The following is a 72,089-nucleotide window of genomic DNA, read 5'->3' as shown; positions in this document are numbered from 1 at the left end:
ATACCTCTATTTTTGACTAGATATACAATAACAGATAGCTCAATAAATAAGAGTCAAGATTCGAGGTAGTAGGAGTTTGCAGGTTTAATACAGCATAAAGGACAGGAACAGGACAACCTGCACGGGAATAGGATGGCAGCGCTGCACGGGGCAGGGACAAAGGAATGGAATGGCTAACTTTTAATAACAGTGCACAAGTATATATACTTAAACAAAATACATGGTATTCAATACAATAGGCGTAACAGTAGGCAGGGCCTATAGCAGTCGCGAGAGATAAGGCAGAAAGTAGGTGTAACAAGAGGCGTGAACAGGGCGTATACATAGACATGTGATGTAAACGTAACGGAATATGTCACAAATGGGCGGAAACATGGAGGGGGCTACCTAAGGAGCCGGGACCTCTAACCTAGTGGTGCGCGCAAGCTGGCAATGACGTGTTACTAGGGAGAAGCTGGGGGCTATGACTTCTGAGCTAGAAGGAGAGACGAAAGTCTGGAGAGTCAGAGCGACATGTACCTAAACACTATCTAGTATCTGATGTTTAGAGAACATGTTGATAGAATCCAAAAGTTATCAGGGCAAAGGCTAGCAGACACTAAGACTGGTACATGCATTATTCTACATGTAGTGTGTGTTGAGGAATATTAAATGACCATAAATACAGTATTTCTCTTACATGGAGACGTAAAGGCTAGACGATGACTGAAACTATTGATGCGATTCAGTAGCTTAGGAATGCAGAGAAGGAGAGCTGGACTGATAACTAAAATCATAACATACTCTTGGCAGACTGGCAGGCAGAGCCAGGCCGAGCCGGGCACTGTGAGGCAGGAAGTAAGTGAAGGGTCAGGGATACAGGTGGGGGCTGTATCGCTCCTCGGAGAGGGTTCAGGAGACAGGAGCTGAATCTGAGTCCGGGCCCTTTTGAGGCCTAGAAACGGGGACTTTACAATGAAATAACATGCACACTGAGAAACGTGGCAACGTAACTTTACATAGGCCTAATACTCGTAGCTTTCACGAGAACTGGAAACTGGCATACTAGAGATGGACACAACTGTAATTGCGTCTTTAATCGATCATGGGGAATACATATGCATATTAATCATGCACATATAACATAAGATGGGGAACACGTAGGGACACAGAACATGGCAAAATTTACTTTTCCACATTTCAACCAAGGTGACTTTTTTTTTTTACTATATGCATTGACCTGTTGTTATTGATTCAAATTTATCCATCTCCTCAGGCTGGGCGTCCATTTTGCTGCGCTGTACTTTGCGCTATTACCAACGCCTCATTTATTGATATATCGATGGCACAGCGCTCTGTCAAACTTCCTAAGCGCAACTTTATTAAAAATTCCAAGTTATTCACAACGTTGGCTAGCCTTGACACGTCTCTGAGCCCATCCACTGACTCTGTGGCAGCTGACATGGCGGCGTCTTCTCCTCAGGTGCCACCCAAGCCTGACTCACTCCCCAAAAGGCTGAAAAAGAATCCCCCTTCTCCATCAAACTCCTCCTCGGATTCCTCCTCACCTATATCAATTGAATTGCTCCTTGAAGAAATACGAGCCCTAAGACCCTTCATGGAGGACACCACTGCAAAGTTGCAAACGCTCACTGATAATTGGTCGACCATGGACACCAGGGTTTCTACTGTGGAAAAGGAGGTTTCATCGCTTCAGGAAGCGGCGACCAAAGTCGTTCACATGGACTCTCAGATTTCCTCCCTACAGAAACAGGTCGAATCTCTTGAAAATAGGAATAGGCGCAATAATTTACGTCTTTACGGCCTGAAGGAGGGAAGCGAGGGGGAGGATCCTATTACTTTTTTTCAATCCTTTATTCCCAAGCTACTGCACTTGCCGGATGACACATCTCTCAACATTCAACGTGCTCACAGGCTTGGACGACTCCCATCTTCTCCTACGCCTTCGACTAAACCGAGGGGTGTAATAATGTATTTCCTTGAATACACGGACTTGATGAAGGTCCTCTTAGCTGCCAAGGTATTTCCTCGCATCACCTGGTCAGGCTCCACCTTATATTTTGCTCAAGATTACGCCAAGGCCACTGCGGACCGCCGAAAAGCTTTCTTGGACATGAGACCTGCTCTTCGTTCCATTGGAGCTCGATATGGCCTTTTTCACCCATGTCTTTTCAAAGTCACCTACAACAACAAGACTATTTCTTATGAGGACCCTGTGCGACTCCGGAGTTTTCTGAATTCTTGTGGCTCTACAGGCATGGAGTTCTCCAATTCCACGTCATCGTTTCCACCTTGACTATGTCGCAGCTCAAATTTATTTCACCTGGTTATTGTGAACACTGTTCACCCATGTTTGCTTAGTTTCATGTTCGAAGACTTTCATTGAGTCTTTATGTTTATCTTCGTTGTTATTTGTTCATTGAGTTATTTTTTGTCTGTAAGTCACCGGTCGGTCTTTTTAGCTCTTCTTTTTATCTTATCTTATTGTTCTCCTTTCTCCACAGATTTCTCATAGCGTTCCGTCCTGTCGTCTCCGATTGGATCGTTTGTTGCCCTACCTGTTCGCCCTTCGTTGGTTGGTCTTGCCTACCTCCCGTCTTCTCCTTTCGTTCTGTTCCCATTTCGTCCCGTCGTCAATCCTCCCTTCCTTCCAAAATTCTATGTAAGTATTTCCCCCTTATTGTACCGTACCATGTTATCATTGAATGGATTCGTTTTCTGTGTTGCATTTCTTTCGCTCTTGTTCCCTCTGTTACTGATGTTACTGTCCCACCTACTTTTCACTCCCCTCCTTCCCATGACTCTCTTCTCTGGCATTGCTCTTTTTTCTATCACAAATATTCCAGCTTTTCCCCTTTATTTTCCTACGACTACCCTATTTTCACCTTTTTGCTCTATGGTTCCTTTTTTTTTGTTTTTGGTGTGTTGTTTTCCTGTTTTCTGGCTGTTTCTTCTGGATCTTATTTCCCCTTACCTTTTCTTGCCTCTGGCCCGCATTACTCTTCTCTTATCATACTTCCCCTCTTCTTTTGGAGGCATCCCCTCGCAACCCTATCCTTAGGTTTTTTCTTCCTTGTTTTTCTTTGGCTTTTACTTCTTTGATTTTTTGCTCCTTTGCATTTTTCCTTTATTCTCTATCACTGCTTTTCTGTTTTTTCTTTCCTCCACTTTTTGAGGCTTTCTTATCTTCCCCATTTCTACTTTTTCTTCTTCCTTATCTTTGATGTCAGTTCGCATTGTTTCTTGGAACGTTAAAGGCTTACATTCTCCCATTAAGAGGCAAAAGATACTTTCCCACTTAGCTAAATTGAATGTGGATATCGCCTTTTTGCAAGAAACTCATTTATCTGATGCTGAGGCTCTCAAGCTTCAAAGAGGTTGGGTGGGTAAAGTTTTTTCAGCTCCTGGTGATGGTAAAAGAAATGGTGTTGCTTTGTTAATGCGTAAGTCCTTCTCTCATTCTGTATTGCACTCCGACTTCGACCCTGAAGGCAGATGGCTATTTGTTAAACTTTCCTCAAGGGGTGTCCCTTTTTCCCTGCTCAATGTTTATGCCCCCACAGGCGGAAACCCTACTTTTTGGTCTGCATTTGCCTCTCGTATTACTGCTTGTATTGATGATAACTTCATATTAGCGGGCGATTGTAACATGCCATTGGACCCCTTTTTGGATAGACACTCCAACACTTTTTTTGTTCCTAACAAATCCCATAAACTTTTCACACATGCCATCTCTCAGCATAAGCTAGTTGATGCTTGGCGCATATGTAATCCGACCAGTAATGAATTTACATTCTACTCCCCGGTTCACCACTCCCAATCCCGCATTGATTATATTTTTCTCTCTCATCATATTTCTCAATCCCTTTCCCAAGCTGAGATTGGCCCCATAGTATTCTCTGATCACGCCCCAGTCCTCATCCACGTTGACATTTTACCCACTTCAACTGGACCCAAGAGATGGCGCTTCAACAACACCCTTCTCCTGGATCCCAAATTTACTGCCTCCTTTATTGAGTTTACTACTGAATTTTTTGCTTTTAATGACACTCCCTCTCTAGCCGTGCACACTATTTGGGACGCTTACAAAGCTGCGGCCAGAGATTTCATTATACGACATGTTGCCACAAAACGTAAACTTGCTCGTAAACATACCGCTGCTCTTTTGTCTCAGATCAAAGCCCTGGAACATTCCTTTTACACTTCTCACACTCAGGATAGCCTAACAGCCCTTGTAAATGCAAAAATGAGTTATAACAAACAGTCCACTGATGATGCATCGCTGTACTTGTTGAAATCCAGTTCAAAATTTTATGGTGGGAAGAATAAGGCGGGGAAAGTTCTTGCTAATTATTTGAAGGTTAAACAAAACAAACTTAATATTGAATCTGTTTTTGATGCTAACTCAATCCTACAACATAAAGATGCTGCTATTTTGGAGGAATTCTCTCGTTTCTACTCTGCGCTTTACTCTTCTGATACCCAACCCTCTCCACACTCTCTTTCCACCTTCTTTGCAAGCATTCAGCCTCCTCCTAACTTTCCTCTTGACCTAACCTCACTCGAAACTCCCCTCACTATTCGAGAATTACACACTGCGCTCCACTCCCTTAAGAAAGACAAAGCCCCCGGCCCTGATGGTTTTACTGTCGAATTTTACCAACACTTTGCTACTCTCCTGTTACCCAAAGTACTCCAACTTCTCGATTCCTTCAGATCCAGCGGTGCCTCCTCGGGCACTTTTTCAGATGCCTATATTTGCATTATACCAAAGGAAGGAAAGGATACCCAACACTGCAAGAATTATAGACCAATATCACTCGTCAACATTGATTATAAGTTATATGCCAAATCCCTGGCCATTAGGTTAGACACCTTTCTCCCAGATCTCCTTGGACCTGAACAATCAGGATTTGTTAAGGGTCGCTTCATTTCAGACAACACCAGGCTCCTCTTTAATGTTCTTTCTAAATCTTCCCGCTTTAATGATTCCCTGGCCGCAATCGCCCTGGATGCCGAGAAGGCATTTGACAGGGTGGAGTGGTCTTTTCTTTTCTCTGCCTTAAAATGGTTTGGCTTTGGCCCTAATTTTATCTCCCTCATCTCCTTTCTTTATACGAACCCTAGGGCAGCGGTCTGTGCTAATGGCCTGATCTCCTCCTTTTTTTGTCTTGGGCGGGGCGTTAGACAAGGTTGTCCTCTTTCCCCTTTTCTTTTTAACCTTGCCCTAGAACCCTTTCTATCTAAGTTACGTCAAAACCCGAACATTCATGGTTTCCCTCTTTCTCAATCCCAAATTAAGTTAGCCGCCTACGCTGACGACATTCTCCTCTTTATTTCGAACCCATCTATATCCATCCCAGCTTTCCTTAGTGAAGTTACTACTTACTCCCATCTTTCTGGATATAAACTAAATCATGATAAGTGTGAAATTTTGCCCCTTACTAAATTCACCTTTAAACCTGACTTCGCAACCTCCAATTTCAAATGGAGTCCGACCCATATCAAATATCTCGGTCTGCACATCACCCCTTCTGTCCCCGATACTATCTCATTATGCCTCACTAAATGTACTCAGAAGATAACTGACCTTACTTCCAGATGGCATCCCTTATACCTTTACTGGTGGGGCCGCCTTGACACCATTAAGATGATGCTTTCCCCAATTGTCCTCTATACCATTTCTAATATTCTTCTTGCTATTCCGGCAAAATTCTTTGCTAAGCTCAATACTACATTATCCTCCTTCTTATGGTCGGGAAAGAAACCACGCATGTCTCTTTCTCGACTGCGCCTCCCCAAATCGGAGGGCGGGGTTAATTTCCCTAATTTTCCCGCTTATCATAAAGCTTTCCTCCTGAAGCAAGCCGCTATCTGGCTTAAGGACCCTCCCGAATCCCTTCCCCTTTGGGCTGAACTTGAACGACTCTCTCTCTCTCCCTTTTCCTTTGCCGAATATCTCTCCTTTTCTCGCAAACCCCAATTCTTATCCACCCCCATTCACAAATACACTGCGAAATTACTTTTAGCCTCTACTCCGCTACCTCCCTCCTCTCTTTCTAAACTCCTTGCCACTACTATTTGGTATAACAATAGTATTCTTATTAATCAGAAGCCCTTTTACTGGAAAACTTGGAGGCAGCGGGGTTTAATTTGGGTTTCCCAACTTTTTACTGGATCTCTTTTCATACCTTTCCCTGACCTTCGCCGAACTTTTTCTCTCCCTTTCTCCTTTCTTCGCAAGTATATCTTACTTAAGACCGCAGTTTTGTCTGCATACGACTCCCTCTCTCGCTCATCGTTACCTGCGATTTCTGATACTCTTGCTTCTTCTCTGCATCTCCAATTACGCTCCAATCCTTCCGCATCTTCCATCTATCATTCTCTTCATAACCCTCCCTTACCTCGCCCTAAAACCACAGTAGAAGAGCAGTGGGAATCTGATCTCGACGTATCTTGGCCCACCTCCCTCTGGGATAAAATATGGATTAAGCTCCGCAAATCCTCTAGAGCTGCATCTCTCACACAAACACTCTTCTTCATATTTAACAGACTCCTTTACACGCCATCTCTTCTCCACAAACGATTCCCTTTGGTTCCGGACCTCTGTTGGTCCTGTTCTGCCCCCAATGCCACGCTTTTTCATATGCTTTTTCTATGTCCTCTTACACACGCATTTTGGTCCAAGGTTTGGGACCAGATCAATTCTATTTTTCAGACCTCTCTCCCCTTCTCTCTCACTGACATCTTCCTTGGCTCTCTTTCTTCCTCCTGGTCTGAAGTTGAAGCAAATGTTCATATTATTGACTTGTTATTAGCTGTTGCGTTTCAACAGATTACTGTTAACTGGAAAAATTCGAAGGATATTGCTTTCAAAGCTTGGTGGTTTAACGTATGTTATAATCATAGATTGGACACTGCATTTGTTTATCCCCTCTCCCTGGCCCCAAAACGACATGCGTTATGGCTCCCCATCACCCTTTACCTGGATATTTGCGCCAAACGTTCCTCCCATCTACCCCCATTTCAGCAGGAGGTTTCGAAACCCCCCTGAATTGCCTTTAGTTCCTTATTTCTCATTACCATTTGCATTTCTGCTCTAGTTGCATTGTTTTCCCATATTATCAAGCCTCCCCCAGTGTATATTTTACATTTTCCAGCCTCATCTACTTTTTGTTTCTTTTTTCTTTTTCCCCCTGCATTCATTGTTTTATGATATTTATTGTGATGCCCTAGTTTATTAATCTTTTTGATGACGATGTATTTCTCTCTGCTTTTTGTAATGACAATTTTGTTTATCTTAATAAAATTTTCTTGAACTTAAAAGAATAATAATCTATTTCTGTTTCCTGCACAATGGCCTAAAAGTAGCCCGCAATGGATCCCCAGTGAAATCACACCATGAGCATTTAAAACAGAATGTGATTTCTGTAAATGATAATAATGTAAATAAGGAATAAAATATGCATTAATCAGGTGCTCTTTTTTCTGGTACCCAAAGCAATAGTATAATTGATCGTCCAGCTATTTCTCTACCAACATAACTCAACACATCCAACCTGAAGCCACAGAAACAGATCAGACACTCCAAGAATATAGTCCTCTTACCATCGGCATGGCTGCTGCGAAGACAAAATGTAAGTAGAAGGGACAGCATAGAAAGAAGGAAATGATATGAAACTAATCCTCATGGGGGTAGGAGAAGGCTTTTTTTCTCCACAATACTTCTGGTACAGATATCTCCTTTTCTAGTCATCTTTAAATCTGTCTTAGCAATTTAGTAAAATGTGTTATTGTTATTGTGTTTCAATCATGGGCGCCAATTAGCCTTTTCTCCTGTCCATGTCCGTCTTTAGAAATGAAATACGAAAATTAAGTTTGACTTTAACATCTTTTTTTCCCAATAAAATGCACAGTCAAAGGTGTCAACTACAGAGTTCCACACTCTGAAATATCTTCCATTTACTCTATTCCTGCCATTTTATGGAATTGACAAGAACTTTGGTAATGCAGACATCATTAATGTGGTGTATTTTACAGTCACCGCAAAATGGTAAAAAAAATCCACTTACGAAGAATCAGACAAACAGACTATCTTTGAGTCTGTTATGACCACATAAATGCAAAATTTAAAATACTTCATTTGTTTTCCGTGAAAGAGACAATCTAGTAAAAATGTCTCTGCACTGTAATGAATGCATATTGAAAAATGCCTGACGAACATACAAAACCTTTGCATCATTACGTACCAAACAGGAATATTTGGGCAACTGCATAGCTTTGCATAGCTTCATGTCACTCATAAAAATTACAAAAGACTAGCGGGCTAATTATAAGGCAGGTGGAATGAAATACACACGTGTATGCAATACTGTAAAATCATCTCAGTACCGTACAACTTGTTACTTTGGCCTAAAACTTGCAGCTAGATCCATAGTAACCAAGAGCCCAAAGATGTGGATCCTCGAGGGCGGAACGCAAATATATACATATTAGGCAATTCCTAAAACTGAACTGTTCATACTGGCCTATTTCTAGACCACAAAATAAGTGCATACAAATGAGAAATATCGAATAAGAATCTTGCTTGTGGTCAGCCGCCCCCCTCTGCAACATAAAGATTCTTGACAGGTGTAGAAAAAAAATTCGGGTTTATATTTTGTGCATCAGTAAAATGATTAACTTGTCTCTTTACACAATATTTCACATATATAGACTGAATTAACATAATTGCAATTGAAAATAATTTTCTATAATGTGTAGCAGTGTGTTTATTAATGTGTTTTCATTACCCCATATTTCAATGTAAAATGCCTTTTTAGACAAAATGGATTGACATCTCTGTCACTCACTCTTGTAAACACTTACCCACATCATCTCCCCACAGCTCCACAGGTCGCCATCAAACAGAGGTCATATTACTTTATTTTCATTGCTGTATTGTTTTGCTAAGGATGAACTTTCTATGATGCGAATGTAAGATTGCAACTAGTATTTATCTAATTCATTCGTTCACTATATATATTCACTGACAGACGGATTTATTTTTACATGTTTATTATTTGGTTGAACATCTCCGGATGACATTATCATAGAGTGGGTTGAATAATGTTTTCAAAGAATTGAGATGGTGCTTATGTGTTAAGGTAATGAGGCATTCTTCTTGCTTTCTGATTTTCTAAAGAAATTATACTTTTGCTCATACTATGAAGAGTTTCAGAATAACTAAGGGGCATATTATTAAGCCTGGGCGATAAAATTATCGCCGCTTTATCGGCCGAAAACGGCCGATAAAGCGCCGATAACGGGCTTGATAATATGCTCTATGGAATTCCAATCGAAGCCCATGTTAGATGTGAAGACATCTAACATGGGCTTCGATTGGAATTCCATAGAGCATATTATCAAGCCCGTTATCGCCGCTTTATCGGCTGTTTTCAGCCGATAAAGCGGCGATAATTTTATCGCCCAGGCTTGATAATATGCCCCTTATTTCCTGTGCAAAAATTGTGCATAAGAACCCCTTGATTTTGGACGCTGAACCAGAGGCTATCTTGAACTTTCATATGCTGCTAGGGATACTGTCCCATTTTCTAATGATTTTGAAGCCCATTAAATCTTAGTAAGTAATACTTTATTGTACAGTTAATTAAAACCATTACAAAAACCATCGGCAATAAAAAAAAGAAAGGATTATAAAAATGTATAGCAGCATAGGTGATGGTGTTATTCGGTTTAAACTATGTTACAAAATGCAGTTAAAAAAAATGTTAAAAAAAGAAGGGAGTGACCATCCGCCGTTAAGTGCTCATGTCTTTCTTCGGGGAGGGTTTCTTTTCTCTGTCCTGGCCCTCATTCCTATACGGTATCTATTCCTTTTTTTTTTGGAAGGCGGGCTGGCCTTTGCCCTGAGTGTTCATAACTTTTGGTGATAGTATGTCAGTGTTTTGATCCGATGTAAGTCTCTGAGCAGACTTGGTGTTTTAGCACTCGCAGTATTGAGGGTGTACTGCCCATGTCCGTTTGTTCTTTCATTATATTGATTCTGCTTTCTATGGCTCCGAGGTATTTTACCAATCGACAAGCCATTTGAAATTTGTCGCCTCTAAAGCAGGCCAGAGTTGCTTGTCTGCAGGTCCTGATTCCTTTTTTTATGAATAGGGGTCTCAGTAGATTCCTGCGATCATGCTGCAGCCCTTTACAGGGGGTAATGAGATGTACGATGTTTTCCTCATGAGTAACACACAGGCGGCAATTATCTGGTTTTGGGGGCCGCAGCCAAGGGGCCATGTGGTCCGCTGAGGGTAATACTCCTAATCGTAATTTTAGAAATGATTCTTTTGCTTTTTTGGTGAAGCTGGACAAAAGGTATGCCTGTGGCGTGAGTTTATTGTAAGTTTGTACTGTCAGCCAGCCATGTGCTCGCTCCGTTAGTGAGGCTTTGTCTTGTAGGAGGGATTCTTTCCTAACGGTATTGTTTACAGCTTTTTATAAACCTGCCAGGCTCCCTTGCAGATCCCATAGTTGACTCGCCCCCAGTTGATTTATTGCTTCCTCCAGGAAGAGTATTGCTGGGCAGTTGTCTTTGCTTTGTAGGTCTTTCCAGAGGAGCGCGTTAAGGGTGTTTGTTTCCCCTATGCTTATTTTGTACCAGGTCTTAAGGTATGCTCCCTTGCGAGCAAGCTCTTCCTTAACCTTCCCAAAGTCGAGTCGGATCTGCGCCAGAGAAGTGTATCTCGGGAGGCCAAACATCATCCGCATTGCTTTTGTAATTACTTCTTCTATGGTTCCGGTGTCTCTGCCTCTCCGTGCTTCGCTACCGTATGTGATGGATGGTATCAGTTTAGCTTGGATCCGTTTTAGGAGTGGAGTAAAGCTTGGCCCGATGATCTTGTTTTTCAAGTTCCTGAGGGATACAGCTGTCATTAAGCCTCTCTTTTTTATCTCCTCACATTGGAGGAGATAAAAATCGATAGCCACTCCCAAGTAACAATATTTATTTGTAACTTCCAATTTGTTTTTATCCAAGTTCCAGATGAATGTTGATTTCTTCTTGCGGTAGTTGAGGCGCATAACTTTTGTTTTACTGTAATTAATACTGAGTTTGTTTGTTTTGGAGTATTGGGCGGTGATGTCGAGGAGCCGCTGTAGGCCGATCGGAGTCCGACTGATTAGCACCAAGTCGTCGGCATAAAATAGGTTGGACAACTGACTGCCCCCTAGCTTTGGCGAGTGTGAATTATTTTCGTTGAGTGTTGTGGATAGTTCGGCCATAAAGAGATTGAATAAGGTTGGCGCTAGCACACATCTTTGTTTTACTCCTGTGCTAGTAGGAATTTTCTTAGTTAAATAGTCTCCGGTACCTAGTTTGACCAGGACCCATGTATCGCTGTGCAGTAGGATTAGTTGGCTTAGTAGTGTTGCTGGAATTTTCATTCTCTTCAGTTCTTGCCACAGCAGATTTCTGTTTACACGGTCAAAGGCGGAGCTGTAGTCAATAAAACACAGGTACAAGGGTTGTTTTCCTTCTAGAGCTGCGTCAATCAGGAGTGACAAGGCAAGGATGTTTGTGGTTGTCCCGATGTTTTTCCGAAAGCCTGTTTGATTAACTTGGATTACTGATGATTCTTCCGCCCACGATGTTAATTCCTGAAGCAAGAGGCCCACGTAGTATTTTGATTCGTTGTCTAATAGGGCAATTAACCGATAGCTTCTTGGATCTTTTCTGTCGCCTTTTTTGTATATCGGTGAGAATATTGCCCCCCTCCATGATCGTGGAATTGTTGCAGTCTGCCGTATTTTTTCAAACATTGGTTTTAGAGTAGTTGCCCAGTATTCTGGTGCCTGCTTGAATATTATTGGGGGTATGCCATTAGGGCCCGGTGCTCCCTCCGTTCTCCCTTTGGAGATCCTATTAGTTATTTGTAGAGTCGTGATTGAAAGTGCTTCGTTGGTTGTCGAGGGTTCTTTGTGTGGAGGCAGGTATTCTTTGCTCCTGGTATTGGCTTTGCCAGTTTCTTTCCATGTTTCGTTTGTGTCGCTGAAGTGTGTACTAATGTGGGTTGTCCAGGCATCTTCCGTCACATGGGATTCAATCACCTGGCTTTGTTCATTGATCAGGCCATTGATCTTTTGCCAGAACTGTGCGCTGTTGTTTGTGTTGGCATCATATAGGAGTTTTCCCCAAAATGTCTCATCTGCGTCCTTTTTTAGTTGCCATATTAGTTTCCTTCGGTCGCCTTTTAGCTGTCTCAGCGCCTGGTAGGCGGAGGGGTCTGTTTTTACTCTTCGCAGAGTGTGGTTGATCTGCGTCTTCAGTCTTTTTAGACTGGCGTTGTTTCGGAAATTATGATGGCTCTTGTTTATTGCGTTGCTGGTCTTTGTTACTCCCTTTATGTGCACTTTTCTTTCAGCTATGTCTTTCATTTTTTTTGTGAAAGCCTCCCAACATATTATCAAGTTTAATGATTCGGACTGTGCTTCAACGAGAGAGTGTTTCGCTTGCTCTAAAAGATTTTGTGGGTTGGTAACTTTGCATTTTACCTGTCTTTCAGTTGTTGTAAAGTCCGTACCCAGGTTGTTGGCACCTGGCGGGTTTGGTATTGTCAGTGTGTTTATCGTTGTTTCCTGGGGCAGATGGTCACAGTAATCCATTGGGCAGATGAGAAAATCTCTTACTCTGTGATACAGGCTACGGGAGAAGAATGTAAAATCAATTGTAGAGCTTGCCAGTGTACTGTGGAATGTTGCAGACTGCGGTCGGTCACCTGAAAATCTGCTATTAAGTGCCCTGAGGCCCAGCTCTTCTAGTTTGGCCAGCAGGCTCCTAGATGTTTTTGTACTTCTGCCTCCCGAGGTAAGATCTTGGTGGTTGTGCTCCCAGGCAAACGGGTCCTCATCGTCTTTGGTTTCAGGGTCCGAGGTGCTAAGCATGTTTAGATTGAAGTCCCCTGTGATAATTAGGCTATTCGTGTTCTCAGTTTTTACTAGTTTGATGAGTTCTTCCTTCAGTTGCGGTGCTCCCTTCTTTTTCTTCCTGGGGTGCAAGTAGAGGTTTACTAAGATTATATCCTCTTTTGTATCTTGCGCGCGGAATGACAGTCGTATTGTTTGCATTGCATTTGGGGCGGTTATGTTGTAATCTAGTGGCGCTGCCTTTGTTATCATCGAAAGCGCACTGTATATGGCACGACCACCTTTCTTGTGGCCGAACAGTGAGTTCTGAGTAGGCGGTTGAAAGTTCAGATTGTATCCTGACAGCACTGGTGGACAATCAGACCAGGTTTCTTGCAGAGAAATGATAGCAAATTTTTCCAAGTAGGAGTTTAAGTCCGTGTCTGAGAGCTTATCGCTTAGGCCGTTGATATTCCATGAGCATAAGCTTAAGGTACTGGTGGTATTCGTTGATTTTGTGTTGTTTTGTCATTGATTTGTCTCTTTCATGTTTATGGTCCTTGCAAGCCAGCTCCAGTTAAGTGGGGGCCGGCTGTCGTTGGCCATTGTTCTGATATCGGACAGGTCTAAATGCGCTTGATTTTCTGGCATTTTGTTTCGGGCTCCTCTTAGGACAGTTTTTTGGTTAGATGCCTCTTTTGTTTTCTTTTGTTGACTGTCGTGTAGTAAGCGTTCTGCATAACTTGATTGGGAAGAAAGTTCTAATTTTATTCCCCAAGAGTCAAACTTAACTTTTTCTTTTAGTATTCTCTTAGTGAGTTCTCCTGTGACCCAAACTGTTTTTGATGATTCTACTCCGGGATGCCTCAAGGATTCGATAAATTCTACTGATTCCAAGTCAGCTGATGATATAGTCTTGAGGCTGTCTATGGTTTTCAGTAGCCGTAATATATTCCCCCTGTTTAGGATATCTATTGGGCCTCTCGATTGATACTCAGGGTGGAATATTACTGTGGTGGTGCCGCCTTGTCCACTATCGTATGGCTGGATGTTTTCAATGGTGTTGTTTGAGGTTTCGCCTTGGGTGGAAGGTTCCTTGGGTTCTGCTGCATTGCATTGATCGTTCTTTTTATTGAATTCCTGAAGTTCTTGTTTAGGAGTGTTTTCCCTCATTATGGCGGTCCGCTCGGGAATTGCTTGAGGTTGTTTTTCCTCCCTTTTCTTCGTGGGATTTTTGGAGTGGTTTTGAGTGCTCTGTTGGATACTTTCCTGAATTTCTCTATCAGGTGACTCTGTGACTGTTTGTAGATTGTGCCTCTTTTCGGTCTTGTCTTTGCCAGTCTTCTTGGCTGCTTGTGGCGGGCTCGAGGTATCTTTCATGCTTTCGATTGAGGTGCTGTTGATGGAGCTTCTCTGCAGTGCCAAGTCCGTTCCAGGTTTTGTCCCAGATCCTTTCTTTTCCATGGTAATATGCTCGCGAACTGGTACGTCGCCCTCTTCAGTCTGCCTGACTTGTGGTGAGTTTGCTGCTGGTTGGTTGCTGCACCGACCCTTGCACCATGCAATGACCCCTGTCAGTTTCCTTTGGTTTCTTCCCTTCCTTTTCTGTTTTCTTCCCATTTTTCCTTGTTGAGGAGGGGTTCGTGCTCCGTCTTTTAGGTTGGTTTTATTGGGGGGCGCTGTGCTCTCTATGGCGGAAATTTGAGTTTCTTCAAGTAGTTGTTTGTTAGTGGCCGGTATGTTCTTATTGTTTAATCGTTCCCTGGGCGGGAATGGGTCCATGGGTATATTTGGGCTTTCCTCCTTCATGGTGTGTGTTTCTTCTTGCGCGGATGGTGTCATTTCTTGGCTTCCCTCTGTGTGATTGCGTGGATGGTTGTTTTTGACTGCCATCCTTATGTCAGAAAGGAGATTGTCCAGTGCTGTTGGTAGCGTTACCAGTTTGTACACTATGGTAATGCAAGAGCAGTTTGATGCTACTAATTGAGTCTCAGCTTGCGCTCTTTTTATCATGCCGTTCAGCTCGGCTAATTTGGCGTCAATGTTGGAAACAAATATTGCCAGGGAGTTGAGGACAGAGAGCTGCAAGTCCATCTTGTCAGATTGGTATTGAATGGCATTTACTGATGATTGCATTGTCTGCAGGAGGGTCGCCCAAATGTCTACCTTGGGTTTCGTTCTTTCTTTTCCTGGGTTCTCGCAGATGCCCTCTCCTGGCAGATCTCGCTCCGATTCTACTGGGTAGGATGCGACTAGCACTTAAGTAAGTAAGTAAGTAAGTAATTTCTTTATTGTTTGATTATTTAAAATCTTACAATATTTCCAATACACAATCATTTTCAGTTTATATAATACAATACAGTAAAAATAAAATAGGCAATTTTTGTCCTTAAAATTGAGATGCTTAGATCTTAAAAACATGATTAAAATTTAAAAATTAATTATTATTTTTTTTCCTCATTTATTTTTCTAGTTCAGTAGTTATTATCTTTAAAAATTTTACAAAGGCAACGTTCATGACTATATCATTAGGATGAAGACAAATTTTTCAGTGCATGCCTGCATGTTCTTATACCCCGGAGATTGAAGTGAGGTTTGAGTAATGCACATCTTTCCCTACGAAGTCCAGGACAGATACATAGGAGGTGGACAATATTTTCTTCTCCACCTTTGCAAAGTCTGCACAATAGACCGGAGATAGTTTTTTTCCATGGCAGAGCATGACTAAGGCCTGGCAGAATTCGAAATCTTGCATTCATAAACCATTGTTTACTTCTTTCGGACCATGGTATCTCCAGGTATTCTTGTACTTTCTTTTTTTCATATCCATTTATTACTGTCCACGAGGGTTTTCTTTTTGCCAGCACATTTTTGTCATGTAAAAGTGATAGGTAATTAGTTGTTCGATTCACTATTTTTTAAAATGATCCATTGTTTATCGTATTGCTCCATATAGGCATCAGCGAGAACTCTTCTAATGCCTCGTGAAGATATCTCCAAGCAAGTGATTTTTTGTAGTTTTTTACTTTTTGCCAGAGTATTTGTGAAATTTGATTTTCATGGTCATTCTTAAACCTATACCACATTTTAATAAACTGGGCTTTTCTTGCTAACTGTTGATTGTTCAAACCAAATTCCAGGCTCGTTTGTGCTGGCGAAGCGTTGTTTGGGAGGTGGAAGAGAGATCTATATACTCTAGAAAGTACCTTATTAATTAGTTCCGCATCCGGACCCATTAGTGCCTCACTTCCATATGTAATAGTTGGGAGCAATTTAGCTCCTATAATTTTCAACAGTGGCCCAAAAGTTAAATTCCCAAGGGATTTCTGTGCTATCTTAAATGCTGCTGTTAGTTGGTTGGCTTTCCTTTGGATGTCTTGTTTCTGAAGGAGATAAGTTCCCTTCTGGTCAAACAGTACTCCCAGATACTTATACACCTCTATTTGTTCCAGTTGATTGTTTCCCATGAACCATTTGTTTTTTTGGTCTCACATATTTGTTCCTGGACACCACCATGATTTTTGTTTTCGTTTCATTAATAACCATTCCATTTTCATTTGCATACAAAAGTGTTCTGTTGATTAAGCGCTGGAGACCTATTTTAGTGTGACTTAGTAAGATCGCATCGTCAGCATACATCAAGTTGGATATCAGCTTATCCCCCAGCTTAGGAGGATGTGCATTGAGGTCATCCAGTTTGACTGATAAGTCTCCTAAGAATAGATTAAAAAGGAGGGGGCAAGTACACATCCCTGTTTCAACCCTTCAAGCGCAGGAATTTCCTTTGTTAGTGATTGACCATCCCCCATCCTTACTCTTACCCAGGTTTTGTTGTGGAGCAATTGTATTAGATTTAATAGCACATCTGGGATGCCTTTGTCCAGAAGTTTTTTCCACAATAAGTTTCTTTGCACATAATCAAAAGCAGACTTAAAATCAACAAAACATAAATATAATGGCAGTTTTATCCTCAGTGATTTTTCAATTGTTAATGCTAATGCCATGATGTTTGTCGTTGTTCCAAGCCCTTTAATGAAGCCAGTCTGATTCATTGGCAAAATATTATTTTCTGTTACCCAATCATTTAGTTTGTTTAAGAGTACTCCAGCAAACAATTTGGCATCTGTGTCTTGTAAGGTAATAAGTCTATAGTTCTCAGCAAGAGACCAGTTACCTTTCTTATATATAGGAGAGATTAGAGATCCTCGCCAGGAATCAGGGATTTTTCCCGTCTCTATCACTTCTTTGAACACTTTTACCAAGTACGTCGACCAAAAGTCAGGATTTTCTTTGTATAGGGTAAATGGTATCCCATTTGGGCCTGGCGCCCCATCTTTCTGCTTCTTAATTAATTTTATTAAGTGCACTTTAGAAATTACAAATTGTTCTTGCATCTCGTCGCTAGCTGTACAACTATTTTGCATGCTCACAGTGATTTTTTCCGCACCATTATTGTTTAGATGTTTTTCCAGGAACATTGCCCATTCTTGTTCTGTTAGTGTTGATGAAACTACCAATTTGTATGGCCTTACTAGTTTGTTTATAATTTTCCAGAATTCTCTCGCATTAGCCTGCTTACTTGCATGCAATAATTTGGACCATAATTCCTGTTTTGCTTGATATTTTTCATTCCATATAAGTTTTTTTAGGTGCTGGTTCAATGTTTTTAAGTTACTCAGGGTCTCTTCACTAGTCGAGGTGGAATTTAGTTGTCTTCTTATCCTATTCCTTGCTCTTTTTAGCTTTGTTATTGTATATGGAAGATTCATATATGAGTCTTTTTCCTCTTCTTCACGCTTCAACCTCATATTGCTTGGGTTACACGAGGATTGGGGTTTCACTAATTTTTTGGTAAATTCCACCCACTGGTCAACTGCCGACTCCTTCCTATCATCAGTGAAGCAGCTCCTTATAATATTTTTGACCGTTTCGTTCATACTGTCCTTATTGAAATTAGTCCAAATTAATTTTTTGTAGTGTATCGTTCCAGTGTATCCTGGCACAGTGTAATATTGTTGGTTAATATTGTTTGTAATATTGGTGGATATTATCTGCTGACAATGGTCACTGTCTTCGACTTTAGCCAACCTATAAGTGGTTATGTTTTGGAATATATTCAATGAGACCATTGTATAATCAATCCTGGAGCTTGCATTATGGGCTATATATGTGTATGCAGGTGGTTTATCGTCTTTAAATCGACCGTTAAGGACTCGCAAACCGAGCGCTTCCATATCCTTGATGAATGTCATACCTATTTGGTTTCACCCCTTGTTGCTCGTAACTCCTTGAAGCTCTTGCTGCGGTATCAACCATTGTTGGTCCTGGGTTTGTGATACATCATCCCTTACAAATGGTATTAATAGGTTCAGATTAAAATCCCCAGTCATCACGTAGTCTACTAATGGATTATTTAGCATGTGTTCCAATAGTATGGTATTAATGGTAGCACATATATCAATTCTGCTTGCTTTTGTTGGCTGGATGTATACATTGATCAGGATTATTGACCTACCCTTTTGCTCAGTATTTTTGTCTTTCAATTTTACTATGAGAATGTTTTTACTATTTGTTGCAATTTTTTCAAGTTCTGCTTGCAGACTGCAGGAGACAAAAGTCGCTAACCCCCCACTTGGACGACCGTATCTGTGATTTTTGCTTGCATTTTCATAGTAACCTACATAACCATTCAGTGCAAACGGTTGGGTTTCCCATGTTTCTTGTAGAAATAATATTTGACATGGTATGGGTATACCCCTTATATGTGCGTTGGATAGTTTGGGCCTTACTCCATTTATGTTCCATGAACACATTCTGAACCCAATTGCTTTTGGTTCGGAGATGGGTTTTTTAATCCTTCATTGTTCATCATTGTTATGCAGAGCCTGCACAATCCATTTTTCGTTTATTCCTGATGTAATTTCATTTGTGGAAGGTGGCAGTGCCACTCCTGATGAACTAATGGATCTATCCCGAGCATTCCTAAGTACAGTTCCATTGCGTTTGGTAATTTGCTCTGTTTGAACCAGATTTGCCTCTTTAATGAATGGAATTGGGTACACTTTCGGGGCCTGCTTTGTAATAGCTATCCCCCAGGCCTTAAATGTCGGAATTTCTTTTAAGATTTGCTCCGCTATTGGCATTGAATTAACCGTGACCAGTGTCATTTCTTGGGAGTTGTTTTTATCAGTGATAAATTCGATGGAGTTGATGTCATCGTTCTTGATATTGATTAATGCTGGGATTGATTTGAATAATCTGAGGATATTCCCTCTATTCAATATGTCGTATCTGCCTCTTGATTCATATTCAGGGTTGAATATCAGTTGAATATTCTCAGCAACAACTTGATTTTCTTTACATGGTTTTTCCGTTTTTGGATTTTTTTTATATCTAATTGTTTTTTCTCCTTCTCGTTTCTCAATTACTAGTTGGTCCCAATGCGGAGATTTGATTTTATGTTCTACTATAGCTTCTGAGTTCCATCTAGGTACAGTGTTCTTAGTTTCCCTCAGACATAGCTCTGTGTCTCCATTGTAAAGCCCGTCCTGTTGATCGCAGGATTTGCTCATTGTTTTTAGTGACTGAAACATTCCATTCCTATGACCCTGTTTAGAATCGTTCACCTGGGCTTCAACTTCCTCCATTCTGTTTTGTTTTTTAGCTGGAGGATTCGTTCTAGCCATCTCATTTAGTTTTTTTTTCATTTTGTCCATTTATATCCACATTGTGTAACAGTTGGTTTTGTAATGGTTTTTGTGTGAAAATTGAGAATACTTTCTTAGGCTCCTTGATGGACAGAGGAGTACTTTTTCTTTCCTTGCTTGGAGCTTCTTGTTGCCATACTGTATTTTTTGTTTTACCATTGGATTTTATTGTTTCCTCATGTTCCTGCTGACTAGACTTTATTGTTTCCTCATTTTTCTGTTGGCTACACTTTTGATTTTTCCTTGATTTACGTAATTTTTTCTTTTGCCTTTTTGACATAGTATAGCCGTATGAATCTTGTGTATTACAATCATTTTCTCCTATTCCTGCTGTATTTATATCTTCTTCATGCATTGCATTCCTTTGTTTGTTTTCAGAAGAAAGGTCATTTACATGCTGTATTTCTTTATTGTCCTCTGATAACCTCACTATTACTTTTCCTTCTTTGTTTGTTTTAGTGGTGGTTTTGTCATCCTCCATATTGACTTTATCCCTATCTTTATATTTCCTTGTACCCACTTCCTGCCCAGTTTCTTCCTTTAGAGCATTTTTTGTGTCCTCAATTATAGTATGCAAGACCTCCGGTATTGCTGCCAGTTTCTCCAAAAGGGGGGTGCAGATACATTCCATGTCTGTTTTTTGTTTATCCTTTTGGACTCTAGTTATCAGATTATTAAGCTGTGCGAGTTTGTTATCTATCCCTGCAACTGCTGTAGCCATCATTGTGAGGAGATCAATCTGAATATCCATTTTGTTCGATTGATAATTTAATGCCTCTAGGGTTAGCGTTGATGTTTGATAGAATAGGTCCCATTTTATTCCAACAGTTGGCATGTCTGTTACAATTGGGTTGTTTTCCAGAGGAGCTTCATTTATAGGGTCTGATAGAGACGCAAAGTCTGTCTTATGGATGAAATTTACCTTTGAGAGTACATTCTCTCTTGTGGTGTTATTTTGCCATATTTTCCGCTTTTCTTGGTTTCCATAATCATTATTGTGAACCAGTGTATTAACCAGTGTATTAATTGGTCCAGTATGAGTATCATCATTGTATAACTGAGGTTTCTTCCTGATTTCTACATTTACTTCCAATGGTATTACTGACAGTTTTGATTCCATCATGCTGCTGACAGTTTGTAGATTTTGTTTTCCTTGCATTTCTGGATCCTTTAGGTTAGCTAGATCGACATTATTTGAGTCCGGAGTTACATTTAGGATATCGTGGTCATTAATTTGGAACTCATAGGCCTCCATTTGTAAAACACAATCTCCTTTGAGGGGGGTGCTTTCACTGATTGGCCTCTTGTGTTTTTCAGTTGACATTGGGTTTATTGGGTTTATTGGCGTTTGTAGATTGTCCTTTTCCATATCCTTATGCATAATAATAAGAGCAGCAGCCGGATCTTTCAGGAACTCAAACTTGTCTGGTATTTTTCCTGATTTTGCAAACATTCTAGCTATTGGTGAGATTAAGGTTTGATTTTGTCTTAGAGTACTGGCTTTCACATTTGGCTACTGTAGTTTCTTTGTACGTCTGGCAGTTGTCCCCGCTGTTCTCACTTTGCCGGAGCGCATTCTTACCTTGTGTTTTATCCTGTTTTATCCTGTGTAATACCTACTGCGCACTAATTATTTCCTTTTTCAGGTCCTCAAACTCAGGGATAACACACTTCCAATTTTCTTTTTCTCGTTATTGCAAATGTGCAGCCTGCGCACTGCAGTCACTGCAGCCACAGCGTTTATTGACACAGTGCTTCTCACGCTTGCGTTAGACCCACTTGCAGCAAGATTCCCACTTTGAAACTTGTAGTGGAGTTATTTTCCCGTCGTGGATCTCTGCGTGTCTCCACTCTCACATACTCACGTCCAAAATACAACAATTAGACACAATAACCCTCAAACTCACAATTTCTTGACTTTTTCGTCCTCTCACCGGGCAGGCTTACCCCCGGTATTAGAGATTATCTCAAGGAAGTGAGTTTGTACAAGTTTGTATAAGTTTTGAATGGTGCCGAGTTGTTAGGATATCTCCTCCTAATGACTGCTTTGCAGTACTGCAGTGCTGCACTTCTATGCCTTCCCCCCCACACCTTGTGGGCACGTCCTCCCAAGCCCGTCTGCCCTATCGATAAGGGACAGCTGCCGTGAGGAAGGAACAGGGTCCAGACCAGAGCAGGGAGGATGGCTATGCAGCAGCAGTTAAAACAATAGAACAACAAAGCAAGAATCCTTACCTAGTGCCCAGTGTCCTCGTGTGCTCTTAGTCTTACTCACTAGCACTGCTCACTAGCACTCACCAGCACTCACCAGCACCAATACACCTCTTGAGATCCTCTATAGCTCCACAGTACTCTCAAATGATTCAAACGATTCAATTGCCTTGGATCAGTATTCACATTGTTACAGCAGACACCTTGGTGCAATAGACCTCCTCCCAGCGAACACAAAACCACAGCACAGCACAGCACAACAAGCTGCACAAGCCTCTGCTGAGTCGAGAAATCAAGAAGTCAGCTGGTCGGCACTGATGAAAATATAATTCCCGACCATCCGACAATGCTTATGGAGTGGGGTGCTGCCGGTACTGATACAGCTGCCTTGGTTGGGCGATTAGGAGGGGGTCGGATTAGGGGGGTGTCAAACCTGCACCAGGGCCGCCCAGTTCCTGGACACCGAGCCTGCCCTGACGCCCTGATGCCCTGCTGCCCGCAAAAGGAATGGGCCCCTAGACGCCGGGTGAATGCCAGGTGGATGCCTGTGGGCAAAAGACGACTCTGGTGCAGAACCACTGAGGCGCTGCGAAAGCCCGGGTTATCCTGGTTTTCCTGGTTTTTTTTTTCCTGGGTTTTTCCCGGACTCCCGCGGGTCCTGTAATATGGGTGCAGAAACCGCCGAAGCAGAACCGCCGCAGCAGTGTCACTGAGGCGCTGCAAAAGCCTCCGCGGGTCCTGTAACACAAGGCTCTCTGCGAACTTACTGCCGGTCTGCAGGTCTGCGGGTCCCTGTGGTTTTCGGGGGTCAGATCGGGTTCCTGCACAGTCTTTGGTTGTAGATCAGAACAAAGCCACGCCAACGCAGCCATCCGCTTCGTGGCTCTCTGACTCTCTGACTCTCTGATCTAACTCGCTGACTCGCTGCTCGCCGACTCGCTGCTCTTGCTGCTCTCTAGCGCTACACAGAGGTAAGCACTTGGAATCGATGCGACTAGTTCTTCCCAATCTTCCGGAGTGGGATACAAGGTTTCAGGTATATTATAGGCGGCTGGTTGGTTCTGGACGTTTATACCGGTTAGTTTTAGGGCGAGATTTCGGTCGGCTCCGTCCTTTTGTGAGTCAGTTTTATTGTGTTTCTCGTGTGCTTGGTCGTTGGTTTGAGGTGTGCGCTGGCTGTGTTCCCTTCTATCCTGTTTTGTTGTGTTGGTTAATTGCCCAGCCTCATCGTGATACGCCCATGCGGAAGGTTTGTTCGAGTCCCTGGAGGCAGGCTTTACTTGTCTATACGCTGTCCTTTTCCTTATGTGTTCCCACGGTGTTGTTTCCTTTTGTGTTGTTTGATGTATGTATGTATGTGTCTTGTAAAGCGCACTGCTGCCCTGAGGCGTCGTGGCACTGTAGACCGCTGGGAAACCCGTCCTGGCTATCCCTGTGAGATGGTCCCTCCGGGGTAGTTCCAAGGTGAAACCAGGCATCCCCGGCGAATGTGGGGGGCCGTTGTAGAGATGAGGCAAGCTAATGCCCAGAGTTGCCGAGTGTGATCCCTCGTTAGAGTAGCCACCGAGGCGAGAATTATCGAGTCCGCTGACCCTGGTTCACGACCCTGCCATGTCGGGAATTGAACCCTGGTCCCGGGCCGTTCTCTGCTTCCGGGTCTGCCGCCTCTAACCAGTGAGCCACACCACTCCACTTGATGTATGTTTGGAAAAAGTATACTCGAGTCGACCTGGGGGGGCAGGTCCTGGAGCCCCCATTTTGTTACCATATCTGGTCCACCGTGGCCTTCAGGTGTTCCTGGTGGACCTTGGGTTCTCTTCTGGAGTGCTCGATATTCGTGGCTGTAGTCTTCGTTGCCATTGTATATTTCGTTTTGTCTTGTTGGGCTTGTGGGATGATTGCATTGTCTGCAGGAGGGTCGCCCAAATGTCTACCTTGGGTTTCGTTCTTTCTTTTCCTGGGTTCTCGCAGATGCCCTCTCCTGGCAGATCTCGCTCCGATTCTACTGGGTAGGATGCGACTAGTTCTTCCCAATCTTCCGGAGTGGGATACAAGGTTTCAGGTATATTATAGGCGGCTGGTTGGTTCTGGACGTTTATACCGGTTAGTTTTGGGGCGAGATTTCGGTCGGCTCCGTCCTTTTGTGAGTCAGTTTTATTGTGTTTCTCGTGTGCTTGGTCGTTGGTTTGAGGTGTGCGCTGGCTGTGTTCCCTTCTATCCTGTTTTGTTGTGTTGGTTGATTGCCCAGCCTCATCGTGATCCGCCCATGCAGAAGGTTCGTTCGAGTCCCTGGAGGCAGGCTTTACTTGTCTATACGCTGTCCTTTTCATTATGTGTTTGCACGGTGTTGTTTCCTTTTGTGTTGTTTGATGTATGTATGTATGTATGTATGTGTCTTGTAAAGCGCACTGCTGCCCTGAGGCGTCGTGGCGCTGTAGACCGCTGGGGAACCCATCCTGGCTATCCCTGTGAGATGGTCCCTACTGGGTATCTCCAAGGTGAAACCAGGCATCCCCGGCGAATGTGGAGGGCCGTTGTAGAGATGAGGCAAGCTAATGCCCAGAGATGCCGAGTGTGATCCCTCGTTAGAGTAGGCACCGAGGCGAGAATTACCGAGTCCGCTGACCCTGGTTCATGACCCTGCCGCGTCGGGAATTGAACCCTGGTCCCGGGCCGTTCTCTGCTTCCGGGTCTGCCGCCTCTAACCAGTGAGCCACACCACTCCACTTGATGTATGTTTGGAAAAAGTATACTCGAGTCGACCTGGGGGGGCAGGTCCTGGAGCCCCCATTTTGTTACCATATCTGGTCCACCGTGGCCCTCTGGGGTTCCTGGTGGACCTTGGGTTCTCTTCTGGAGTGCTCGATATTCGTGGCTGTCCTCTTCGTTGCCATTGTATATTTCGTTTTGTCTTGTTGGGCTTGTGGGGGTTGTTTGATGCCTCCCCGTTGTCGCTTTTGATACACTAGTTTGCGGTTGGGTTCGCCCTTAGGTCCGCCGTTTTTGTTTCGTTTGAGTGATCTTGCGTGATGCCCTTCGCTGTTGTTCCTGCGTTTGGGTCGACCCCCTCTTGTCTTTGTCCATTAGCCAGTTCAGATTGCTCCCTAGGGGGTCCTATGCTCGCTTCATCGCTGGTTGCAGGCTGGGCCTTGTACTCAGAGATGAGGTCCTTCTTTTGGGAATTAGCTTGGTTCCTTTCCTCCATCCCCGCTCGGTCTGGCTCCGCTTGGATTAGTCCGTGTACTTTGATTGGATTAAGTGGTGATGGTAGGTCAGTTGTATTGGCATTATTTAGGTAGAGGACTCTGCTAGGGTCTTTGATGAATGCGAATTTTGTGTAGATTTTAGGTTGAAAACAATATTTGTTGCTGATGGAACTGCATGGGTGTTCATGGGCTTTAGAACCTCCAGGGCTGGTGAGCAAAGGGGAAACCAAAGGGGATCCTTCCTCTGCTTCCTCTACTTCGTTCTTTCCCCGGTCCCTTACACTTCCGTCGCCTTCATCGCTCACGTCAATTAAGTCCTTTTTGAGCTTCTTCTTTGTCTTTCTTAACCCTTTCAGGGGGTTTGTGGATGCAGTGTTGTCCCTTTGCTTCCCGGACCTCATTACAAGTATTTCAGGTGTTTCCCTTTATCCCTTGTCAGGTCCTTCTGCCCTTTTCTGTCCTGGGGTCTCCTTGTGCCTCCTTGTATCTTCTTATGCCTCTTTGCGGGCTGCTGGCTCTGGCTCATTGCAGGCTGCCTCTTCCACAAAGTTCAGGCCGGCTCGAGCTCTTTGCCTCTTGCACCTCTGGTCCTCTGGCTCTGGCTCTATTTTTCCGGTGCTGAGGCATAGGGGTAGGGGTAAGGGTAAGGTTATGTAGGTTGAGGGGCTTGAAATTAGGCGGAGGCTTGAGATGGGAACTCAAGGTGGGCAGGTTTTCAGGTTGGGTTTCCTTTGCCCTTTATTACCCTTGCCTTGCCTTTGCCGCCTTTGGTACTTGCAGTGTCAATGTCAATGCCTGACTGCAAGGGGACGAAGTTGGAGGCGCTCACGCTCAGCACCGTCCGGGAAGTGATAGGAGGGAGGGGAGAGTGGATGTAGGTGGGTCCACTGAAATATCTGACCGCCACCTGCTGGTCGCAAACTCCCCCTCTATCCCCTCTGGCTTGTACTACTCCCCCGCCTCTGCTGCCGCTTCTTCTGTGAGCCCCAGACACCTCTGGACGCTCTGGGTGCACCGGGAGTGGTGGTGCGCGTTGGGTCCAAGTGTCACCAGGGTGCCGAGGTTGTCAGCTGAGGTCGTGGGCTTGACCCCCAGCGCAACCCTCAGCTCAGGCACAGAAATTCACCGCTGCCGCTGCCGTCTGGCGTCAGGTATAGCTCAGGCGTGACTTCGCCGCCACCACTTCTCTCCTTCTCCCCTGCTCTGCCACTTCGCCGGTCCGGGGCCGCCTCAACGCCTGTGTCAAGTCCTCTCCTCCCCTGAAGACCAGGCAGGGGCAGGGGCAAGAGCAGGGCAAGAGCAGGGCAAGAGCAGGGCAAGAGCAGGGGCCATGGACCTGGGAGCCGCGAGATGATTCGCCGAGAGCTGAGCACCAGGCGTGGGGACGCAGGCTCAGGAGCTGGGAGCCGGGAGCAAGAACGCAGGCAACTGTTCTCTCCCGCCTCTCGCCCACCGCACGCTCTCCCAGCTCACTGAAGATCCTCTGTTGAAGGTTGCCGTCAACGGTCACTACAAGACAGCGGTCAGCGGGTCTCGATAAGCCCCGTAATGCAATACAGACGTGGCGGACGCGGCGTCTCAGGCTTAAGCTCCAGTGCAGTCAGTGGTGTCTGTCCTCAGCACATTTAACAACAAGGGGTGGTGATGGACAGAGTTTCTGAATTAAGCAGAATACTCTCACCCAGTCAAGAGATCAGGGCTAGATCCAACACCGTTTTTTAGCTCACTGCACCATCCCAGTTCAGAACCTGGCTATATGCAAATTAGTCTGTTCCTGTCCCAGTGCATGATGGGAACAGGGCAAACCAAACTACCAAGCCAATTCTTACACTGGGAAGGAAACAAGCTTCCGGGGACCGGTTTCTGGCATTTCAGCCGTCGTCGGCCCGGCTTGCTTGAATCCTGATGGTGCAATGAGCAAGGGACTCACATCTGAGTATACCCTTCCACGCTTAGGGTGGACAAAATATTTAACAACAAGGGGTGGTGATGGACAGAGTTTCTGAATTAAGCAGAATACTCTCACCCAGTCAAGAGATCAGGGCTAGATCCAACACCGTTTTTTAGCTCACTGCACCATCCCAGTTCAGAGCCTGGCTGTATGCAAATTAGTCTGTTCCTGTCCCAGTGCATGATGGGAACAGGGCAAACCAAACTACCAAGCCAATTCTTACACTGGGAAGGAAACAAGCTTCCGGGGACCGGTTTCTGGCATTTCAGCCGTCGTCGGCCCGGCTTGCTTGAATCCTGATGGTGCAATGAGCAAGGGACTCACATCTGAGTATACCCTTCCACGCTTAGGGTGGATAAAATATTTAACAACAAGGGGTGGTGATGGACAGAGTTTCTGAATTAAGCAGAATACTCTCACCCAGTCAAGAGATCAGGGCTAGATCCAGCACCGTTTTTTAGCTCACTGCACCATCCCAGTTCAGAACCTGGCTATATGCAAATTAGTCTGTTCCTGTCCCAGTGCATGATGGGAACAGGGCAAACCAAACTACCAAGCCAATTCTTACACTGGGAAGGAAACAAGCTTCCAGGGACCGGTTTCTGGCATTTCAGCCGTCGTCGGCCCGGCTTGCTTGAATCCTGATGGTGCAATGAGCAAGGGACTCACATCTGAGTATACCCTTCCACGCTTAGGGTGGACAAAATATTTAACAACAAGGGGTGGTGATGGACAGAGTTTCTGAATTAAGCAGAATACTCTCACCCAGTCAAGAGATCAGGGCTAGATCCAACACCGTTTTTTAGCTCACTGCACCATCCCAGTTCAGAACCTGGCTATATGCAAATTAGTCTGTTCCTGTCCCAGTGCATGATGGGAACAGGGCAAACCAAACTACCAAGCCAATTCTTACACTGGGAAGGAAACAAGCTTCCGGGGACCGGTTTCTGGCATTTCAGCCGTCGTCGGCCCGGCTTGCTTGAATCCTGATGGTGCAATGAGCAAGGGACTCACATCTGAGTATACCCTTCCACGCTTAGGGTGGACAAAATATTTAACAACAAGGGGTGGTGATGGACAGAGTTTCTGAATTAAGCAGAATACTCTCACCCAGTCAAGAGATCAGGGCTAGATCCAACACCGTTTTTTAGCTCACTGCACCATCCCAGTTCAGAACCTGGCTATATGCAAATTAGTCTGTTCCTGTCCCAGTGCATGATGGGAACAGGGCAAACCAAACTACCAAGCCAATTCTTACACTGGGAAGGAAACAAGCTGTCCTCAGCACATGCGCAGTGGTGCCCAGGAGAGTGCGGGAGGGAGCTGGGGTGTGCGCAAAACTAGGCAGAAAATGCGAGCCGCTGCCAGCTCTGCTCACCTTCGCTCACCTCTCAGATTAGCCCGGCACTGGCGCCTGCCCCGGACACTGCTCACCGCTCCTGCACCCCTGCGCTTCTGTGTGTTTTCTCAACCCCGAATCCGGTCACTGCATCCAGACCTCACGGCACCGGTCGCGACTCGTGTGCTTCTTCTACATTCAGCAGCTCGTTTCATTTATGGGGCCAAAAGAAGCGACCACATCACTCCCATGTTATCCTCCCTCCGCTGGCTTCCCATCGAGGCTAGAGCTATCTACAAGACTGCCTGCATCACCCACAAAGCCTTGCACTCCTCCTCTCTGCGCTACCTGGTGAATAAACTGAAACTCTCTGGAGGCTCTAGACCATCACAAAATGCGGAAAATCTACTGCTTGAACCTCCCACTTTCAAGAAGGAAAGATCGATGGACCAATCCTTTTCAGGCAGCGCAGTGAGAATCTGGAACTCACTTCCACCTCAGCTCCGGACCACCACCTCCTCCCAGGCCTTCAAAACTGACCTCAAAGTTCTCCTTCTTCAAAGACATTTCCAAATGTAATCCATCCCCTCTCTATTATCTGAAGGAAGCCCTTCAATTATTGAAAAATCTACTTTACATGACTATAGAAGTGTCTTCCCAGTGTGTTCTTGTGGTTTGAGAGTCTGCCATTTATTGCAGTATTATCCTTCTACCTGTGTTTGGGACTCGTGTGTAACATGCACCCGTCACTTTCTCTTGTAACACACTGTTTTCTACCTCTTACATTTGTTTGTTCGATATCTGCACAAGTGCCACCAGTGCCTACGTAACGTTTGTTCTTGTGCTTGAGTGTCCTCCATATATTGCAGTATTATACCTCTATGTTTATTTTGTACACTTTTGTAACCTGCACACGTCACTTTTTCCTCCTGCAATGCACCGTTTGCTACCTCTTGTATTTTGTTGGCTCACGATTGTCACTTTTGTAATGCACCGTTTGCTACCTCTTGTATTTTGTTGGCTCACGATTGTCATTTTTGCTTCATTTAATGTAACGTTTGCTTTTGGATTTTGCTCACTTGTAATGTTCTCATGTATCAGTTCTGTTCCTATTGTGAAGAGCTCTGACACCTTCGGGTAAAGTCCGCACTATATAAAAATGCATAAATAAATAAATAAATTTAACCGGGTGCCGGGTGCCGCCGCAGCCTCACGCCGTGCACCTCGCCTCTCGCGGAACACGACTCTCAGCTCCTCCTCCTCGCACGTGCAATCAATCCACTGGAGCTTAGAATATTTTATGATTTTGCATACTCTGCATAAATTTGCAACTGAGAGACTTTTTATTTAAGTAAATATGAAAACATTTTGCAACTATGACCCTCTTGATGTTCCCTGTTTAGAATAGGCTTTATGAACACGGCTTCCAGCATTCAAGACACGTGTTTTGGAGATTCAAGGAGATAATTGAGCATTCTGTGACAAATTATGGGGCATATTAGCAAGTTGCAGCAATAATTATGCTGACTGCTGATAGCGTGAGATTTTCTATTGCCTGCTATCACTGGCGATAATCTCCATGGTAGCGTTGTATTAACAACGCTTAACGCCATGGAGATAAAAATCCCAGTGATAGCGGGGATTATCGCCGTTTTCAATGGAATATCGCTGGTTTTCCAGCGATATTCCATTGAAAATGGCAATAACCTTGCTGATAGGGCAGGGCAATTTTAGCCATGTAATCCACCTCCCATTGGATTACATGGCTAAGTCAGGTCACAAGCAGGCGTTAGGAAAGTAGCGTTAACTGGGGTTAGTGCTACTTTTCCTAACGCTCTGCTTGTGAGCGTGCAGCTTGATAAAAGGAGAAATGTCGCTTAGCAACATTTCTCCTATTATTTTGCCCTGGAACGCCCACTTTGCATCTCATTAGAGATGCGAAGCTGGGCGATGTGGAAAAGGGCACTAAATCAGCAAAACATGCGATAGTGTGTCATTGCTGATAAGGCAATGAAATTATCGCCGCTTTTCGGGCGAAAACGGCCGCAAAAGCGGCGATAATTTCATATCACCCACCTTGCTAATTTGCCCCTATGAGCAGCCACGGCCGGCAGTGGGAGTACCTGCAGGGCGGTGATGTAGAGGGGGAGGGGCAGGGTGGGGCTAGTAATGTATGGATTATGTAGTTCTACAGGTAAGTAAACATTTAAATAAACAAATTTCGTTGCGCGGACTGCATCGCATTTGGGGATGCAGTTCACTCAGCGAAATTCGTTTTATTTATTTAAATGTTTACTTACCTGGGAAGCTCCGTAATCCTTACATTACTACCCCCACCCCGCCCCTCCCCCTCCCCATGTCACCGCCCTGCAGGTACTCCCACTGCCAGCCGCGGCTGCCTATGAGCATGGAACTTCAAGAGATGTTTGAAAATATCATTATTGGTTTGTGGAGCTTTTGCTGAATGCTAATTTGATATCTGCTGTTTCATTTGGGGAAATCGTTACAACTGAATTTCTATCTTCAGAGAAACAATTTTGGAGACTGGCATTGGCTATATATCGATGCAAGGACAGACTGAAATAAATCGTCAACTGAAAGTGGCCCATATCCCCTTATCATTCTCAGAAACTCATTGCAACGAGGTACTGCATGTATTTTTTATACATGGAATGTAAATTGGGGAAATGAAAGACAGTGAAAGTGAGAGGAAACATAAGACAAGAATTATCTGAGCACAATAAAATAAGTTCCCTCGAACATATTTTACATCTTTGCATTTGCAAAATGCCATAACATATTTATTGTCTATTGTAGAAGGAAAATTGAAATAATTTGTCAGCATAATAAACACCTATTGCACGTTGTCTAGTAATTTAGAAACAGCAAAGTTGATTCATACAGATAACAGACTAGAGTTGCCAGATCACTCCTTGTATGCAAAACAATGTTTGTTTTACTCCTTACCTTTCATTCAACAAATTATTGTATTCCAGGAATTGAAGTCTTTGCCTTAATGCAATCAACTAATTCAAAAATATTTTCTAACTACTGGCAAACCCATTAGTTCTTGCCTGTGAAAATCTATTGGCTTTGGCAATGTTTTATTTCCCCTTGCTGTGTGCGCATATGCAGGACCGGTGGCCATTTTTTGGAAAACGTATAACTGGCCTGCAAATGCCATCTTAAATGGCCCATAAATGTATAACTACCCAATCATACCCAAGAACATAACATTGTTTCTCAAACTGATACTTTTTCATTCAAACCATTGAATTTCATGCTTGCAGGTTATGAACATTGAACATATGAAGGGAATGGCGTTGCAGCACTCATTTCCAGGCAAGGGATAAGCATGAATCACAGAATCCAAAGTACTGCAGCACATCAGTTCAGGATCTAGCAGAGTCCAAATGCCCTGATCCTGAGAGAATGTCCCTAAACTACCGACAATTTCCCAGCAAAATAAAAAATACTAATGAACCCACATTTCCTTGAAATGGTTGAAAATCTCCCGTAACTGGATGCATGTGCCAAAAATGTGAGCATGTCAGTTGCTTTTCCAATGAAATTTCCACATGCACAAATACATTTTTGGGAAGGTCTCTCAGAAGTAAATTTCACAAGCCTGTGGAGTTTGCGGATATGGGAGACCAGCAAAGGTGCTGTGAATGAAACAGAAGGGCAGCAAACCAGCATGAAAGTAGGGATGATGTAAGTGAACATGAATCAGGCTGATGACCAAGGGATTTGAATGAATACAGGGTACTGACTAGATATATAGGTCAAAGGTACAGCAGCTCCAGGGCACTTGGTTGTCACGTTTGTCCATAGAGTTAAGCAAGGAACAAGACATTAGTCACATTTGTGCAGCTTTCAGGGTAGATAAAGTCTTGGATGCACTCTAGTTCCGTGTGTCACTGTTTCCTGCACCATATTCAGAGTGGGGTTTTCTTTTAGTCAAAGTCGCTCCCGTACCTTTTTACCTCTGGTAGCCCAGAAAGGGTTTACACAGAGTTCTGACAGCAGTAGAAGACTTCCAACTTACCGAATGGCATGAGGACTGTCAATCTTGGGCATCTGTGTGGAACCACAGTCACAATGAGCTCTGGGTGGTATGTGAAGCTTAGGGAATTGAACATTATTTTGTGATTATCATCCTAAATTTAATAGGCAGACAGAGCAAACTAGTCAATGTGTGAGGAAATATTTGCAAGATTGTTGTAATGCTACCTGGGATGATGGGGTTTGTTATCTTCCAATTGCAGAGTTTTCTTATAACAAAACCACCAATAGTACTACTATGGCATTGTGTTCTAAATTCAAAGTTCCCATCAAGGAGTTTTCCCATCTCCTCCTCTAAGTGATTCTTTAATTACTACAGATATAGAATTCTTGAGTCAATTAAGGAAACATTGACAAGCAGGTCCTCATCAACAAAATCAGCCCCCAGCTTGGCAGCAGACCGAAACACCCGGTAGCCAGTCCGGCACTGTAGCTGGGACATAGTCAGAGGCGAGTCTACCGTTTGTTGGAGTTGCTCTTGTGTTTTCTGCTTGTTGGAGTTACTCTTGTGTCTTCCCACCACTTGGAGCCCAGATTAGGTCCCTCATATGTAGTAGGTGGTGCAGATATTGGGTGATGGTGGCAGCCCTGGGCATTACTGCATACACACGGAATGCCAAACTTGGGCTTCGTCTACATGGAATCGTAAATGTCACAATTTCCTATAGGAAAACAAAACTTTACCATACAAAAGTCCAAGATGGTGGTTTCGCCATTGGGAATCACATGAACTTCCCAATCCAAGATTTCACATAATATATTCCTCTGAGGTAGTTCCTGTTTTTGGCATATAAAAGACAGTATGTTTAAGTGGTGGATGTGCATCAAAGCATTGCCTTACCTTCATTGTGCAATACATTTGCTCCTTCACATTTCTCAGTAGAGTTGGATCATTCAATGTGAATTTTCCGCTTTCTGTTGTCTAATGTAGCTTTTGCTATTTTTATTGCTTTTTTGCCTCTAATCAGTTTTGGATCCACTTTATAGTGTATTTGCTGGCTCTAGATCAATTATACTACTTGGCTCCCTTCTCTCTCCTGATGTCAGGAAGAATATTGTGCCTTTCTAATTCTCTCCAATTCAATTTACAGCATCAATCAATATCTACAGATTGCCATAATAGTTTTTTTACCCTTGTGGGTTTTTCCTCCTACAGGGACCTTTTTAATGTGAGATTTGTCACCTTTCACAAACGTTATTCTGTGAGTGTGGCACAGTGACTACCGGGAGGAGTCACCCTTTACTTGGGCAACCTTGGAGGGTCTTCTTACATTGCATCCAGGCCTTGACACTTGTATGAACAAATGTTATAGGATAGTGTTAAATGAATAGACTTCAAATTTACTATCAAGCACCTAGAAGGCACAGTTGGGCTGAAATGTTAAAGACAGCAATACAACATTAGATTGAGAGAATGTCATAAAGACAGCAACCAAAGCACCGTAGTATATGCACACCTGCCATACACAACACACCTTTTCAGAGCTGAGTGAGGTTAGACCCACTGTGACCCCTCAGCTCTAGCTGCATATACAACAGGGCAGGTTGTGGCACCTTATACAGCCTTATCAGAATTCCTTCTAAAGAGGCCTACTCTATTTACCGAAAGCAATCAAAACCTATATCTTCAAATAGCTTAGTCCTTGAGGGGCTCGGTCCTCTCAGTTGGGGTCCTGCCTCTTACTCAGCATTGGGATGCCTTTGGGTCCCCGTGTGCTCTATAAATGATGTAAATAGAAATAAGAATTCGAAATTGCCGAGGCATGTTGTGAACAGTACTTAGAGTGAGTTTTGGATTAGCCCCTTACTCATGACTGGATATTTTTCTTGTACATCTTATTTCCCTTCTCCTGTTTCATGGGAAACAGCCTTAACAACACGGGCTCAGCCACGGGTGCTATTTCCTCACAATCCGAACCACGCTTGCCTTAACCAAGCATATGTCTTAACAACGCATATGCACGGTTAAGGCAATGCGCGGTCTTGATGCCGAGTGGATGGGCGGAAGAGGAAGACTGGAAGAGGAAGGACGATCAGGAATGGGGAAGTGGCTGGGTCTTTTTGTTTTTTCAGTGTGGGGGTAGGTTTTAGGACTCAGTAGGGGGTCTGGGTTGTTTAAAGGGCAGGAAGCAGTTTTATGGCTCAGGGCGGGGAAGTTGAGGTGGGGTACTTAGCAGGAGTAGGGGAAGCTTTTTAGGGCTCAGGGTGGGGGCTGGGGTTGGGGTAGTCCTTAGGGCATGGGACAGTTTTTAGGGCTGAGGGTTGGTGGGGTAAAAGGTACTGTCTACAGGGCAGGGAACAGTTTTAGCGGTGGGTGCTGTGTCAGGGTACTTTAGGGCTGTAGGGGACAGTTTTTAGGGCTCAGGTCGGGGGCTGGGGTCGCGGCAGTTTTTGGGGAGTGTATCTACTTGTTAGAGCTCAGAGCAGGGGGAAGGGACAGTTTTCACGGCGGGGTAGATCCCAGGTTTAGGTGGAGGGCAGCCATATATTTCACTTCCCCCAAATTCGGAGTCACGTACTCCGGTATGGAAATAATTTTTTTCCAGTAAAGGTCAACTGTTTATTTAGTTACATTCTCATCACTGCACGGTAAGAATGTAACTAAATAAACAGTTGGATTTTACTGGCTCTAATTTAATTTCTTTCGCCATACCTTAGTGCACGCCTCCCAATTTGGGGAGAGTGGAGTCTATGTGTTTGTGGATGGGTTGGGTTCCTTGCCTATCACGTGCACCGCTGGTGATTAGGCTCCCTGTGAAGGGGAACTGGTGGTGACTGATATATATGTTTATATATATATATATATATATATATATATATATATATATATATATATATATATATATATATATATATATATATATATATATATATATATATATATATATATTCACAGAAAAACCATAGGTTTCAGGCCTTATATATTTAGGAATTAGCTTTTAAAAAACCTTTGAAATTCACTCAAAAAACTATAAGTTTTAGGGGTGTTATAGTTAGCTGGACATTTCACTCATACAAAACCATTGAAATTGCTCCTATATAGTTAGTTGTACTAACTATATTTCGCGCACCCGCATCACAAGGGCGAGATCTATTGCATTTTCAATCCTTGTTTACTTTGGTTCCATCAAGAAGGCATTCAGATGTGTCACACATTTGCCATAAATTCTGAATGTTAGCACTCTAGTTGCTCATTATATCACTGTAGTAAAGCTACTGCTCACCAGGGAAGTCTGCTGCTGGTATTCAAAGTGCAAGTTTCAGTCTGCAGGTCAGAGTTTTTTTAATGAAATAGAAGAGGATTTGAGAAGTCACTCGAAATGTGCCCTAATTTTTCTTTCTGAAGCACTAATCATACTTTCTATGGCAAAATGAACCCCCTCATTTTGTTCCTTTTTAAATTAAATGTTTTCAGACTTACCACTTCATTCCAATCAAGATGGCTTCTGGTGTGCCATACTTTTGTCATAAGTAAGACTGTTAGCGCTCTAGTTGTTCTTTAGAACACTCTGGGACATTCTGTCATTGGGCTGTACTTGGGCTACATCTGGGTGATATTTGGGCTACATTTGGGCTCTTTTGTCTCTGGTGGCCATCTTGGGAGACTGCATGTCAGAATTTTTTAATGAAATAGAAGAGGATTTGAGAAGTCACTCAAAATGTGCCCTAATTTTTCTTTCTGCAGCACTAATCATACTTTCTATGGCAAAATATACCCCCTTATTTTGTTCCTTTTTAGATTAAATGTTTTAAGAGTTACCACTTCATTCCAATCAATATGGCTTCTGGTGTGCCATATTTTTGTCATAAGTGAGACTGTTAGCGTTCTAGTTGTTCTTTAGAACACTCTGGGACATTCTGTCATTGGGCTATACTTGGGCTACATCTGGGTGCTATTTGGGCTACATTTGTTTTTTTTGTCTCTGGTGGCCATCTTTGGGCTACATTGGGCTACAGTGGGCTACATTGGGCTACATTGGGCTACATTTGGGCTCTAACATATATATAGCCCAATGTAGCCCAATATATATTTTTTCAAAGTTAATTTTCGTAAAAACCACTGGAGCATATATCTTGAGACATAGCAAAGGCACATCGGGGTACCAGTCCCTACAATTTTGCCAGGTTTGGTGGAAATCCATTCAGCCGTTCGGGCTAAAAGTGAGTCCAACCGCCCTATGGAAATTAACATGGGGAAAACACGTTTTGGGACCCCCCTTTTATCTCGGCCCCTGCTTGACGGATCCCCCGAAACTTTCAGGGAAGGAGCGGAGCGCAGCGAGGCAAAGTTAAGGAAAATTACAGGCAGATCCCTCATTCGGCGCCAAAGTTATTCCCAATAGAATGTTGCGGATTTCCTATGGAAAACGATCCTAACTATAACTACCGACTGGCAACCACCAGTAGGTAATATATATATATATATCTATATATATATATATATATATATATATATATATATATATATCTATATATATATATCTATATATATATATATATATATATATATATATATATATATATATATATATATATATATATATATATATATATATATATATATATATATTCTTTCAAAGGTTGCCCTGCATCGAGAAACGCACTCCACCGGCTGTTGAGTTTCAGACACTTTATTTTCAAAGCAGGAGTGCAACTCCAACACATCACGCCCATTTGCCTAATGCATTTCGAAACTATCACATCTCTTGCTCAGAGGCATATTGTCAGCACACCATTTTGGGTTTCCACAGTTCCTCACATTACTGCACCAGTTTATATAGACCTTGGTGTGTCAGTTTCATAGCGGTGCATGCTGGGACTTGTGGTACGGTACCCACTTGTTAGCCTCCAGTGGCTCTTGTGCTTCACAATTGATTTATGGACTAATCTTCACCCTCCAGTGGGCTTCGGTGTTTCATTCCTGCTTTTCCTGCTTAAATTACAGGTAAGACGGACCCCAGATAACTGAAGGGGCGGTGCAGTATATGTATATATATATATATAGCGTGAAGAAGGGCTCGTGTAGCCTGAAACGCGTAGCTGTTGTTCCTGTGCTGAATAAAATCTTTGCACCTGATCCTGCGGTCCGTCTCCTTTCTTGCCGGTTTTGCTGGATGCTTGCCGGAGGTGTTGTGGAGCTTTTCTTGGATATATATATATATGAGGCGGCCAGCAACATGTTTAAAGGCAAAAGCAACAAGGACAAGCGCAAGTCTACATTGGATGCAAGTGGCAGTCTGAGCAGTGATACTGTGACCACCAAATGTAAGGCGCTCGAACGGCTGTGCGAGCGCGAAATAAGGAAATGGTGGGAGGGCACGTCGCTGCAAAGTTATATCGATGTGAATAGGGTCCCGAGGGGCCTTAGGATCTATACGGTGCCCGCATACGAGTCCCCGGACCCACTGCTTTTAGATGCGTGGGCTGAACATACGGCGGAAGCCTGTAAGGGGAGCTTGAGACTGCTAGTTAAATTCGCATGGAGCGATAGAGAAAAAGCGCTAGCAGATATCAAAGTCCTAGAGAATGAATTATCCAAGGAAGAAGACCAAAACAAAGTAACAGAATTTAAGGACCAGATGAAAATACGATTAAAGGCGTATGAAGAAAAAATTAAGCTGCGCAAAGAAAGCACATTCGACAGAGATGAGGAGGATTATGCTCTCTGTAGGGTGCTTACATTTGCGACAAAGTATGACGCACCCCAGAAAGAGCTATTGAAGAAGTCGTCAACTGCCCCTACAGCACAACCCGAGGTACCCGTAACCTCAGAATCCTCTGCGGCAGAGAATTCCTCTGATGAGGATATGTCGGGACACCTACGATCAGGACTTGTGCGTACTCCTTTTCACGAGGAGTTCAAGTTGATCCGCCAATCGTGGAGAAGCGGGGGGGCAGGCAAACCCCCGGAAAAAGGAGCAGGAGGAAAACGAGGCGGGGGCAGAGGAGGCGCAATAAGATCAACCTCACCACCTGTAACACGGAGCAAGAGGGGGTTCAACAAACGGCAGTGATGGAAGTGGAGAGGCAAACCATTGTAAACCTGACCAATAAAATTCTGACTGAGACGGAGGAATCAGTCCTGCAGTTAGGTTTGAATTTCTGCCCTCGTAGACACTTGGAATTTGTACAAACACGGATTGATCTGTATAAGTTTACCCGCAAGCTTAAACTGCATAAGTTTATTAAGACTAAAGCTCAATCCACGACACAGAAGAGAAAAACTAGGAGACCTTTGGAGACCGACAGTCTCATGATCAAAGATTTGGGTGCGTTGATGGTTATGGAGGACCTGGGTGAAGGGAGTGAAACGGAGAATCACACTGATCTGACGGAGTCGCAACAAGTATCTGTCACAGGAGTAGCACAAGAGGGTGACACCACCCCGTTCAAACCCGTATCTACCTTCAACCCCCAACTGGTATATGATGCCATCGATGTGTTCTCGGATGCCGTTATAAAGGACTTGAAGACATTTCGAAAGAAACAACATTTTGTCAAAACGGATCGAGATGGTAATTTCTCTAACGCACAGAACTTGGCACTAAGATCATTATGTAAAGATAAAAACATAGTGTATAAACCTGCAGACAAAGGCGGGAATATTGTGCTTCAAACGAAAGAAAATTACAATAAAGAGGCGGCCAGACAATTGGGGTGTACATCTACGTACCAAATGATCACAGAGAACGAATATCATAAAAGTGTCAATAACTATCATGTGCTTATTACTAAATGGCACAACGAAGGCCTCCTTGAAATGGAAGAATTCATGTTTCTGAGACGTCTTAACCCTGTCATTCCAACATTTTATCACCTCCCTAAGGTGCCGAGCGATTTGGGCTTGCCTCCTAACCCGACTACAAAAGCTAAAAACTTAGGAATAACACTGGATAAGGACTTATCCATGAAATCCCATGTCTCCATAGTTTGCGGCAGAGGCTTTGGCCTTTTGAAGATGCTCAGACGATTATTTCCCTGGGTTCCGACAGATTGCAGGAGAACACTAGTCCAATCACTATTGCTGAGTAGGTTGGACTATGGTAATTCACTGTTTGTGGGAATGGCAGATTACCTATTTTCCAAATTGCAGTTGGTTCAGAATGCCGCTGCCAAAGCCATCTGTAATAAAAGAAAATATGACTCAGCCAAAAAATGTATGCGTGAGCTCCACTGGCTCCCAATGCGACAACGAGCCATTTTTAAACTGTTGTGTATTTCACACAAAGTACTCCACGATACAGGCCCCATCATCCTACATGATATGATCAGATTTCATAAACCCTCTAGAAACCTACGATCTATGACGTCCGGAAGAGCATCCATCACCCGAGCTCGGACTGTCAGGATGGGAGAGAGGGCTTTCTCTCACATTGCCGCAACAAAATGGAACGAGTTACCCCACAAACTCAGAACAACTGACTGCTTCCTTTCTTTTAGGAAACAACTAAAAACATTCCTTTTCCCCAGCCCAGATCAATAATTTCTAAAGTGTTGCCGTTAAATCACTTGTAATTCTTCTTTAGCGCCGTGATGTCCTTTTAGGATGAATGTTAGCGCTTTACAAATAAAATAAATACAAATACAAATACACAAGAATCCAACTGCACCCCCGGGGAGACCTATCGTTGCGTCACAGGGGAGTCTCACTGAACATTTATCTATGTTTGTGGATTATTTTCTGTTACCTTTTGTTCTGACTTTGAAGTCACATATCCGTGACACTACGGATTTCCTTGAAAAACTGAGCAAAATTGAATGGAAGGAAGGTTATACCCTGATGGTGTTGGACATCACCAGCCTCTACACCGCTATTAATCATGGTGATGGTCTACTGGCCATAAAATACTACCTAGACCAGAGACCTTTGAAATTTATGAGGCACAGTCAAATGTTGATGGAGTTTATCCAATTTTGCCTAACTAATAACATTTTCCTTTTCCAAACAGCTTTATTCCGGCAGTTGTCAGGGACTGCGATGGGCACCTGCTTCGCCCCGAGCTACGCGAACTTGTTCGTGGGCTGGTGGGAGGAGCAGGTGGCCTGGGGGGCAGAGAATGCATCATGGACCCGCAATCTGATCAGTTGGTATCGTTTCATAGACGATTTATTTATTGTCTGGAACGGTACCACTGAGAGTGCTAAACAGTATATGGGGGTACTGAATGAAAACAGTGTGAATTTGAAATTCTCAGGTGAGGTGAGCCAAACCACTGTGAATTACCTCGATGTAACTATCTATGTAGAGGGAGACACACTAAAAAGCAAACTCTTCCGTAAACCCACAGCGGGGAATAGTGTCCTGAGAGCCACCAGCAGTCACCCTGCTAGCCTTGTGAAGAGTATCCCCTATGGGGAGTTGTTAAGGATAAGGCGTAACTGTACGGACAATAAGGAATTCCAAATGGCAGCCAAACAGTGTATAGACCGTTTCAAGTCGAGAGGGTATGGGGAGGAAATCCTCAATGATGCCTACAAAAGAGCTAACTCGGCACATAGAGAAGATCTGTTCAAAAGCAAGAGCAAAAAAACAAGAGAGAAGAGTGGGGGCAAGTTTAGATTAATAACTACCTTCTCCCAGGATGCGGCCTTTCTGAATAAAACAATTAAGAAAAGTTGGCATATCCTACAAACTGATCAGCTCCTTAAGGATGATTTACCAGCTAATCCCCAGATCACGTATCGGAAGGCTCGTTCCATCAAGAATGATTTGGTACAGATCCATCAAATAGAACCCCCAAGACCCACGCCTTCGGTGAAATCTGTGGCTTTTCCCCTTGTGGAAAATGTAAGGCGTGCAAGTTCAGTAAGAGAGTACGATCTTACACTATCCCTAATACTGGGATACAACGTAGGATCAACAAATTTATAACTTGTTCTACCCCTTACTGTGTCTACTGCCTGGTATGCCCTTGCGGGCTACGATATATTGGCAGCACGGTCAATCCTCTGAAGTTGCGAGTCTTGCAGCACATGCGTGCGATAGCCAACTTCGATGAGGCGTACCCGGTGGCACGCCACTTCGATCAAGCACACAAACGCAACAGGGATCTGTTGAGTTTCTTTGGTCTGGACCATGTACCTTTGAACCCGAGAGGAGGGGACAGGCTTGTCCGACTCCGTAGACTCGAGTCCAGGTACATAATTGACATGCAAACTAAAATGCCAATGGGGATGAACATACATGAAGAACTGTCTTCCCATTTAGGAGAGTAACTACCATCACTCTATCTAGAGTTGTCACTCTATGGGTATCTCCTGTCAAGTATGAATTAGAAACTGTAATCATTTCCGATTTGATATCCCTGTAGACATACCTAGATGGTGATATATGATGTTCGTTTGCTTGCGTGATGGATTGATCAGTGGGGCACATTATGTAGTTGGGTATTCTGCTTCTTCTTTCTTTTCTGTACATAATCGTTTCTTGCTTTTGTAACATGAAAAATGACAATTTTGGTATCTTTATTCAAGTATCATGTATGATCTTAGACATATGAAATTGCATTTGATCATTCATTACTTTGACTTCAGGGATAAGAGTATTCCTGGGACTTGTATCTTGCCGCATATGCTATTGATTTTGGTGACAGGTTCTTTGGCCTGTTGTTCTTGTCTGGTTTTGCTTTTGTTTTTTTAGTTTTATTTTAATGTATGGAGTGAGGGTCCTCCTTGGTTGATCAGCTGTAACATTAGCGTATTAGCCCATCCAGGGCTTAATTGCATCTTTCTTATATGTTCATACACTAATGTATTATTGTGGGAAAATGGAGAATACTATGTGGATTTTCACAGATTATTGATCATTTGTGCACTATTAGATCATGTGTTGAGAAGGGGCGCGCTACACAATTTTGATTTATATATTTAATCATGCACTGGCTGTTGTATTATATAATGTATAATGAATATGCCTTTTTTGAAGTACAAGCTCAATCATTGTTATTGGCACATATTCCAATATGGCGCTCATGTTCCCTTCGTTTCCTTTCCCTTTGCCATTTCCCTAACGGCATGTCCTTTGTTTATTTCTTTGACCCAGATGCATTAAAAGTCAACGCTTCTGTCGGTTCGGTAAACTTTGACAAAGGTTCCGACCGAAACGCGTCAGTTTGCTGTACCTCAAATAAATTGATATAATTACCTCCGCGAGTGCTTTCCTTTCTTCTGCGGGAGACACGCTACTGGGAGGTGGAGCAGTACTTGACTTGCAAGTGCACCCTCGCAACGGAAGCACCCGCCTGGGTGTGCGGCGCTTTGGTGTTCTTGAAGCTGCAATATATATATATATATATATATATATATATATATATATATATATATATATATATATATATATATATATATATATATATGTGTCTAAAAAAGAAGGAGAAAACTCTGAGTAGTTCCCAAGTTTAGGTGGAAGGCAGCTCCTGTATAGAGCACCCTCAACACCAATTGGAAGCGCGGGACTGTTTGTCAATGCAGCAGGGGCGTCTGAGGAAGACTTCAATGTCGAAATGCATAATGCCTTACCTGCGTGTCCAATTAAAGGTTTATTTCCTGAGTTCCCCGCGTGTGCCTCTTCCTACAGTTCTGCTGGAGGTTGTGTGGATATTTACAGCGTCAGCCAGAGACGCTTCAAGAGGCCACATCTGACAAGTGACTGCTGTATCACTGGCTTCTGCGTGAGCAGTTTTCTTCTTTGTAACCGAGGTATCGGATTGCAGCAGCATACCTCTCCAGCGCCAGTCAGGCAGAGTTCACTCACAGCAGTTTCGTGACTTCACGGATAGGATTGGACATTATTCCAGCCTTGGACTCAGCAGACTTGTGCTGTGGCGGTGCAGATGAATGCGGGGACACAGGGAAGCCCGAGGACTTTAATTTGCATCAACAACAGTGCGCTCCACTCTGCAGTGCACCACAGCCACATGGACGTTATTCTTTCATTCCCCTCGCAGCACCAACCCAGGGATGTTGCATTCTGGGTGCTGTAGTACCAACAGCACTACAGCAGGTGAGCGACCACATGGCAGGGGAGGTGCTTTCTCTCACCAATAGGAGACATGCAGGTGGATTTTAAGTGGAAGCGCGGGACTGTTTGTCAATGCAGCAGGGGCGTCTGAGGAAGACTTCAATGTCGAAATGCATAATGCCTTACCTGCGTGTCCAATTAAAGGTTTATTTCCTGAGTTCCCCGCGTGTGCCTCTTCCTACAGTTCTGCTGGAGGTTGTGTGGATATTTACAGCGTCAGCCACAGACGCTTCAAGAGGCCACATCTGACAAGTGACTGCTGTATCACTGGCTTCTGCGTGAGCGGTTTTCTTCTTTGTAACCGAGGTATCGGATTGCAGCAGCACACCTCTCCAGCGCCAGTCAGGCAGAGTTCACTCACAGCAGTTTCGTGACTTCACGGATAGGATTGGACATTATTCCAGCCGTGGACTCAGCAGACTTGTGCTGTGGCGGTGCAGATGAATGCGGGGGACACAGGGAAGCCCGAGGACTTTAATTTGCATCAACAACAGTGCGCTCCACTCTGCAGTTCACCACAGCCACATGGACGTTATTCCTTCATTCCCCTCGCAGCACCAACCCAGGGATGTTGCATTCTGGGTGCTGTAGTACCAACAGCACTACAGCGGGTGAGCGACCACATGGCAGGGGAGGTGCTTTCTCTCACCAATAGGAGACATGCAGGTGGATTTTAAGTGGAAGCGCGGGACTGTTTGTCAATGCAGCAGGGGCGTCTGAGAAAGACTTCAATGTCGAAATGCATAATGCCTTACCTGCGTGTCCAATTAAAGGTTTATTTCCTGAGTTCCCCTCGTGTGCCTCTTCCTACAGTTCTGCTGGAGGTTGTGTGGATATTTACAGCGTCAGCCAGAGACGGTTTCAAGAGGCCACATCTGACAAGTGACTGCTGTATCACTGGCTTCTGCATGAGCAGTTTTCTTCTTTGTAACCGAGGTATCGGATTGCAGCAGCACACCTCTCCAGCGCCAGTCAGGCAGAGTTCACTCACAGCAGTTTCGTGACTTCACGGATAGGATTGGACATTATTCCAGCCTTGGACTCAGCAGACTTGTGCTGTGGCGGTGCAGATGAATGCGGGGACACAGGGAAGCCCGAGGACTTTAATTTGCATCAACAACAGTGCGCTCCACTCTGCAGTGCACCACAGCCACATGGACGTTATTCCTTCATTCCCCTCGCAGCACCAACCCAGGGATGTTGCATTCTGGGTGCTGTAGTACCAACAGCACTACAGCAGGTGAGCGACCACATGGCAGGGGAGGTGCTTTCTCTCACCAATAGGAGACATGCAGGTGGATTTTAAGTGGAAGCGCAGGACTGTTTGTCAATGCAGCAGGGGCGTCTGAGGAAGACTTCAATGTCGAAATGCATAATGCCTTACCTGCGTGTCCAATTAAAGGTTTATTTCCTGAGTTCCCCGCATGTGCCTCATCCTACAGTTCTGCTGGAGGTTGTGTGGATATATATATATATATATATATATATATATATATATATATATATATATATATATATATATATATATATATATATATATATATATATATATATATATATATATATATATATATATATTCTTTCAAAGGTTGCCCTGCATCGAGAAACGCACTCCAGTTTCAGACACTTTATTTTCAAAGCAGGAGTGCAACTCCGACACATCACGCCCATTTGCCTAATGCATTTCGAAACTATCACGTCTCTTGCTCAGAGGCATATTGTCAGCACACCATTTTGGGTTTCCACAGTTCCTCACATTACTGCACCAGTTTATATAGACCTCCGGTGTGTCAGTTTCATAGCGGTGCATGCTGGGACTTGTGGTACGGTACCCGCTTGTTAGCCTCCAGTGGCTCTTGTGCTTCACAATTGATTTATGGACTAATCTTCACCCTCCAGTGGGCTTCGGTGTTTCATTCCTGCTTTCCGATAAAGAAAACAGCTGCGCCTTCCCATCCTCAACATTACAGGTAAGACGGACCCCAGATAACTGAAGGGGCGGTGCAGTATATGTATATATATATATAGCGTGAAGAAGGGCTCGTGTAGCCTGAAACGCGTAGCTGTTGTTCCTGTGCTGAATAAAATCTTTGCACCTGATCCTGCGGTCCGTCTCCTTTCTTGCCGGTTTTGCTGGATGCTTGCCGGAGGTGTTGTGGAGCTTTTCTTGGATATATATATATATATATATATATATATATATATATATATATATATATATATATATATATATATATATATATATATATATATATATATATATATATATATGTGTCTATAGAAGAAGGAGTTCCCAAGTTTAGGTGGAAGGCAGCTCCTGTATAGAGCACCCTCAACACCAGCGACACTCTAAATTTGCTCACCTCAAATGTCTGCTTTTCTATTAAAGTTTTTAAGCATGGGATTAGCACAGTGCTATCCAGGCCGAGATAGAAATGGACAAAGTCTTTTATATACATATATAAAATGATATGATTGATCAATACTGTACTGTACTTACATGCACTTGCGGGTCATTTGGTTATGTTGAGGCCCCCGTTCAGCACTGAACTTGCGTGCCCTTTGTTGCGAGTATTCTTGCAATGCACGGGTAGGGTAATTGGGATACATATCCCCCACCGCCAACCAACGCCGCTGCATTTGGCAACAGGAACCTGTTATTGAGAGCATCAGTGTTATCAGCGGGGACTTGCGCTTTACACCACCACCCACTGTTGGTTTTATAAGGCAAGAATTGGGTTGATACAATGACAAACTCACTGAAGAAATTCAAGGCACTACATGTACCATCATGCTCCAGTAGTGGCCGCGCCCACGGGGTGTGGTTAAGAAGGTTGAAATAGTGCTGTAAATTGCCGCATCAACTCGCCAAGTCCAGGTGCCTTTGAAAAAGTGGTCTACTACGAAACGCGTCAGGCGGGACTGTTATTTTGTGATGTGGAGTTGTGATTCCTCGCTGAGCGCTCCAATAAAGAATGTTGGCTATGGAACCACCTGTTGTGAGGCCTCTCCCTCCTTTGCAGGCAAACTTGTGGAGATATATAGATATATATATATATATATATATATATATATATATATATATATATATATATATATATATCACACTCAAAATCTTCAAAATCACGAAGAAAAGGCAGCACTCCTGAGGGGGCATTTCAAACAGGCTTCTTTATTAAAGCGAACAAACGCGTTTCGGCGTCTAGCCTTTGACGGTGTTCATGACACCACGTTCGTAACAGGCTCATAAAGCTCTCGCTGTTTAGTAGCAAACAACAAGGGACTACACCCCTCCATTCATTATAAGCGCCATCTTATAGTGTGTTTGATTCACAGACCCACGTTAGTTAACATGGTAAAGTCATTCAGCCATAAATCGGAGCACTTAGAGACACATAATTATATAATTACTTTTTTTTTCTCGCGCGTTGCAAGATGGCGGATATCTAGACAGAAAGGGCTTACCAGAAGCAGCCAACCATCTTCCAGAACAAGAAGCGCGTGCTTCTTGGGGAAGGTGCAAAGGAGAAGCTCCCTCGATACTATAAGAACATTGGGTTGGGGTTCAAGACGCCCAGAGAGGCTATTGATGGCACGTACATCGATAAGAAGTGTCCTTTTTCTGGAAATGTCTCCATCCGTGGGCGTATCCTGTCAGGTATTGTAACCAAGATGAAGATGCAGAGAACAATTGTCATCCGTCGAGACTACCTGCATTACATTCGGAAGTACAACAGATTCGAGAAACGCCACAAGAACGCCTACAATTCATATAAATATAATATTACATTCAATTTTGCTGTAGATCGGCTTGGGTCCCTCAGGGGAAGCTACAACCACTGCGAGAAACGTACTAAAAAACTAAATAGTTAATTGGCTCATACATCACATTGCACCCTTAATTATCTACTAAACATTATTTTCAAAAGGTCTCAATTCATTTAGACAATAAAACAGTTGATATTTCATCAGTGCAGAACCCCAGGAAAACCCTAAAATAAAGTGCATAAAGTCAAATATACAGAAAATGTGAGAACATGAGAACAGCACACTTCATTGGAGACCTCGATTTTACTTCCCCAAATGAACTGTCATCTCCTCCCCACTGTTCATGCCCCTGGGAAATTTTGTCGATTGGTCGATGATATATCTCGACTATAAACGACGTAACTTTCTCAATCGATCCCCTCCTCTGATACTAGCAGGAACATAATCCAAACCAAAATATTGCAGTAACTTCCTATCCTTCTTATGAACTTCAGCAAAATGACGGGCTACTGGATATGCAGGATCTGCCTCGTCAATAGCCCTCAAGTGCTCAAGGATTCTGATCTTTAGATGGTGAATGGTACTGCCTATGTAGCGGAGGCCACACGGGCAGACCAGACAGTGTACTGTAAACGATGTGCTGCATGTTATACATTTTTGGATTGCCATGGTTCTTCCTGTCTCAGGTACAACATAGGTAAGGACCCTTCTGCTTTCTGAGCAAGCTTTACACTTTCCACATGGAAAGAATGTAATATTATATTTATATGAATTTTATACATGTAATTATATAATTATGTGTCTATAAGTGCGCCGATTTATGGCTGAATGACTTTACCATGTTAACTAACGTGGGTCTGTGTATCAAACACACCTTAAGATGGCGCTTACAATGAATGGAGGGGTGTAGTCCCTTGTTGTTTGCTACTAAAGTGCAAGAGCTTTATGAGCCTGTTACGAACGTGGTGTCATGAACATCAAAGAAGGCTAGACGCCGAAACGCGTTTGTTCGCTTTAATAAAGAAGCCTGTTTGAAATGCCCCCTCGGGAGTGCTGCCTTTTCTTCGTGATTTTGAAGATTTTGAGCGTGATGTAAGGCGGCGTCCTACAAGCCGCAAGCAGCATCGGATTTATTGTGGGAAACGAGCGTATATATATATATATATATATATATATATATATATATATATATATATATATATATATATATATATATATATATATATATATATAGATATATATTGATTTCCCAAACTTGAAAAGATCCTCATCTTCTGGAACTCTTCGAAAGGAAAACGGACTCCAGTTATTTCGTGCTTCAAAGATTTATTGAGCAAAATATCGCCATGACGCGTTTCGGGCTCTGCAGCCCTTGATCACATGGATATAAATATATATATATATATATATTTCCGCCCTTGTACTCCCGCATAGACGCCACGCCATCAATCCTCGGCTGACAAAAACAAGAGCACGGAAGACCCAAAGTGCTGGTGAGTTTTTTATTAACAGCACACCATGGCAGGATAACGTTTCGCCCTACACAGAGGGCTTGGTCACATGGTGCACCGAAAGAGTTGCGTGAATTTAAAGTGCTAGTGCAGTAACAACAACCTCATTGATTGGTTGCTCCTGAAACCATTGGAATATGCAACACAGCTGTTAAATTAATCATTTAAAGGTACATTGGCGGGCAACCAAGGCTATCTTGGGTAAGGTCTTTAAAAAATATGTCTGTTTGAATACAATACTTAAAAACCGGGTACATATGTAAGATGCAGGATTTAAGATTCTTGATAAAGAGGGTTAAATGGGAATTCCCATAGTGCATGTTCATTCATTGCAATACGTGTTGCTGTACGAATTTTCATGTATAATACAATTCAATCAAAATTACAACCACATCTAATGCACTAGCCCCTGGTTGGCACTAAAACAGCCCTCTAACTTAATTGTAAAATATATACACAAATTTCATCTATATACATCTATATACAATAAGTATCTTACAAAATATTACCAAAACTTGGACAGTTGTCTATAAATGTACACCCGATAACAAACGACCCAAAGAAACACAGTGGCACATATCTTTGATCATTGATGCCACATATGCCCAATCTCGTTGTTACTGCTACTATAATAAACAAGTGAATATTTAAAAAAGGGAAGAACCCAAGTCTTCCTAGTGTTGAAATTTGTAAAATGCAGCTATACACCTGGTGAGGATTATTTTTACAGTACTAAAAGGCATGACTAAACATATAAAAATGATAAGTCTTCATGGCCTAAGATTCAGACACAAAAGGCAAGAACAGGCAAGCACAAAACAGTTAACTGATGGGGGGTATAAATGAATGCTAGGAAGACAGACAGAAATATGTACTATAAACATGTATAGAAGTCCTCCGTGGAATTAAGACCATTGGGACTTTTACTGTCCATCTCCAGAATATATCTGGTCTCAAGAGCCCTCAAGATCCCTTCTCTGTTACCTCCCCTCCTGAGTGGGCCAATGGCATCTATAGCATAGTATCTAAGGAGCCCACTGTTATTATTATGGAACTCCTTAAAATGCCTGGCTACAGGATATGTGGCATCGTTAGTATTGATCGCCCGTATGTGCTGGAGTACCCTCTTGTGGACCTGCAATTTGGTACTACCAATATATTGCAGGCCACATGGGCACTCCAGGACATACACCACATACTCGGATTTACAAGTTAACTGCTTGGTAATTTTGCGGGGCACTGAAGAGAAAGCTGTCAAGAACTCAGATTTATTAAGCCCTTGAGAGCAAGCTTTACAGCTAGAACACTTCCTGAAACCACGGCTCGCTGCTAGCCAATTTTTAGGTGGGATCACCTCCGGACTGGATTTAACCAGTGCGTCTTGCAGCGAAAACGCCTTCTTAAAAGTGATCGCAGGTCTATTCGGCATGTGTTCACCAATCACTGGATCTAATTTAATAAGATTCCAGTGTTGATTAATGATTTTTCTCAGCGCCCCATGCTGACTGTTATAGGTCCAAATGAGTCTGACAGGAGATTCACTACTCGCTGCAGGGCTTTTCTGATGTTTTCTGTGGGTCAGAGCTTCACTTCGGGATAGGGCATTCGCTTTCCTAATGGCTATATCAATAAGATGTTCTTTATAGCCCCTGGCTAGAAACCTTAGTTTGCTTGCTGCTTGTGCCTCCTTACAATGGGAATCTGTGCTACAGACTCGCCTAATTCTAAGCATCTCCCCATAGGGGATGCTGCGAATTAAGTGCGGAGGATGGTGACTGTCAGCGTGCAAAATGGTATTGCCCGCAGTGGGCTTTCTGTAAAGCCTGGTTTCAAGTTTGCCCTGACTGACCTCAAGAGTAACATCAAGAAAATCTGCTGTTTTCTGGCTGATGTGCGATGTGAAGGACAAGTTATATGCATTATTGTTCAGAACATCAATGAAACTAACAGCTTGATCATAGGTACCTCTCCATATCATTAAAATGTCATCGATGTATCTGTACCATCGAATGATATGGCGGCTGCAGATGTCGCGGTGAATGCCATTGAGGACCTGTCTCTCCCAGTACCCCATGTGCAAACAGGCATAACTAGGAGAGAAACAGGCCCCCATGGCAACCCCTCTAACTTGTTGGTAATAGCGATTCAGGAACATAAAATAATTGTGATGCAAACAAAAACTAATCATGGCAAGCAACATCTTATTGTGCTCAAACAGTTCTATTGGTCGCTTGCCAAGGAAAAACTCTGATGCCCTCAATCCATCTGCATGTAAAATGCTCGTATAGAGAGATGACACGTCAAGGGTAATCAATAAGAAATCCTCACACCACTCTAAGTCAGTTAGTTTCCTCATCAAGTCGCTGGAGTCCTGGATATATGAAGGCAATGCCAACACATGCTCTTGGAGGAACAAGTCAATATAGGTGGTGGCTTTCTCTAACAATCCCCCACATGCCGAAATGATGGGTCTACCCGGCGGCTTTTTCGCATTTTTATGTACCTTTGGAATAAGGTACAGCACCGGGGTGATCGGATGGTCATTTTTGAGGCATTATATATATATATATATATATATTCAAGATAAGATATCTATTTCATTTGTAAGGAAATCACCCGGCACTCGTACGCGGGTTTCGTTAGTTCAGGCTTTAATTATTCAGATTACATACATCAACGCGTTTCGGTAGTCAAGCTCCCTTGATCACGATGTTTGTACTGCCATTCGACACTTCTAGAAATACACAAGCAAGGTAGTAAACAGTGCAAAAGGACAATTAAAATCTGATCAAGTCGTCTACTAATCTGGCGGCCATTTTGGCACTTGCAATGTAAGGAAACCTTTGTACAGCAACAATGTAAAGATTCTACCTGTTTAGGGCAAACGCCAATAACAGAGTACTAAATATAAACATCCTATTATCATGTTTCGTATTATTTCAAAACAAGTGTATAAAAACTTTGTTTATAAAACACGCAAGTGCATGAAGATCATCATTTTCAATCGTTCAAACAATAAGGATTCCACAATTATTTTGGCAAGTGCCCCTAAACCACTAGAACCGTAAAAAAGTATTCATAGGATTATTTACAATTTCATATCACATGCTGTACAACCTTTGTTTCCAATTCATTGCTTTCATTAGACCTCAGACAACTGATCCATTTATTTATCTTAGTTCGCCACGTGACTATACCAAACTGACCTAATTGGAATGGGAAAACAATTCCTAGTAATGCTATTTAATTCAAGATAACCTTATTATTTAATCATAAAGTGCAAGTGCTTGTTTGTAAACAATAATACTCTCTTACTGCAAACAACTACTCCATAGAATGCACATAATTCGAAAAAAGAGAATAAAGTGCTAGTGCTTGAATATGTTACATTTTCAAAAGTGCTGATGCTTAAACGACAACAATAGTACTCCAAACTATTAATGTAAACAATCCACTCATATTGCACATTAAAAAGATTTTTGAAAGTGTCAGTGCATAAATAGTTAAAAAAGCATTACTTAGTTCATTCCATTTCTTCAATGCCACTTCAATTTTACACATCATACTACCACTTATGTATTAGAAGAAGGGAAGGAAAAAAATGTTTTACAACTTTTTGTCAATTAAAAATATTAACAATTCATAATTTCAATATGCAGTTTCGGTATGCTCGAGGTTGTTCTATCATTTCATTAAGTATTTAGGCAATCAGGCTAAACATGTATAAAGATCCTCATCCACATTTAAACCATGTGGCTCTTTGCAATTAAACTCCAAAATAAAATAAGTCTCCAATTTTCTGAGTTCACCTTTCCTGTCACCTCCTCTCTTTTTCTTCGGGACCTCTGCAATACAAGAATATTGGAGGCCTACGGGGTTGCTTTGGTGGTGTGATTCAAAGTGCCGTGCTACAGGGTAGGATCTGTCCTGATTGACAATTGCGCGTCTGTGCTGCAGGATTCGCTGGTGCACTGGTAGAATAGTGCTACCAATATATAGCTTAGGGCATGGGCATTGTACTAAATATACTACATATTCATTTTTGCAATTGATGGTACTTTTGACTGTAACTGTCTTATTAAAAGAGGTTCTAAAATCTGTGCGATTCATTCCATGTTGACAAGCTTTGCACTTAAAACATCTTTTAAAACCAGGCTTCGGTTTCAGCCAGTCGGTGTTAATTTTCTTTTTGTTTATGAACTCACTTTTTACAACTAGATCTTTCAAAGATTTAGATTTTTTATACGTGATTTCGGGGTTCCTTTTCACCTTTGAACCTAACACTGGATCATTTCTTATTAGATACCAGTGTTTTCTTAGAATTGATCTTATTTCTTTATGCTTAGTATTAAAGGTCGTTATGAATCTCGAAGAAACTTGATTTTTCTGCATTTTAGCTAAAATTTTTAGTTTCTGAGTTCTAGATGGTTCAAAAAGTATATTCTGTCTTATCAACCTTCTTGCCTTGTTGGATGCACCTTTGAGGATCGTCTCCTTGTACCCTCTTTGAATAAACCTCTGGGTCATTTCAGTCTCAATCTTATCATACTGCTCATCACTACTGTGTCATGGTTCTGCTTACCCATAACGTGATACACATATCCCGAAGTCATGTGCAGAGTTTTTCCTTATTAAAACCCACCCCTGTCCCGTGCTCCCCGCACGCATCAAAGTCAGTGTGATTGGGTGTGTTAATACCTGTTTAATTCATGCCTCTCACCACATAGGTTTATATTGTATTCAACTTGCTTAGACTTGTACCTTGTCACTTTTGTATTGTTTTGCGTTGGTTTTAGGGCTTGTGAGCTCAGTAAATCTGAGTTGTAACCTTCGCGTATGGCTCGGTAAGACAATGCCCCAGTGAAGGTCTCATGCTTTCTGTCCCCGCATCCCTGCACGCTCCTTTTTGGTGCGCGTCCAAGGGGAATTGCAGGCAACGTCTTCGCGCACGTTCTAAGTGCGTAACTGGGAGCGGCTGGGTGCGGTCCTGTATTTAAACCGCACCCAGCCTTCTGGAGGGCGCTTTGCTTCAGATTTCTTTAGGAGAAGGTCGCGTCAGCTGGAGGGACTCACCGGAAGGAACATTCGATCCTGGCAGGTCTTCGCGGCGGCTCTTCTCATTTCCCGGAGCAAGCATCTGGAACTCTAGTTTGAAAGCTAAGTACTTTACTTGATTTAAGGCGCCCTTCGCAAGAAAGGTCAACAGAATTTTTGGAACTTTTATTTGCAGAAGAATATGCAAAGAAAGAGACGGGACATTTTATGCATCATAGCTTTTTGGAAGAACATTTGTCTTTTCATTTATATGAGTGTTAAATTGTGAATAGATTTAACAATAATTGAGGTTTTAGATTTCTGCTTAAACAAGGTGGTAGAAGAAAGACATATAGGATTTGGTGTTTTCTTGGTCTAAGTTTATCTTCAGTAGTTCTAGAAGAAAAGACACGAACCCCCAGACCAAGAAGCAAGAAGTTAATATCAAGTAAGTTATAGGAGAAGATAGGAAGACTTGCAAGGGTCTTTTAAAGAATGTAAAGTAATCCTTTCTTTCTTTTGCGTCAATTTCTAGACAAACCAGCCGGCATCTCACCAGCTGACCACCAATCCTAGAGGACGTCTGACGACTTCATCACCTCAATCAATCAAAGACATACTGGACGAAGGCCAACAACTTACTGATCGCAGGTAGGGGAACCTCAAAAGTTCGCCACACTGATTTAGGTATTCTCACTAGACAGACAGAGTTAGCAAAAGGCCTAGAATAGTTAGGAGTGAAAAGTTTCAGACCTGAATACTAAAGTCTTGGGTGCTTGTTGCTTCGCAGGTCGACAGCAAGAACCAAAGTCTTCTCTTCTACGTCCAGTACCGGCCCTCCTCCCTAGTTCCTAGTTAAAACCTTGCTGTATACTTCTGAATCAGTAAGTTTTGATTAGAGATTAGGGAAGTTGGTCCCTTGCGTCCCTGCAAAATCATCCACGTCATCCAAGAGGGCTTCAGCCAAGACAAGGTAAGGGACGACGTGGTTTGCTTTGACAGAAGGCAAAGCCCACGTAGATAATTTCGCCCGGACGCAATGGACCAAGTTAATATGCAGGATTTGGCCGCAGTTTTAGAGGCAATTAGACAGGATAACGCAGCCTTACGTAGGGATGTGTCCTCTCTCCAAGACTCGATTCAGCAGAAGTCAGTCTTGAAACCGACCACTTTTCAGAGTTCATCTTCTAGTTCTGATTCCACGACACAAATTCAAGTGGTAACTCCGTTCCCCACCCCCTTAGCCCCTCCTGAGAGGTTTTATGGGGATTGTAACAAATTCTCGGTGTTTTTACAACAATGCCACTTACATTTTATAGCTAAGACTACAGCTTTTCCAGATGATTCCTCCAGAGTAGCATTTATGTTATCCTATATGGGTGGAGATGCAGCTCTATGGTCAGTTCCTTTAGTTGAGAATGATGATCGAATTTTGTATAATTTTAAAGATTTCGAGAGGGCCTTAAAGAAGATGTTTGCAAAACATCTTTTTGTTCAATCGGCAGACAATGAGCTTTTAGGTTTAAAGCAAGGATCTTCTGATCTGTTACATTATATATCTACCTTCAACCGATTGGTTTTAGAGGCTGATTGGCCATATGACAAAAGAGTCTCTATCTTTTACAGAGGTTTAAGGGAGGAATTAAAGGACATGATAACTCAGATTCTAGAGCCCCCTGAGGACATAAGTGCTTTCATTGACTTAGTGGTTAAGCTTAATCATCGCATTTCAGAGAGAAAAGGAGAAAGAGGGAAGTCAGAGCATAAGGTAGTTTTCTTTAAGGAAAGATCTGCTTCAAATCGAGATACCGGTGCAAAACCAGATTCGGTTGAACCTATGCAAATAGGTTCAATCCGAGGGCCTTTGTCAAAGGAGGAGAAGGAAAAGAGGCGACGATTAAATCAGTGCCTATATTGCGGGAAGACAGGACACTTTGTAAAGGAATGCCCCACACGACCAAACAAGTTTAAGACCAAATCTTCTGATTTAGCCAGTACACAGGAAAAGTCGGAAAACAAGAAAACTCGGTAAAAGGAGAGGTCAGTTTATCGGGTAGTTTTTCTAGTTTGGCCTCAACTCTTCCTCCCATTGGTTTTAGACACTTTTCTATTTTAGTTGAACTCCGAGGTCTGCTTCCTGAATCTCACACAAGAAAAGTTGAAGCCATTATAGATTCCGGGGCCACAGGAAACTTTATAGATTCCCAATTCTTTCTACAATTAGGTTTTACATCGGTGTTTAAGGATCACCCAGAAACTGTCAGAGCAGTTGATGGTAAAGAGTTGACTTCAGGGCTTGTAAATAGACAGACCGAACCTTTAGAAATGGATTGTTCTCCTATACATCGAGAAAGGATACAATTTGACATAATTGACGCTCCCCAATTTAAGATGATTCTAGGCATACCTTGGTTAATAAAACATAACCCAAGCATAGATTGGGTAACCAAGTTGATTACCTTTAAGTCATCCACTTGTACTGAACAATGCTTCCTCATAGATAGATCTAAGGATGTGGTTCAAGGTTTTGATTTTGGACTAGAATCACCCAATGTACTGCTTTTGGATGGGGTTCCATCAGAATATAACGACTTATCTGATGTGTTTGACAAGAAAAGAGCCAATACTCTTCCCCCACATAGAGATTTCGACTGTAGAATTGATCTAATGCCTGGAGCAACCTTGCCCTGCAGTCGCATTTACGCTCTTACCGAAGCTGAAAACACTCATCTGAGAGAATACCTTGATGAGTACCTAGCAAACGGCTTCATCAGACACTCTAAATCTCCAGTTTCTTCAGCTCTTTTTTTCATTCCAAAAAAAGGAGGGGAATTGCGCCCGTGCATAGATTATAGGGCAATAAACAATGTCACAATTAAGAACAGGTACCCTTTACCTTTGCGTCCTACACTTTTGGACCAAATTAAGAAGGCTAAGATTTATACTAAACTGGACTTGCGAGGAGCTTACCATTTAGTTAGAGTAAGAAAAGGAGACGAATGGAAGACGGCCTTCCGCACTAAGTTCGGTCTCTTTGAATACCAAGTTATGCCTTTTGGTCTATGCAACGCTCCTGCCGCCTTCCAGTTTTTTATAAACGAAGTTTTACATGAATTTATTGACATCTGTTGCGTAGTCTACATAGATGATATTCTCATCTATTCAGATTCAGAGAAAGAACATGTACAACAGGTCCGCGCCATTCTTCAAAAACTGCTCTCGAACTCACTTTATGTGAAATTGGAAAAAAGTCTATTTCATGTTTCCAAGGTAGACTTCCTGGGTTACATTATTAGTCCCGAAGGAATAGAAATGGACCCAAAAAAGGTAGAAGCAGTAACAACTTGGCCAAGCCCCACTACTGTGAAACAAATTCAAAGTTTCCTAGGCTTTGCAAACTTTTACCGCAGATTTATTCAAAACTTTTCTCAAATCATAACACCCATAACCAAGTTGTTGAGAAAAGGAGTAACATTTTTATGGACCTCAGATGCTGATGAAGCCTTTCAAATCCTAAAGAAGAGGTTTACCATGGCCCCAATCTTATGTCATCCAGACCCCAACCAACCGTTTATCGTAGAAGCAGACGCATCTCAATACGCGTTGGGAGGAATTCTTTCACAACGACATTCTGATACCGGCCAAATGCACCCGATAGCTTACTTCTCTAGAAAATTATCAGAAGCTGAACAAAATTATGCAATCGCCGATAAGGAGTTATTGGCAATAAAAGCTGTGTTTGAAGAATGGCGCCACTACCTGTTAGGGGCTCGTCATCCAGTAACTATCTATACAGACCACAGAAACCTTCAAGCTCTAAGATCTGTAAAGGCTCTGACTGCTAGACAGTTACGTTGGTCTATGTTCTTCAATGACTACAACTTTGTAATAACTTATCGTCCAGGGAAAGAGAACTTGAAAGCGGATGCTTTGTCTAGAATTGGAGACAAAGGCCCAGAACTACCTGAAACTGTCCATCCTGTAATTCCAACTTCTTGTTTTCAGGGAAGTATATCCATGAGTGATATTATCGACAACATCAAAGAGGCTTTGAAAGAAAAGGATGTTGAGATGTGGAAAAAAGACCATCCTTACCTATTTGAGAAAGATAATTTGATGATGGTACAAGATTTGATTTTCGTTCCTACTGAAAAGATTCAAAAATCCATAATCCATCTTCACCATGACACTATGTTATCCGCTCACCCCAGTATTTTGAAAACTATGGAACTTATTAAACGAACCTTTTGGTGGCCTTTTATGGTCAAAGACGTTCAGCAATTTGTAGAAACTTGCAGTATTTGCATTCAACACAAGACTTCTCATCAACCTCCTAGTGGGTTGTTAATGCCTCTGCCAATTCCACCTCAACCCTGGCATACTATTTCGTTAGATTTTATTGTCGAACTACCTGAAACCAAGAAGGGATTTAATACAATTCTAACTGTTGTAGATCAGTTCACGCGAATGGCCCATTTTATTCCTTTAAAAAAGCTTCCCACTGCCTTAGAACTTGCTCATGTAATCATGACACATGTGATAAGATTACACGGAATTCCTTCAGTGGTTATTTCAGACAGGGGTTCCCAATTTATTTCAAAGGTTTGGCAAAAACAGGGTTCATTGTTACATATGGATGTTCGTTTATCTTCTAGTTATCATCCCCAAACTGATGGTTTAACCGAACGAACTAATCAAACAATCGAACAGTATCTCCGTTGTATGTTGCCTAGTGTTCCTGAAGAATGGTCAGATCTGTTAAGCCCCTTAGAGTTCGCCCATAATAATTCCGAACATTCATCTATCAAAATGTCTCCGTTCTTTTGTAATTTTGGATTTCATCCCGAAAGTTCTAATAACTATGATTCTGTACCTGCAATTTCTGACTATGTATCCAAGGTATTCACCATCCAGGAAGAAGCTAAATTCAACTTGGCTAAAGCAAAGGAATCTCAAAAGGAAGCCAAAGATAAACATCGATCTGAACAACCTCAGTATACAGTTGGTGATAAAGTGTGGTTGAGTACTAAAAATATGAAACCAAAGGGAAACAGGAAATTCAATCCAAGGTTTATTGGCCCCTTTCCTATTGAGAAGGTAATTAACCCAGTTTGCGTGAAACTGACTCTTCCTCACAAATACTTGATACACCCGGTTTTTCATGTCTCTCTGGTCAAACCATTTCATCCCCAGACTCGTATTTCTAAATCTCCGCCTTCCATCATGATTGAAGGTCACCCTGAATTTGAGGTCAAGACGATCTTAGATTCCAAAAGAGTTGGAGGAAAACTTTTTTACCTCATTGATTGGAAAGGTTATGGCCCAGAGGAAAGATCATGGGAACCTTTAGAACATCTAAGAAACTCTCCTAGATTGGTCCGATCCTTCCATTTAAGACACCCTGAGAAACCTAGGCCCATTTCCACTGTTCTTGGGGGGATCTTGAGGAGGGAGTACTGTCATGGTTCTGCTTACCCATAACGTGATACACATATCCCGAAGTCATGTGCAGAGTTTTTCCTTATTAAAACCCACCCCTGTCCCGTGCTCCCCGCACGCATCAAAGTCAGTGTGATTGGGTGTGTTAATACCTGTTTAATTCATGCCTCTCACCACATAGGTTTATATTGTATTCAACTTGCTTAGACTTGTACCTTGTCACTTTTGTATTGTTTTGGGTTGGTTTTAGGGCTTGTGAGCTCAGTAAATCTGAGTTGTAACCTTCGCGTATGGCTCGGTAAGACAATGCCCCAGTGAAGGTCTCATGCTTTCTGTCCCCGCATCCCTGCACGCTCCTTTTTGGTGCGCGTCCAAGGGGAATTGCAGGCAACGTCTTCGCGCACGTTCTAAGTGCGTAACTGGGAGCGGCTGGGTGCGGTCCTGTATTTAAACCGCACCCAGCCTTCTGGAGGGCGCTTTGCCTTCAGATTTCTTTAGGAGAAGGTCGCGTCAGCTGGAGGGACTCACCGGAAGGAACATTCGATCCTGGCAGGTCTTCACGGCGGCTCTTCTCATTTCCCGGAGCAAGCATCTGGAACTCTAGTTTGAAAGCTAAGTACTTTACTTGATTTAAGGCGCCCTTCGCAAGAAAGGTCAACAGAATTTTTGGAACTTTTATTTGCAGAAGAATATGCAAAGAAAGAGACTTGGGACATTTTATGCATCATAGCTTTTTGGAAGAACATTTGTCTTTTCATTTATATGAGTGTTAAATTGTGAATAGATTTAACAATAATTGAGGTTTTAGATTTCTGCTTAAACAAGGTGGTAGAAGAAAGACATATAGGATTTGGTGTTTTCTTGGTCTAAGTTTATCTTCAGTAGTTCTAGAAGAAAAGACACGAACCCCCAGACCAAGAAGCAAGAAGTTAATATCAAATAAGTTATAGGAGAAGATAGGAAGACTTGCAAGGGTCTTTTAAAGAATGTAAAGTAATCCTTTCTTTCTTTTGCGTCAATTTCTAGACAAACCAGCCGGCATCTCACCAGCTGACCACCAATCCTAGAGGACGTCTGACGACTTCATCACCTCAATCAATCAAAGACATACTGGACGAAGGCCAACAACTTACTGATCGCAGGTAGGGGAACCTCAAAAGTTCGCCACACTGATTTAGGTATTCTCACAAGACAGACAGAGTTAGCAAAAGGCCTAGAATAGTTAGGAGTGAAAACTTTCAGACCTGAATACTAAAGTCTTGGGTGCTTGTTGCTTCGCAGGTCGACAGCAAGAACCAAAGTCTTCTCTTCTACGTCCAGTACCGGCCCTCCTCCCTAGTTCCTAGTTAAAACCTTACTGTATACTTCTGAATCAGTAAGTTTTGATTAGAGATTAGGGAAGTTGGTCCCTTGCGTCCCTGCGAAATCATCCACGTCATCCAAGAGGGCTTCAGCCAAGACAAGGTAAGGGACGACGTGGTTTGCTTTGACATACTGCAGGTACACCTAGCTCTATAATATTCCCCAAACGGAATACTTCTTATAAGAGCAGTCGGATGGGCACTTTCAGCATGCAGGATTGAGTTCCCTGCAGTTGTGTTCCGGAACACAGTAGTTTCTAATCTGCTATCTATGGGAGTGATCCTAATATCGAGGAAATCTATTGTCTTTTTACTCGAATTCCCCACAAATTCCAGATTTAATGAATTCTGGTTCAACTCCTCAATAAATAGATCGACTGATGTCTTCGTGCCCTGCCACAGCACGAAGAAATCATCGATATACCTGACCCATAACAGAATGTGTTCCGTCCAGTGATCGAGGGGACCCCCTCTGAGCACCTGTTCCTCCCACCAGCCGAGATGTAAATTAGCGTAGCTGGGGGCAAAACAGGTGCCCATCGCGGTCCCCCGCTCCCGGAGGTAAAGATCACTGCCAAGGAGAAAGATGTTTTTAGTTAGACACCACTTCATAATTTCAAGGATCATTCTATACTGTAGAACAAGTTGTACCGGTCTCCTATTTAGGTAATGCTCGCATATATATATATTGCATATGGCACATGTCTCCCATCTGCAGAATATGCAGGAGATGGTAGATTTGAATCACTGACAGAATATCGACTTCAAAATATCTACGTTGAAAATATCGGAAGCAGAACATTGAAGTAAAAAATATCGAAGTCCTATCTACATCAAGGTAAGTACAAAAATATCGAAAAAAATATTCTTGTAAAAAATATTGTTTGGAAAAAATATCTTTTTTTAATGTTTAAAAATAATATAAAATTCATTAATTAATACATTTAATTAAAATAAACATATTTAAAAGTATATTTAAAATTATAAGGAATACATATAATGAAAAAAATAAAACATATACATATAAAATATAATATATATACTTAATATTATTTACAACTAATTACTCTAATACCTTATACATTGTTAAAAAACATTTTATGAATTATAAATACATGCATACACACAACAATAATATAAATAAAAATATCAAAACTATATACAACAAATTTAAAAAAATAATTAAAACAATATTAGACACTACATTATCTAGTAAATATTGGATAGTGTAGGGGTAAAAATTACTGTTCCAACTCCAGAAAGTGGAACAGTAGGGAAAATGTTGGATAGCGTAGAGGTTAAAATTATTATTCCTACTCCAGAGGGTGCAACAGTAGGGAAAGAGTTGGATAGCGTAGGGGTTAAAATTACTATCCCAACTCCAGAGGCTGCAGCAGTAGGGAAAGTATTGAATAGCATTGGGGTTAAAATTACTATTCCAACTACAGAGGGTGCAACAGTAGGGAAAGTGTTGGATATGTAGGGGTTAAAATTACTATTCCAACTCCAGAGGATGCAACAGTAGGGAAAGTGTTGGATAGCGTAAGGTTAAAAGTTACTATTCCAACTCCAGAGAGTGCAACAGTAGGGAAAGTGTTAGATAGCGCAGGGGTTAAATTACTATTCCAACTCCAGAGGGTGCAACAGTAGGGAAAGTGTTGGATTACATGCGGGTCAAAATAATTTACTAATAATTAAAATAATAATTGTTTAGTAAAAAATAACAATTTAATTATGAAATTACAACAAATTAATTTACAATACCAATAAATGATAATTTAAAAATAATGACCAATGATTATTTTTTTAACAATTAAAGTAAATACAAATAAATAGTAATTATTAAAAATGTATTAACAAATACAAATAAAATACAAAATAAAAAAAATTTAATACCTAAAAACAATAATTAATAAAAAATTATTTAGCAATTAATAATGAATTAACAATACATTATCGATCAATACCAATGAATTATAAAAAATCTAATTTAATTACCAATTAAAAATATCAATACAAAAAACAATAATTATTAAAAAACATTTGGCAATTATTAATTAATTAACAATACATTATTGATAAATACCAATAAATTATAAAACATCTATTTTAATTACCAATTAATAATGAATGAACAAATATTTTAAAAATAATACTTATTAAAAATGTATTACCAATTAACAATCGACTAACAATCATTTAATATACTTAATATAATTACCAATTAATCATTAAATAAAATTAAGTACCAATTAATACAAATTAATTACCAGTTAATAGTTAATTGACATAAAACCATTTATCAATACCAATAAATAAAATTTAAATATTTACTTAATTGCAATTAAATCACTTACCCTATGACCTCACAACACACTTCAATAATAAATTAATATACTTAACATAATTACCAATTGATCCATAAATAAATGTTAATTACCAATTAATATTAATTACCAATTATTAATTAATTAACATAATATTTTTTTCAATACCAATAAATAAAAATCAAATATTTACTTATTTACAATTAAATTGCTTCCCACCATATTCCCCTATAAACCCACAACACGCTACAGAACTAAAACGCAAAATTTCCTTAAAAATATTTAATAAATCCTAAAAAATATTTAATTAATTTACTATAATTAAATTACTTCCCACCCTATTCCCCTATAAACCTACAACCCGCTATGGTACTAAAATGCATAATTTACTTAAATAAATTATTACTATCTTCTAAAATTGTAATATATATATTTTAAAACTAGTACAATAATGAACAAAAATTATAAAAACAACAGATAAAATACATAATAAAATACTTAACACTAATATTAATATCGATATTAGTAACATCGATATTTTTGCTATCGATATTACTAACTTCGATATTAATAAAAATTATATTTTTCACCTTCAGGTCAATATTCTGGTTGTCGATATTCTTGATTTTGATATTCTGTCCCTCTCCGAAATTTTGAACTCGATAATATTGTCTGTCAAAATAAAAAAGTCGATATTAAGACTGTTTACCGGTAGATTTATCTGGCATATGACACATAAATTGCCTTTTCATGCTGCAGATTTTAGTCAACCCGGTTTCATAATTTGTTACTCTCATGCTGCATATTTCCTTTAACCCTAGTGATAGCACTGTGAGTTTCACAAAGAGCACGGCTGCGCATAAAGTTGCAGCGGCTACTCGGTGAATGTATGCTTTTTGAAATCAAAGGGAGATTTGTTTCCTTGCATTTCTGTGACGTAATCTACAGGCGTGCCCCTACTTTTCGCGATGAAAACTTTATCCTACCTCCGTGCCTGGGCCTAGTGCCCCCGTCAGGAATGAATCACACCAGGGTCAACAGTAGTCCTCATTTAAGGACTTCCACTGACCCTCGTGTGATCACTTGCTGTTGCGGGCACTAGGCCTAAGCACACATGTGGGGGAGTGTTTTTATGGGGACAAGTAGGGGAACGCTGGTTGTATGAATTTTGGAGATCCCTGCACATTCCTGTAGTTCACATCACAGAAATGAAAGGAAATGTAGTATTTCCATTCAACGTTTTACTGTGCAGGGTATTCTGGGTAGCAAACCTTAGAGAGCGCTGAAATTCTACTCTATGGAGATCTCCGCCTCTCCGTAGTCGAGGTGACCGAAGCCTCACCGAAGCCTCACCCACCTGAGGGAAGTCCATAGTGGCCAGAGGAATGGCGATCGCGGCAGAACGCGGAATGCTGATTTGAATTCTCTTTGAAGCACCCTCATCACGGCTTTGAAGTTAGCAAGAGCGCTAAGGAGACACCAGCTGAGACCATGAGCTGGGACCGCGAGTGCAGGTTGAATTTGCGGACAATACTTTAATGCGGCGGAAGGCTGCAGGATGATGCAGAGAATGAATTAAAAGCTGATGCACCGGAAGGCTGAGGTAGCGGAAGGCTGAGGACGGGGAACAATCTGCAGTATACAGCTATGACCAATAAGAGCCTTTGATGAGGCAAGCACTCGGTCTTACTTTGTGCTTTGTGATGTCTGCTACTTAAGGCACAAATTTGAACAGCTAAGTAGCGGAGTCCCGCGGCTGGACAATAATACCTGTAATACTAGAAGACTGTTGCCCCGATATGAGAGATAAGAGAGACTCTTTGAAGGAACTGGCCGTGGCAGAGGAGTGGAGACGGATGAGACCTGGCAATTTGGCTAATGCCCGTAGTAAACTTTCGGAGGTGGAGAGTAGTTAATCTGCAGGTAGTCTGGAAATCTTGGACATTTTAAGGGGGATAAAATCTAAAACTATATAGCAAAATGGAAGACACCAAAAGCAAGCTAATGCGGTAGCCAGGGTAGAGGTGGCGACTGGAATGAAAGCCAAAAAACGCCAAGTACAAGCGACGGGGGCATCATCCGCAGTAAAACCTCTGCCACCATGAATCAGTCTGAGCTAAGTTCTAGTTCAGAGAGCTCTACAGAAGACCACTTTGAGTCGAAATCTGAGCAACAGTCCATGCAAATATTACTGCTACCGCAAGGGGGTCTCCATCCCCGTAACCAATACTCTCTTTGAGGCCACTAAGGGACTGACTGGCGGAACTATGCCAGGACGTAATATGGCAGGACCAAAGAATTGTACGGATTTCCCTTTGTTTACTAAAAAGAGTATTCAGCCTCTTGCGATTTAGGCCCCGCCGTTAATAAATTCAGTCTCTCCAGCAATCCCTGAGGATGATACAACCACTAATCTCTTTGAAGGGCTGCATAAATCTCCACCCCCTGAGGTCACGCATGTGACTGCGACATCCTCTGTGACATCCTCTGCTATAAATGATCCAGTGGACCGAAATCCTCCACTTTACCCCTTCAGTCCACTCGCCGCAGCCGTTCAGCAGCCTTGTCCCGAATTGGCCTCAATCGCTGAAAACATCTTAAGGCCATAGCAGCCAGAGAGCAGGCAGAAGCCTCAAGAGTACCTGGTTTTGTAATAGAGAAGGGCTGGGAATCATCAAGCCAGAGGATGGATAATCCGCTTGAAAAGTCAGAGGTCCCTTCCTCCGGGCTAGCTCGCAACAGATGGAAGTGAAATTGCTGCTGAACCTTATATTGGAGGAAATCAGGAAGAAGAAAAAATCGCAGGCACAAGAGACTGCCACTCTTCATTTAAGACTGGAAAAAATTGAGGCATCTATTGCTGGTATTCTAGCAAGGCTCAAAGAGGCAGAGTCTAGGATCACTCACTTAGAGGACCAGATGAGCTCTACAATCCGGAAAATGAATGAAGTGAAAGCAGACAAGATCGCATTTGAGACAAAATTGGAAGATTTGGAAAATCACTTGCGCCACTCAAATCTTCAAATAGTAGGAGTGCCTGAGGGCAACTAGGGTTCCAATACCCTCCGCTGGGTTGAAGCATTTATTAGGCAAAAAGTGCTCCCAGACCTTTCTGGGGATCTTACATTAACTAGGGCCCATCGGATTCCGGCCCATCCCATTCCAAATTCAAAGTATCCTCGAACAATTCTAGTCAACTTCTCCGACTATAGAATTAAGGAGAATGTTTTGATGAAAGAAATCCAGCAGAGACAGTTTGCCTTTGATGAGGGCACAAAATGTCGGATTTTCTCAGATATGTCAGCAGGGGTGGCGCGAAGACGCAAAGAATTTGTGAAGCTAATATTTTTATTTAAAGCACAGGGGCTCAGGGATCCATCGCACAGCAGTCGAAGTTAAGGGTACTTGTCAAAGGGAGATTCCACTTACTCACGCGGGTAGAGGAAGCCCAGGAGCTTCTGAGACGGATCTCTGCTTTAAGATGAATATGCTTAAAATTTTGGGCCACTGTGGAGTACTTCTTCTGTGTGGGGGGGATGGTCACTGAGGGTGCAGGGTCAGGGCACCCCATCAAATAGAATGGGTAAACTATGAGTTGCGGGACCTGAGGGGACCACATTTTGGGCAAAGGGAGGATGGAGGGAACAGTAAAAGCAGTAGTAAAAGGAGCAGTAGAAGAGACATTTTTGGAAAGATTGTTAGGATTGTGAGAGTTTCTGATGTATTTGGTATATTTCATAGATACACTGTCAAAAAATGACAAGTAAGTGCTGTATTATTTCAGTTAACGTCAATTAGATATTAAACAAACAAAAATATGGAGCATTAATCAAGTGGTTAACTTCCTCTTCTCCCCAGGTTTTTTTCTTGCAGGAAACACATTTAAAAACTAATTCCCCTAGGCTATTCCTTCCTAGGTGGTATTCGCATGCCTTTTTTGCTTCGGCAGGGCTGGCCAAAAGAGAAGTAGCTACATATTTCTGCAGGAGTCTTCCTTGGGAATTTGGCCAAATTCGGAGAGATCCCCAGGGAAGATGGATCTGGGTTGAGGCCAAATTAAATGGCACGATAATACATGTATTAATTATTATGGTCCCATTGTAGATGACACCACAGCCCCACTTAAAATTAGTGAGATACTTAGGGGGGTACCTGGGAATATAATTTTGAATGATGATTTTAATTTTATTCAAGATTTAAAGAAAGATACTTTGAATAAAAATAAAGAAGAGCTAAAACCCAAAACTAAAAAAGTGGTAGAAATACTAAGACAGGAACATATTTTGATAGACCCGTAGCGCGATGCCAATCCAACTAATTTGGAATTTTCCTGCTCCTCTAATCAATTCCACACGGCATCCCGAATTGATTTCTTTTTAATATCTCCATCCTTGGGCTATACAAGCACTGAATTAGAGATAAATCCATTTTCTGACCACTCCCTTATTAAACTAGAAGCGGAGATTCAGGAATTCAGGAGGCCAAGATCCAGGTGGCCTCTCCACCTGCAGGACCCTCAATGGGTGGCCAACACAATGGAGTGGATAGCCAAATTCTTTAAGATAAATGAGAATACAGCAAAAATATTTTAAGTTTGATGTGGGTTTCAGGCAGCCCTTCATGGGCAAATGATTGCACTTTCAGCCGCTCAAGCTAAACACAGGCGAGAGAAAATCTTTAAACTTTGGCAGGCAGTGGAAAATGCAACGGATCTAAGAAATACACAGCCCACTGGGATAGGGGAAGCCAGAGTTCAGCTAGAAAGGGCGAAGTATGAATTGAAGGAGTTTTTTACAATAGAAGAGATTGCTAGCTCCAGAACATATCAACAGTGAGTGTATGAGGAGAGTCAAATGGCCGGCAAAATGCTTTCCGCAACTACCAAAACTAAACAGGAAGCAGCCATGATCTCTGAAATCATTGACCCCAAGACTAGAGCCTCTTTAACCGACAAATAAGACATAGCCCAAGTTTTCTTAGAGCACTACTCACAGCTATACACTAACAGATATGAAGCGGGAGCGGATCCAATTATCAATTACTTCGAGGAGGTTCATCTTCCTACTCTTGCAGGGCCAATGGCTGAACAGCTCCAGCTGGATATTTCTGAAAAATAAATTATAAACGTGGTGAAGTCTATTGCAGGGGCTAAAGCCTGTGGAGCCGATGGGCTCCCAATTGAATTTTATAAAACCTTTTTCAAGGAATTGACCCCCTTCTTGGCAAAACTGTTTAATAATATCAAACAGGGAGGCTGTGTTCTTCCAAGCTTTAAGAAGTCCATATTGGTCAGTTTTGTTAAAAAGGGGAAAAACCGTAAGGATATCAAATCATACAGGCCAATTAGTCTTCTTAATGCTGACTTTAAAATATTAATGAAAGTCTGGGCACAACGTTTTACCCCCATTGCTCAGGCACTGATCCATTGTGATCAGACTGGGTTTGTTGCAGGAAGGTCTATGTCCACTAATACCGGGTTTTTAATTCAGGCCCTTGACAACGTGACTAATAATAAAATACCCAACCTTATTGCTATGGTTGACACCAAAAAAGCATTCGACTTGGTCAACTAGGATGCACTTTTTTGTGTTTTCAGGAAAATTTGACAATTCCCGGTCCAAATTACAGGCATGTTGACAAACATCTGTCAAGGTGCACAAGCCCTTGTTATAGTAAACGGTGACTCCATAGGGGTAGTGGAAATAAACAGTGGATCCAGACAAGGTTGTCCGATGTCGCCTATACTTTTCACTTTTTTCATCGAACCCTTGGCTTTAAGAATCCACAGAAACCCCCAGATTAGAGCTCCAATTGAAGGGATGGCCAAGTTGAAACCTTCCGCGACAACATCATTATGTACTTATGGCCGGATAAACAGAATTTTGAAGAAGTTCTTGTAGAATTTAGTACATTTGAACAAATGGGGGGATACAAAATAAACCAAAATAAAACGGAGATTTTAATACTTAATGCGGACTGTAACTTCTTACCCCCTAATCTAAAAGTTCAGGCACTGAATGAATAACCAATTAGATATCTGGGTATCTACGTTTCCAACTAAGTAGAACAATTACTTAGTTTGAATTACCTAGCCATGCGGAATAAAATGAAAACCCTACTGGATAAGTGGACCCTTGTACCTTTAACTTTGATTGGCAGTGTAGCACTCTTAAAAATGTCTATTCTTCCCCTATTAATATTTCTTTTTACAAATGTACCCGTGAAAATTAATTCTAAATATTTTAAAGAAATTGACTCAATGTTTAGGGAACTTGTGTAGAATAAGAAGGCCTCTAGGGTTAAATTGCCCATACTACAGCTGGAAATAAATCAAGGGGGTTTAGCCTTACCAAATATTCAAACTTATTACGAGTCAGCTATATTAGACCTTACAGCACATCTACTGGAACTTAATGGTCGGATAGATATATTTTCTCTTGAAAGAATGATTCGTGAGTCCAGCACACAAATCCCAATCTTCTTAAAAACATTCAAATTACCGAAAAAGCCCAGCTATAAGACAAATCGTGATTACTCTGACAGACGGCAATCTTTTTTTAAACAAGCTGACTTCAGGGTCTATTTTTCTGAAGTTAGAAGAATGTAAGGTTTTCCGTCTGCAAATTCATTCCAGTCGGCTTAAGAGATGGAAGGATAGTGGCTTTGAGCACCTGGGCCATTTCTTAATCTCTAAAACAGTGATCTCTTGGTATGGAGTTCTAAGTAGATTTGGCAATCGTAATAAGCCAGGGTTTCAGGAGTACCTGCAGATCGGAAATTTAAAAAAAAATGCAATCTACTGTCAAGCGGTGTGCCAACTAATCAGGTTAATACCCTATATTAAGCTAAATTAAAGGGGGTAGGAAACTGGTACTCTTTGTTGATAAAACACAAGGTACTCCCCCTGGTTAAGGAATTCCTGGGAAAAGTAACTCGGGTAACCAATTGCACCTTCTCTCACCAGGAATGGCAGTCTACAGCCCAGGTAGGAAGTAATGCTCTGAGGGCAGCCAACTTTAAAAGAATGGCCCTTTTGTCACGGTGGCTTGTCTATTACACCCCAAAAACGTTAAATAAACGCAATGCGGAAGTGGGCAATAAATGTTTACGATGCCAGTCTCACGGTGAGGGAGACTGTCTTCATATATTTTTTACATGTCCAAAGCTTGAAGTTTGGAGTAAGATCTTTTTAGCAAGAAGTCAGGCTATTAAAACGAATGTTCGACCGCGAGGCAGAAGTGGCTCTTTTCAGTTTTTCTAAAGTAAGGTCAGATCTGACCAAAGTTGAAGAGGCGTACATTGCAATTTGCTCCACAGTATATCGTTCTTTAATCTGAAGAGGTACCACCTTATGCTAAATGGATAAATAAAATGCAAAGGATAAGGAGATTTGAAGAAGCATATGCTAATCGAGTTGGGGCAACAAAAAAGTTTAAAGCAGTTTGGAGGTTTTTTGACAATTGGGACACATTGATAAAAATCTAGCACTTTAGCACATTGCACTTTAGGCCCTTATATTTAAGGGGAAGTATGATTGCACTGAAGCGATGTCATTTTTAGCACAGGTAGAAGGTTTTAAACATCTATTAATGGATTTCTTTTTCCAATGTTTGTTTGATGATACGCGATGACCATGAGAAGAAGTGTTTTTATTTCTGTGGTAAATTTGAGGATGTAATACTATTAACACTAATGGTAACTATGCACATGTCACTTTAGGGTCTTATAGCTAAGGGAAGGTGCAATTGTACTTTGATGCTGTTTTCCAAAGATGGGTTATGACTGGCAGAAGGCTCTTATCGTTTTTGTAAAACAACAATATGAGGTTAGAATGCCTCAATTCATTGCACTTTAATGTAAATAGTGTCTGTAATTATGTTTATTAAGAGGCAGTCTGTATTTAAAGCACTTTAATATTTTAGGGGAAATTCCTTTTAGTGTTTAATGGCCAGACTATTAGGTAGTTTAAAATTAATATATGGCTTTGCTGAACTCATGTGATATCTTTTAAAGTGTGTTGATTAATTGGGTATGTCATTCATGCTTTATGGGTTTCAGTTGACAAATTAATAAGAATGTGTATCAGTGTAAAGTGCTGATTTATTTTATTCCTGACGACCAATTTTACTATAATGTTGTTATGTCCTTTGCTCTGCAAAAATAAAATATTAAAAAAAAAAAACCTTTGAGAGATCCACACAAGAGACACCTCCCTAAACTCCCCATTGATGTCTACCTTTGAGAAATGTCTGGGTTTGACAGGTTTCCCTGCATGGTTGCCGACTGCAGGACTAATTAGTACACCTACCATAGTTATCAAAGTCAAAGTCAAAACCGCCTTTATTCAGCATATTTTCCATAAAAGTTTAAAGCATGTACTAAATACACAAACGATTAAAGTAGACAATTTGGATATTTGTCTCAATAAAACATTGGCGTGAATGATAACTAAAATTAGGGGTTACCTTCTCATAGCGATTTCTAATTTGTAACGCACTCCTGATAAAATGTAAAACTGCATGGCATATATTTATCGAAGATAATCTTTGTAATAACTCCATTGCAGACAGACATTGGGTAATCCTTGCCTGGCGAAATAAAGGTACTAAAAAGGCAACTCTTGGGCTTGAGTATATAGGGTGAAATAAAGTAAAGGGGCATGAGCTCTGCTTTGTGCCGTGATTGCAATGGCATGGTGGTAATTCATGGTTCCCTGTACATTGTTTTGGGAAGGCAGCTTTAAAATGGATAAAATTGAATCTAAAAAATGTTGGATAAAAAAAATGGGATGAATTCTCAATCCAAGACAAGTATGGTTCAACATGTTTAACCGTGTATACATGGGCGTACAACTCCAAAGTTTTCATTTTCAACATGATCAGTGCTCTTCGTCCGTACAGATCTCTGGGCCATATTATCAAGAAAGGGTGATACATTATCGCCGCTTTTATCGGCAGGAAACAGCCGCTAAAACGGAGATAATGGACTTGAAGATATGACCTTGTGAATTCCCATAGAAGCCCAGGTTAACACCAGAACCTGGGCTTCTATGGGAATTCACAAGGGAATATTATCAAGCCATTTATCGCCGCTTTAGCGGCAGTTTCCTGCAGGAAAAAGCTGAGATGATATATCGCCCTTTCTTGATAATATGGCCCTTTGTGGGTTTAATTTCAGAACTGCCTTTGCATCCACCTTGATAAATAAGGGGTGTGTAAACATTTCAATGAGGCCCAAATTAAGAAAGCATGCTTTT

Source organism: Lissotriton helveticus, chromosome 4_1 (assembly GCF_964261635.1).
Source record: "Lissotriton helveticus chromosome 4_1, aLisHel1.1, whole genome shotgun sequence".
Taxonomy (NCBI): Eukaryota; Metazoa; Chordata; class Amphibia; order Caudata; family Salamandridae; genus Lissotriton; species Lissotriton helveticus.
The sequence above is the reverse complement of the archived record's forward strand: the minus strand, read 5'-3'. Positions refer to the sequence as shown.